At 34.7% G+C, this 72,089-nt stretch overlaps 1 protein-coding gene and 1 non-coding gene across 2 annotated transcripts; one reads left to right on the forward strand and one right to left on the reverse strand.

Annotated features, from left to right (window-relative positions):
• Positions 1 to 32,364: 32,364 nt before the first annotated feature.
• trnac-gca (transfer RNA cysteine (anticodon GCA)) lies at positions 32,365 to 32,436 on the forward strand. Its single transcript has one exon. It is a non-coding gene; the product is annotated as a tRNA-Cys (tRNA).
• An 8,014-nt stretch (positions 32,437 to 40,450) lies between these two features.
• marveld1 (MARVEL domain containing 1) lies at positions 40,451 to 41,720 on the reverse strand. Its single transcript, XM_073834884.1, has one exon. It carries the CDS (start codon positions 41,490 to 41,492, stop codon positions 41,004 to 41,006), a length of 489 nt encoding a protein of 162 aa, XP_073690985.1. The 5' UTR covers positions 41,493 to 41,720; the 3' UTR covers positions 40,451 to 41,003.
• Positions 41,721 to 72,089: the final 30,369 nt, after the last annotated feature.

A 72,089-nucleotide genomic window follows, 5' to 3' on the forward strand; every position in this document is an offset into this window, starting at 1 on the left:
ATATATTATTTAAACGTGGCAATCTTGAAGCGGTGTCAAATACACTACAATAATGAGTCTCTATTAATTGTCAAATACAGCATTATCTGTGAGAACAGGGAAGATACTACAGTATGCAAATTGGCTATTTTCAATAGTTAAAATCACCCAAATGACATTAAACTGTAAAATTATGTTGTTTAATTACAAAGACAAAGCTAGATTTATTTTTGCTTATTTTTTCCACTTGGAAATAAAATTAAAAAATCGGCAGAACGGACAGGGCTGCAAAAATAAATCCAGTCTCCTGGCAAGCACAGGGTCTCGGCGCACAGACGCATATTTCAGAAGCAGATGAATCCAGTGCTGGCAGCAGGCGCTACGCAGGGCATCACATGCCTTCACAGATGCCACTCACACTTTTATTCCTGCTGTTTGTTTTTCTCACAGGTCAGGGTTTGTTGTTTTTAAGCGAACCAACTGTGTGGTTTTATTAAATATGAATAGTAATACAAAATACAGTGTGCTGGGGGAAATTCCATTCAAGCCATTATCACATGCCACAAATATCACAAAACTGAATAATTATTGATCAGTACTTCTCTCATAAAAATGGATGCAAAATTCACTTTTACATGGTGTTTGCATATAAATGTCTTAGCAGTGTGTGCCAACCACCCTACAATGATTAAATCCCCCCCAAAAAACCTAAACAGTCTCAATTATCAAGCTGTTTTGATTTTCTGAGCATTATGACGCAATACTGACCAAGCCCCGCCCACAGCTGCTGACAGAAGCTGCAAGTCTTAATGCGCAGATCTGATCCTTTCACCATATGCAATTTTTTGGTCTGCCTTTTTCCATTCACTTTAGACATGCCTCGTGTCCTGGCCACTGTGGTTGTTGTGATCCTTGGCCTCCTTATATATGGCTTTAGGAAAGGAAAAAGGAAAGGAGGTGAAGTGAGGCCAAGTATGGTGACCCATACTAGGAATTTGTGCTCTGCATTTAACCCATCCAAGTGCACACACACAGTAGTGAACACACACCCGGAGCAGTGGGCAGCCATTGCTGCGGCGCCCGGGGAGCAGTTGGGGGATCGGTGCCTTGCTCAAGGGACTCACCTCAGTCGTGGTATTGAGGGTGGAGAGAGTGCTGGTTATTCACTCCCCCCACCTACAATCCCTGCCGGACCTGAGACTCGAACCTGCAACCTTTGGGTTACAAGTCCGACTCTCTAACCATTAGGCCATTAAAGGAGTAGTTCACTTTCAGAACAAAAATTTACAGATAAGGTACTCACCCCCTTGTCATCCAAGATGTTCATGTCTTTCTTTCTTCAGTCGTAAAGAAATGGTGTTTTTTGAGGAAAACATTTCAGGATTTCTCTCCATATAGTGGACTTCTATGGTGCCCCCAAGTTTGAACTTCCAAAATGCAGCTTCAAAGGACTCTAAATGATCTCAGATGAAGAAGAAGGGTCTTTTCTAGTGAAACGATCGGTTATTTTCTAAAAACATTTACAACTTATATACTTTTTAATCTCAAACGCTCTCAAATAACTCATAACATATGTAGATCAGGATCTGCGCTTTCCTTTTAAAAACGAAAGGTTATCCTCTGCGTCTTCAGCGGCTCAGATGTTGGTAGTAAATGACAACTGCTATGTTCATTATTACATCCAACACCAGAACACCTCAAATCGCTCAATCGGACACATTCTTGTCTTCCTCTGTTTCTGAGTCCACACAATGGCGACTGGAGTCAGACTGTTTTAGCTCGGTGAGGGTGGGTCTAAGGTAAGGCGCTCATGTCAATCAACTATCGTGGGAGTGGCCTCTGTTGGTGTGCCGTCACACTGACAAGAAGCTGAGAATGACCTGATTTTAAAAAGGGGATATTATTTTTAAAGATTAAAAAAAACACTGGGTGGACTTTCATTATTGTAGGGTGGTTGTGTACACAAACTGCCAACACACAGTAATGTTCAAACAACAAAGTTAGTTTTGCATCCGATGACCCCTTTAAGACATAGACTGGATGTCCAGATATCGAATATGTATCTGATTTAAAACCACATTAACAAATGATCTTCTTTTGTGGACAACATGTAAGTGACAAAATATTTGGGTGAACTGTCCCTTTAATGACAATCATCATGTGCTGTGGTTAAGTCTTGCAGATCCTGGATAAATTTTAATTCGTTTAATAATTAATAACACACCCCTAGTTGCAGACATTTCATAAAGGCTCTAAAGAATCATACCAACTTGTGGAAAATGGCCATCTGATGTTCCCTTTAACATCTGCTTGGAAACACCCTAGCACCAACTTCGAACACTTAAGCAAATGCTTATTCTGAACATCCCAGCAGTGCCTTCAAATTGTTTTCAAAAATCTAGATCTACTGTTTACTTCAAAACATCACACCTTTGAATAAAAATGTCTGCTGCCTTTGGACTGATTGTTCTAAATCCTTAATAGACCAATCAAAATCTGATTATTGCTCCTTCAATCTCTCTGTTTTGACATTTTCTGATGTCAATCATTCCAGACATTTCAGTTGAATGCAATTTCCCTTTCCTTGCAAGTAAACATAATCAGAACAGCCTAAACTGTAATTATCACATAAAGTAGAGATCAAAGTTTAGTTAGCCAGATTTTTAGATTTGCAGAATTAAAGAGATCTTTTGTGAAACATACGCTGCTGTTCAAAACTTTGGGATCAGTATGATTTTTAATGTTTTTCTGCTTATCAAGGCTGTGTTTATTTTATTAAAAATCCAGAAAAAAAACAGCAATATTATTGCAATTTAAAATAGTGTTTTTCTATTTTATTATACTTTAAAATAGAATATATTCCTGTGAAGCAAAGCTATATTTTCAGCATTATTACTCCAATCGTCAATGTCAAATGATCCTTCAGAAATCATTTTAATATGCTGAATTATTATCAATGTTGGAAACAGCTGAGCTGCTTAATACTTTTTTTCAGGAATCTTTGATGAATAAAATGTTAAAACGAACCACTTTTATTTAAAATAGAAATATTTTGTAACAATATACACTACCGTTCAATGTTTAGGGTTCAATCAATTTTGTTCTTTCTTTGTTTAAAAGAAATATTTTTATTCATCAAGAATGTGTTAAATTCATAAAAAAGCAGTAGGAAAGACTTCTATTGTTAGAAAAGGTTTCTTTTTCTAGGTTTTTCCATTTTATTCTATAAATGATGGTTTAGGGCGAAGATCATTTTTAATAGAATAGAATTCTTTATTTAACAGCTCATTCTAGTAAATTTCAGCCTAATTAAACTGGATGAGAAATAAAGTTTGTGTCAGAGCATGTGAATTTGCAAATTGAAACGGGAAAAAAATAGCAACAACCCAGTAACCACTAGAAACGAACAATAGTTTAAAACATAAAACTTTTCTAGAAAATTGTTAATACTAGTCTTCGTTCACTCAGTGAGATGCTTGTTGTAATTTTAGCACAAAGGTTGCAAGCCCTTCTGCTCAAACAGTAAAGCAGCAGCATATGACAGCTAATTTTATGTTGTGTATCAAATTCCAGACAAAACATTGTTTTAAAGCAAGTGATAGAATAAACCAGAGTGCACGGTTCCTTTCATGTAGAGATCTGCACCATTTCTGAAGCACCCAGGAGTGAACTAGATACAGAGACCTTTGATATGTCTTCCTGTTTTCTCACTGTCAGAGCCTCCATCTCAAACATAATGCTCTGTTTTGAGAGCTCTCCGTTGAGAAAACATTTCTCCGTGATTTTTTTTTCCTCTGTGAATTTCTTTTTCTTTCTTCATGCTGTGTGCCCTCAATTCCTGGCAGAATTTCATATACTACTGCAGTTGTTACCCTAAGAATCGATTTTACCTGGCCTGACCCATAAACACTTTATTTAATGCAACCAAATATATTAAAAAGTAATAATCATAAATAATTTATTTGACTTTAATGAGGGTTAACTAACAAACCATTAAAAACGGTTTTGATTATTTAAAACAAAAAAAAGTTAACCAAAATAAACTTTAACTTGATGTACTAAAATATTTTTTTTTAAATTATACAATGTACCGTTATATTTTATAGTATACAGTGGTGTGAAAAAGTGTTGGCCCCCTTCCTGATTATTATTATTTTTTGCATGTTTGTCACACTTTAATCAGATCAAACAAATTTAAATATTTATCAAAGATAACACAAGTAAACACAACATGCAGTTGTTAAATGAAGTTTTTTATTACTGTATGTCAGGAAAACAAAATCCATACCCACATGGCCCTGTGTGAAAAAGTGTTTGCCCCCTAAACTTAATAACCGGTTGGGCCACCCTTACCAGCAACAACTGAAATCAAACTTTTGCGATAACTTGCAATGAGTCTGTTACAGCGCTGTGCAGGAATTTTGGCCCACTCATCTTGGCAGAATTGTTGTAATTCAGCCACATTGGAGGGTTTTCAAGCATGAACTGCCTTTTTAAGGTCATGCCACAGCATCTCAATAGGATTCAGGTCAGGACTTTGACTAGGCCACTCCAAAGTCTTCATTTTGTTTTTCTTCAGCCATTCAGAGGTGGATTTGCTGGTGTTTGTCCTGCTGCAGAACCCAAGTTCGCTTCAGCTTGAGGTCACGAACAGACATTGTCGGACATTGTCCTTCAGGATTTCTTGGTAGACAGCAGAATTCATGGTTCCATTTATCACAGCAAGTCTTCCAGGTCCAGAAGCAGTAAAACAGCCCCAGACCATCACACTACCACCACCATATTTTACTGTTGGTATGATGTTCTTTTTCTGAAATGCTGTGTTACTACTTTTACGCCAGATGTAATGGGACACACACCTTCCAAAAAGTTAAACTTTTGTCTCGTCAGTCCACAGAGTATTTTCCCAAAAGTCTTGAGGGCCATCAAGATGTTTTCTGGCAAAACTGAGACGAGCCTTTATGTTCTTTTTGCTCAGCAGCGGTTTTCGTCTTGGAACTCTGCCATGCAGACCATTTTTGCCCAGTCTCTTTCTTATGGTGGAGTAATGAACACTGACCTTAACTGAGGCAAGAGGCATGCAGTTCTTTAGATGTTGTTGTGGGGTCTTTTGTGACCTCTTGGGGTAATTTTGGTCAGCCGGCATGTTTTCGCCATTTGTGGATAACGGCTCTCATTGTGGTTCGCTGGAGTCCCAAAGCTTTAGAAATGGCTTTATAACCTTTTCCAGACTGATAGATCTCAATTACTTTCCTTCTCATTTGTTCCTGAATTTCTTTGGATCTCAACATGATGTGTAGCTTTTGAGGATCTTTTGGTCTACTTCACTTTGTCAGGCAGGTCCTATTTAAGTGATTTCTTGATTGCGAACAGGTGTGGCAGTAATCAGGCCTGGGTGTGGCTAGAGAAACTGAACTCAGGTGTGATAAACCACAGTTATGTTTTAACGGGGGGCGGGGGGTGGGGGCAAACACTTTTTCACACAGGGCCATGTGGGTTTGGATTTTGTTTTCCCTTCATAAAAAAACCTTCAATTAAAAACTGTATGTTGTGTTTACTTGTGTTATCTTTGATTAATATATAAATTTGTTTGATGATCTGACACATTAAATTGTGACAAACATGCAAAAAATATTCAAAATAAGGAAGAGGGCCAACACTTTTTCACACCACTGTATATTATATATAATATTAAAACTATATTTACATAAAGAAAACAAATAAAAATGACCAATACAACAAAATAAAACTTTACATTTAAGTGAAAACAGAAGATAAAAAATTAATTAATTCAAAATATTAAATTGTAAATCAATGCTACAAAAATACTGACTTGAATAAATCATCCCAAAATATGAATAAATTGAAAAGAATCCCATTATAGTTTTTTTTTTTTTTTACACAGTACATAAAGCCGTTTCATGTCAACATATGTTGCAAAAGTTTGATACCTCATGATACAGCACCGTGTGATGTTTCCCATTTGGATGCATTGCTGGCGTGGGTGTTGTTCTGTGGGTGAATACTCATTACATTCACTCATAAACTATATTAATGACACCCAGAGATATAAACAAGATGTTCTTCTGTGAGTTAAGCTGTTTACTTGATCACTATGAGTGTTGTTTATCATTTATCATTAAACTCTCTGTAGAAGTGACAACCACCGTATCTGAAATATGAGACAAACGATAAGGCTTATCAGTCATCAAAACTCCCTTTAGGCAAATGCATTTACATTATAATATTTTGCGTAAAATAAATATACCTCAAGATCCCTCTTCCTTAACGATTTTTGTCCCCTGAGGATACAAGTTAGTTTTAAAGTGTTTAAAAAATGCATTTTGTGCATTTATGCATAACTGTATTTTTATACATGCCATCAAATTATTTTCTAAATAATCAACTCTCTCATGTGATTTCAGATAATGTAATGCAAAAAGAGACACCTCTACTTGATTCAGAAACCTCCCCAGGTTGCTAAAGCCCTGAAGGACCCAGCTGTACACTGAAGGCAGTATTTCCAGATATACGAATAAGAATTTGCAGTGACGAAACAGAAAGAAAGCCATTTTATCTTAGACCCATGTGCAGCTTGTTCTCCTGTCAGATTGTGAGGTTTTAGGGCTCGTTTTGCATCAGGACTTGATTTGCTTAAGCCTGGCACGTCATTTACTCTGACGGCTCTTTCCTGAACATCAAAGGTGCTTCTGCTGAAGGTACTTTACAAACACACAGACGCTCTCTGGCACAGCACTTGTCGTCTTTGAATGCAAAGTAACATCTCAACTTCCACATCATAGTTTGTCCATTCTATAGGATATTCCACCTCCTTTATACATGGCAGAAAGTGCCAAAATTGTTACCTAAGGGAGGTATTGAACCTGACCTGATCCTCAGAAATGAGTTTAAAGGGTGTAGGATAAAACTTAATCATTTTATTTTTAGGTGCTTTTTGCATTTTTCTTAAAGGAAAACTGTTGCCAAAATGCAACCTGGGCTGTTTTTTTTTTTTTTTTTTTTTACTGTAAACGAGACAAACTTATATCTAAAAGCATAATTACGACAAACGAGCCGTTTTTGAGATTGACCGTGATTTAATTTTGTGGTCAGTGGCCGGTGAATGGGAGTACTAGGGGCATACATTTGAGCGCATCAAAATAATTTTACAACACTAAGAAGGCTCGACACACTATGACACTTTGCTCGAAGTATCGCCTGGGTCTCTACACATGAACTCCAGCATTGAGAACATTGTTCGTGTACACACAGTTTACTAAAAAGAAAGGTTTTGAACAACTCACTTTCACTGTTTGAGTTTCCGCTCTCCAAGTACGAGGATGGATAGCTCCTAAAGCATATTTCCATATAAATGCACGGCTAATTCGTTGTTTTGTCGCAAGTGAAAAACAATATTAAACTTCTAGTTGTAAAAAGAGCCTCATATAAGCCTAATATTTCGTCCTATGGAGTCCATTCATTCGCATTCGGAGATCGATACTTCTTGACTGGCAAGACAGCCGCGAGCGGAAACCCAAACAGTGTAAGTGATAGGGCTGTGCGATATGGACAAAAGAAACCTATCACAATTTTCTTAAACAGTATTGCGATTTCGATTTTAATCACGATTTTGACACAGACATGTTTTACAGTGTGAATCTAAAACATTTTTTTTTTTAAGAAAAAAATTAGATCTTTATCAAAGACCTGTAACAAGTCTCTAAAACAGAAGGCGGAAAAAAAATCACCTAGCAGGTAAAAAAAAAGGTAGGAGCACCAAAAAAATGTAGGCACACCCAATTTCTTTTTAGTAATGCACTGATCTTGATTCTTCATGGCTGATTCTGACTGCAGATGTTTTACAAGCACGTGATCAAAGTAGGCTACTCTTTCAATATTCAAAGTGTCGCTCTCTAAACGTGGGGTATTAAAATTGCTTTTGAATGCGCATTGGTCGCTTTTGGTTTCGTTTTAACGATCGTGCGAGACTCTCAATGGCGCTGAGCGTGCATTCTACAATAAAAGAGATTATTTTAACAAAACCATTTGAAATATGAGAGGACACAAACAGGATTTTGCAAAGCATGTCCCCAGTGGAAAATACGCCTCTGTGTGAGTGGAACTCTGCCGCTGAGTTATCATCTGATGTGAATGAATGCCGCGTTGTACAGTATATGGACACGGAAGCGCCAGAATTGTATCTGACAGAATGTACCCTATAGCACGAAATATATTATATTTCTTCAAAAGCAGTTTGTGGAGAGCTTTTATTTTTCACAATCGAAAGAGAGAATGGCGAACCTGTCACTGTATCAGCTCACAGCAGTCTGTGCAGTATTTAGGCTAGCGAAAGTTTTGTAAAGAAATGAAACCAAGTCGGACCACAACAGTGTCTCGCACTTGCACGAATGCTCCCAAATATAATTTCTGTCAGGACCACTATCGTCAAAATGATAGACATTAGCATACAATTTTGATTTGGCGGGGTAGTTCTGTTCTGGCACAACTCCCTGCCCATTCATGCAGCATGTCATGAATGAGCAGGGAGAGCAGCAATAATAACCCCCAGGGTAAACAGAACAGAACAAGCAGATATCATTAATATACTTAATGATATTTTAAGTGTACACATAGATTGAGATAAAAGGAGACTGATTCAAGTGGAATCAATAAACCAGGTCCTGACTGTCGCAAAAGGAGGAGTTGGGGATGGAGGAGGGTGTTTGCTCCTGAGCAAGCGAAAAAGCTACTGATAATACTAAATGCAGCCTTATATAAAAATGCTGTGATAGGAGAAGCATCCCTATAGGTTAGATGTGATCAGCTGAGAGTCAGCTGATGCGAGCTTGACTCACGTGACCTGCCAGAACTAACGCTAGAAGCTTAATTTCAGGTCACGCAGATTAAATTTTGAGAGCATATGCGACCAAAACATTCACAATTTCGATCCCTGCCTAGTAAAGGTAGAACAAAATGTCTTTAGAACAGACCTATTGCAAAAAGTAAGTATGTGTGTGCGTTTGAAAAAACAACAACCCAGACCACAGTGTCCCACATAAAAACAATTAGAACACTGACAGAATCTAGCTGCTTTCTGCTAAGAAAACCTGCATGACCATTTCAGGTTTCAAGCATGAACGTTGGCATGTTCTTGCTCTCTGTTTAGGCGCGCTGTGTTGTGATCGGTTCAAATAGCATGCTGCGGGAAAAGAATCAGTCGAGTGCGTGCAAAAAAATCGTGCTGTAAGGCGATTTAGAAATCGTGCATGTTCACATCGCGATTTCGATACGATTTCAATTAATCGCACAGCCCTAGTAAGTGAGTTGTTCAAAAACTTTCTTTTTAGTAAACTCTGTGTACACAATGTTCTCAACGCTCGAGTTCATGTGTAGACACCCAGGCGATACTTCGAGCAAAGTGTCATGGTGTGTCGAGCCTTCTTAGTGTTGTAAAAATATCGATTTTGATGCGCTCAAATGTATGCCCCTAGTACTCCCATTCACCGGCCACTGACCACAAAACTAAATCACGGTAACAGTTATCCTTTAATAGGACAGTGGAAATCTGACAGGAAGTTAATGGAAAAGAGAGAGAAGGATGGGACCAGGAAAGGTCCACAAGGCGGGATTCAAACTCAAAAACATCCGAAGTGCAACTGCGCCAGTAATGTTTTTGACGTGAATAAAACCAGTTCTTATAGATAACAGGGTACAATCACACCAGGGTTTTTTATTTTCTCCTAAAACATTAAATCTTTCAAATAGCACTAATTCTAAACATTTTCTTTTATTTAGCAGACGCTTTTATCCAAAACGACTTACAAAAGAGGACAATGGAAGCAATGAAAATCAACAAAAGAGCAATAACAAGCAGTTGCTCTGACAAGTCTCATTTAGCCTAACGCAGTACACGTATCAAGGTTTTGTTTAATTATATAATAAATAAAAAGAAAATAGATAGAATTATAAAAAGAAAAAGCAAGCTAGTGGTAGATGCCTAAAAATAGATAGATAGAATACAACAAGAATAGATTTTTTTTAAAGAATAGAATTAGAATAGAAGGTGCTAGAGTTAGAGTGTCAAATAAAGATGGAAGAGATGTGTTTTTACACACTTTAAACTTTTAAAATGTTTAATTTTACAGTGTGAGCCATATATAGACAAAATATAGAATTTTATGTAACTTGATCCATTATTTAATCATTTTTAATGTCATATACTCAATGTGTAAAACATCACATTTTATGTGAATGCATAGTTTTTCAAATAAGCAAACATTTTATGGTGAAAAATCAACCCATTAATGGCACTAATTGGCAAAATGTTTGGCATAATTAACATGCATATGATATTACAGGGTTCCCACACCTTGGTTAACTTCAAATTCAAGGACCTTTCAAGTACTTTCCTCAAATTCAAGGACTTAATGTGGGTACATATTTCAAGTGAGAGCAAGGTTACATTGTGTTACCTTGTAAGATACATCGTTATAGTTTTAGTGTCAAACACAACTATGCATAAAGCTTTTTTTTTTGCCTTTTTTTTGGTCATATGACAGAGATCTGATATTCTATTTGTTGTTAAAGCTAACGTAAATCAAGCAAGCTAGTAAACATAGGCCATTAAGTGTCAGCAAAATAACTCAGTTGCAGACCGGAGGGAATAATATGGATTTTTTTTTTTTTTTTCAGAAAACTTTTTGGGAAAAAAAAATTCAAGCACTTTCAATGACCTGTATCCATGTATGTTCATTTTCAAAAACTTTTCAGGGCCTTGACATTTTTTTTTTCAGATTCACAAACTTGCAAGGATTTCAAAGACCCCATGGGAACCTTGTATTAAGTAAAGATCATGTTCTATGAATATATTTTGTAATTTTCCTACTGTAAATATATCAAAACGTAATTTTTGATTAGAAATATGCATTGCTAAGAACTTCATTTTAACAACTTTCAAGGTAATTTTCTCAATATTCAGATTTTTTGCAACCTCAGATTCCGGATTTTCAAATAGTTATCTTGCAAAAAATACTGTCCTATCCTAACAAACCATACATCAATTGAAAGCTCATTATCCCTTATGACTGGTTTTGTAGTCCTTTCTAAATACATGTTATAAATCTCATTGTGAACAACTCATCTGTGCATAGGTTTCCTTTTTTACCATGTAACATTTAAATAAAAATAACCTTCATAACCTTTAAATAAAAATGTTTTCTCTCTGGTGATGCAAGCAGGACTTCTCCAATCATTAAGTCTGCTTTTTAGTGTCACTACCTGTTTCTTTGCGACTTTAAACTAAATATGTAACCCCTGGACCACAAAACCAGTTTTAAGTTGCACAGGTATATTTGTAGCAATAGCCAACCATACATTATAATCTTTAGCATATTAAGTTTTGTTAAGATATTTTGTCAATTTCCAACTGTGAAAATATCTATAACTTACTTTTTAATTAGTAATATGCATTGCTAAGAACTTCATTTGGACAACTTTAAAGCTAATTTTCTCAATATTTAGATTTTTTTGCACCCTCAGATTCCAGATTTTCAAATAGTTGCATCTCAGCCAAATATCATCACAACCACAAATAATTGAAATTCTTATTTATTCAGCTTTCAGATGATGTATAAATCTCAATTTTAAAAAATTGACCCTTATGACTGGATTTGTGATCCAGAGTCACATATATTCCTTACTGAGTGAGCAATAAGAGAGAAAAAAAAACTAACAAGACATGGTATTAACAAGGTCAAACTAAATCATTTTTCTTAAGCTTGCCTGGAAGCACAATGTCCAAATTTGTCAGGTCTATCCTCAGCAGTGTGTTTAATCTCTCAGCTTTATCCCTGAACTTCAACCTAACAGCGGCCAGTCAGCAAATGAAGGTTAACTTTAGTCAGCATAAATCAAATGCCTCTGAGCAAGCTTTCATTTTTCTATTTATATGATCTTACATCATCCTCACGCTAACCTGTGTACTTTCTCTCACTCGGTGTGAACACCGCATGAACTCTGTTAAGAAAAATCACACCACACATGCTTAGTATAGTTATACTCCCATTTGGACTCTGTAAGTCAGCTGTAATTTGACTTTCTCTTGCATTTATCAATTATCTCAGTTCTCACTAAGGAAAAGTTCCCTTTGTTTAAAATGCATGGCCCCATTTAGAAATCATGTGCTTGTTAATTATTCAGACTAGTTTTCCTTCACTGTGCGAGCTAAATGGCACACATTAGCTGCACATTTGACAGTTCTGTTATAGTGACATTTGCATGCAAAACAGGCTATCCAATAGTGAATGATTTTCTTTGTAAATGGCAGCTTTATGTGTGGCACAGGGTAAAAAAAGACACCACATTACAAACTAAGCCTGCTGTCTGTGCCCAGTTGTGATCCGATTTGAAGTAATTCTAATCTAAAGCAATGTTCTGGGTTCAACGTGATCATCTTAGTTTTGTTCGTCATGATAATCCTCACAAATGAACACATCTGTGAATTTTCAAGCCTAAATTCAAATCACCACAAATAAAATGTTAAACATAAACCAGGGGTGTCCAAACTTGGCCTTCCAGGAGCAGGACTGAACACCCCTGCTATAAACAAACACCACCACAATCGCATTAAGTGTCCCTATAACTTAGCTTCCGAAAATTCTTTCAGTCTTTATTTTCCCTGAGTTTGAGTTAGAACAGATGCACGAGCGGGATTATAAACACAACAAAGTTATTAAAGGCTCTGAAAGCTGGAAGCTTCATGTGGAACTTTTGATGTTGAACCGACCACTTCTACTCAGTCTATCCAAACGCTCAGTCACTTTACCTTGACTAACCCCACATCAGTGAAATAATACAGAAATCCAATTCTGCTTGATGGCAGTTAGATCATGCACCAACATTCCTTTTCGAAACACTGCACCTCTGTCATTTCTGCTCTTATTTCACATCTTGCAAATATGTCTCTTATCTCAACTGTTCCAGTTTCATTTAAAACGGCAGCTGCTGCTTCTCCTATTCTTAAAAATCTAAACCTGGATGCAATTATTGCCCAATCTTCAATCTACCGTTTGTCACAAAAATCATGGAAAAGGTTGTCACCACTCAGTTGCAGTCATTTCAAAAACTAAATGACCAATTTGATACATTTCAGTCTGGTTTTCACTCACATAACAATACTAGAACTGTTTTAGTAAAGGTTATCAATGACCACCTGGTGACTCTTTCCACTCTTATTTTTCAACCTCAGCTTAACTTTTGATACTTTTTACTCATGTGCCTCTCAGAGATTGGCATCCTTAGGGGCTGCATTATCCTGGTTTTCCTCCTATCTGACAGACAGACAGACACTACTACATCACCATACACAATAATAAATAACCCACTGTCTTACTCAAACAGGGTGTTCCACAGGGTTCAGTACTCAGCCCATTACTATTTATTATTTACAGTGTGCCTCTTGGACCAATTATATCCCCCTTGGTTTTCCGTACTGCTATGCCGACAATATTTAGATAAATTCTTCTTACCGATTGGACTTTATTCACCAGATTGCATCACTATCATCTAGGGATGCTCTGATCGGCTACCGATCACTATCTGCCAATAATTGCTTTGGGATGTTTGATCTTTTTTAATTACTTCCAGTGTTTAACCATACAGCACTCACATGCTCTCCTGGAGACTAAGCATTCATGCACATTCGAACAGACGATGAACACTATTAACAGTAATGATTATTTGTTGCAATCAAACTTGTAGCAAAATTTCAGGGGTGGCATTATCAGAGGTCCTGAATCACAATGCTGAAAAAATCCTGATTGGGTTTCACTATAAATAATTCTACATGATAAAAAGGCGGCTTAAAAAAAAAAAAAAGGCGGGGTATCGGTGATTGGTTCGGCAGATACTGCTTCCTTTGATTTGCAATTGGTGATCAGCCTCAAAAATCCTGATCGGAGCACCCCTACTATCATCATGTCTCAGTGAGTTTAAGATCCCGGTAAACTCTTGACTAAAACAAAAATCTTAGTTATTGGTCCCCTGACTTGAACAAAAAAATACAACTAATGCTCACAGACTTGACCTTAAAGCTACATCAATTATTCAATCTGCCAACATAAAAAAAATGTAGGTATCTTTACACATTTGACTAGGGCTGCTTGATTATTTGAATGCAATTGTCACACACATTTTGTTAGTAAAGTCGATTCTGTAATCAGTAGTAAATCTCCAGCACGTGCTTTCAAATGGAGCAGCATTTACTACACAGAGCCATTGTTTACTGTCAAGCTACGCAATATCGCGTTCATTAACACAGATGATTTAATCACGCAATAATGAAATCAAAGTTATCATTCTGAAATAATGACAGGTGTTTGAGTGCTTTCTTAGTGAACTAAGGCTCTGTGTAGTAAAAGCTGCTACATCTGAGAGCATGTAAAAATACCCCATTTAACATTTTTACTCCAAACTCAATCACTTCAGTCGAGTGTTTGAAATAAATCCTTCTGTGGCTTTTTACACAGAATAAGGCACGCATAGTATTCATAGTATTCTAAGCTGTGATAAAGGCATTGCATTATTATACTCAGATAAACCATATATTGTCATAGTCATGTGTTTATTAAGTCATGTTGAATCAATGAAAGCAGTTTAAATCTTTTTATTCAGCTGCAGCAATGGTGATTTCATGGGTTTTTTCTTCGGCACATAGTTGGAGTTTCCACGCGAGAGTGCCCTCTGGTCTTCGGATGGAGATTTACTACTAGACACAGAACCGTGCTTCGCTGGCAAGATGTGCATCATGATTGTGATTTAATTTCAATTTATCGTGCAGTTCTACTCTTGACTCTCCACTAAACTTAGATGCTTAGGAAGGAGCAAGACCATTGAGTGATCTAAAGTAGAAAAATGCAGCTTTAGAGTTTACCATCTCTTTGACTTGCTTTCTCCTTATACTCCATCTCAACCTTTCTTTTCATCTAGATGTGCAATACACACTTCTTTGTGTACTGAGATTTCGTCTCTCATCTATGGGTGGCAGGTCTTTCTCTTTTATGGCTCTTAAGCTTTGGAAATCATTGTCCATCTCTTAGGGCAATAACCACACTGCATGAATTTAAGTCTAAACTCAAAACCTATTTGTTTAACCAATACTTCTGGTCATAATGCGTTTCCTCTTTAACCGTTATGGTTCTCTGTTTGTATTTGATTGATTGCACTATTGCGATATATAAAACTGCAATCACTCATGTCTTGGACTGGGCAAATGTCTACGGTCCATTTAAGTGTGAAATTGTTTGCTACGGTTATTGTGAAGCGTCCTTGAGCTATATAAAGTAAACATACAGGCAACCAGACACCTTCAACATCTCACATTATCACAGTTATTCGTTATAGTTTAGAAAATGGTAATAAAATATGAAGAACTTATCTTGATAATGTCAGATAACTTCGGTAGAAATGTATGCAACAAAACATGGTCAAGTCAAATTATCAAATTAAATTTTTGATCCAAAATTTTCATCAATTTTACCAGTAGTCAACTGTATAAGAATTTTTGGGTATAATATGTCACAGTTTACTTTATTTTTTGCTATTCTCACTTACACAAATGAACTAGTGTGTCATGCACCCACTACTAAAAAAAAAAAATCAAAAATTATATCTGGTGTCTGAATGATTTTTGGTTTGACTGTATACTGTATGAGTTTACCTGATGACATTTAATGTCTCAGAAAACCTCTGTAGTCCCATTTATCTACTTGTTAGCAACTAGATAAGTAAAAGCTTTGTATTACATGACCTTGATGGAACAGTTCACCCAAAAATGTAAGTATATAATACATAATATTGCATTCACAAGCATTAATATTAGAGGTCAACTGTATATATCGGTTTTGCCGATTAATCGGCACCGATAGTTGATTGGCAGAACTACCGGTTATCGGCAAAAATCCTTGCCGATAGTTTTTTCCGGGTTGCTTTCTTTGCTGAAGCGGCACACGCTCCACTCCGCTGTCATAGAGTATGAGACGTTAAGTCCGACACCAATGCTTAATGTCAGGATTGTTACCATATATTTGCATCGATTTATATCCAGCCGGTCATATTGGTAGCCAGCAAAATTGCAGATTTTAAGACTTGACGTGAGAAAACAAACTGTGTTCATTTAGCCGACAGAAATCCTGCTGCGCCACAGCGTGCCATTCATAGTTTCACATTACATCATATCTGTCCCAAATCTTTGTTAATGTTCATAAAGACTTGACCCTGGGCTGGAAGATTAAGTATTGTGCATTTAAGCAAAACGTTTGTATTTCTGTAGCTCTAATAAAGTCTGCATGCTTCATATAGAGCTATATTTTTATGTTTTAGCCTTTTCTTCATGCCGCGGAAGCATACGCACTTTATTTCACAATGTTTTCCTTGTTATTATTTGATTTTAATAACTGATCAACAAAAATATGTATTGAAAATTAAGATAAAAATTATACAAAACGAAATTCGTTTAAGAAGGGATTTTCCACAAATAAAAACGTACGAAGTGGTCAAAAAAATTGTGTCTGACCCTCTCAAATTCTCCCGCCGTCTTGCCGTCCAATTCATACCAAGTCCTTTATGACATTTACAAATTACACAAACTTCTTTCGTAATAAACAGATTGAACTGAAACAAAACACAAACAAATAATATTTAAACAATGTAAAACAGAAAAAAAATCTTAAATGGCTACAACAATATATATCGCTCTTTCCTTTTGTTTGATCTGTTCTTTAAACTAATCTTTGCCACTTTTTGATCATTCTTTAAGTAAACATTTGCCCGTTTGGTGATTAAATAAACTGTTTTAGACTTCCCATTGAACGACACGCGACGAGTCCGGTGTGTGTGTGATACCTGCGAGTTGCCTGCGCACCGCAGCGCTGCACTTTTGCCCGGTTTCATTAAGGGTGGCTGAAAAATGGATTCTCTGACGGATCGCAATCCTCTCTTCAATGAGCTTGTGTTTTTCCCCGCATATGGCACGTGTGCGCGCTAGAGACGCGGCAGGCTTCACTGCACAGAATTTGCACTATAAGACACGTGCATGCTTCACTTTAGATATGGCTTACGAATAGGTGACTGTGTATTACAACCTCTGATAACAACGCCCCCAGACAGAACACAGGCCCATACATTTAACCAGCTCTGAGCGTGAATTAAACATTGGCGGCCAGCAGGTGAGAGAACGCAGCATTAGTGTTTTCATGAGCGCTGGTTCTATTCATCGAGATGGAAGAAAATATTTTAATGAATGCATAATATGTTGCTCTGAGGTCAGCAGATTGAAGGTTTCATGTGTAATTACTGGTAAGCAGAGAAATGAGTTCATAAGCTCAGCGGTAGGAAATACAAAAGCACCTAGTGATTCTATTTGCATAAAATACCAGATGCTGTGAGTGCTTTCACTCCATCAAGCTAGTGTTTTCTTGTATTTTCTACAGGCGTGTTGACCATGAATGGCTCTTTATGTAGATTAAGTACCCAAGTGCTAATTACGAGAATGCAGTAGAGGTATGTGTAATCAATCATTAGTGTAATTTCAGGTCTGTAGTTTATTTATGTAATTAGCATAGTAACATAATTACAATATTAATCATACAATAATTACACCGTTGCCATCTTGTTAAAAAGAAGGAAAGAAAAAGAAAAAACTATCTCAGGTAGTTAAACAGTAGCAGAGTTAATTACAATGATTGGCAGGTATCTATTAAAATTATCATTATTCACCATTTAATATACGGTTTATGTGACCATTGACCAAAAAAACAGTCATAAGGGTCAATTTCTTTTAAATTGAGATTTATGCATCATCTGAAAGCTGAATAAATAAGCTTTACATTGGTGTATGGTTTGTTAGGATAGGACAATACAAGATACAACTGATCTGATGGCGCAAAAAAAATCGAAAATATTGAGAAAATCCAAATGAAGTTCTTAGCAATGCATATTACTAATAAAAAATTAGGCTGTTATATTTATGGTTTTAAATTTAGAAAATATCTTCATGGAACATGATCTTTACTTAATATCTTAATGATTTTTGGCAAAAAACTTTAACGTAACAAAACAAAACAACCCAAAAAAAACTCTTTTTTGCAATGTTTGCAATATAAAACAAAACACATAAACACCCCCAAAAAAATATAATATTGAGAAAATCACCTTTAAAGTCATCCAAATGAAGTTCTTAGTAATGGATATAACTAATAAAAAATTAAGTTTTGATATATTTATGGTAGAAAATTTAGAAAATATTTTCATGGAACATGATCTTTACTTATTATCCTAAAGAAAAATTTAAAATTTTGACCCATAAAATGTATCATTGGCTATTGCTACAAATCGCACACCCCTATTCGGAATGATGTCATAATTTTCATTTTTAGGTGAACTATCCCTTTAAAATCAAAAAAGAAGCCATGGCTTTTTCTGAGATGGAATAACCGCATTTACTATAAATGACAAAACACATCTTAAGCGCATGACCTTAAATGGCTGCTCATGTAAGAATCTTCAAAACAAAACAAAAATGCCTCCAAAAACTCTACACACCGTTGCAACAAAAAAAAAAAAAACTGAAAACAAAACAAACACCCCAAAAAAGATCTAAACACATTTATAGCAAAACAAAAAGACAAAAAATCTCTAAACACTTTGCAACAAAAAAAGAAACACAACAAAACTTTTATAACATAAAACACACAAATACAACAACAAAATGTAGAAAGAAACAAAGAAACAAAACAAAATCACACAACAAATAAAAAAATATTTGCAACATAAAACAAACACAAAACAAAACCCCCCCAAAAATATCTAAACACATTTATAACAAAATAAAAACAAAAAGCACTAAACACATTGCAACAACAATAAAAAGAAAGAAACAAAAACACAAAAAGCAAAACAAAATAAAAACTTTCAACATAAAACAAAAACACCCCCAAAAAAAACTCTAAACACCATTGCAACCAAAAACTAAAAAAAAAAAAAAAAAACACCACAGAAAAAAAAAATCTAACATTTAGCAACAACAAAAAAAGAAACAAACAAAAACACAAAAAACAAACAAAAAAAAACTTTTGCAACATAAAACAAACACAAAAACACCCCCCAAAAATCCAAATATTGAGAAAATCACCTTTAAAGTCGTCCAAATGAAGCTCATAGCAATGCATATTACTAATCAAAAATTACGTTTTGATACATTTATGGTAAGAAATTTAGACAATATCTTCATGGAACATGATATTTACTGAATATCTTAATGATTTTCTGGCATCAAAGAAAAATCGATAATTTTGACCATAAAATGTATTGTTGGCTATTGCTACAAATCGCACACCCCTATTCGGAATGATGTCATAATTTTCATTTTTAGGTGAACTATCCCTTTAAAATCAAAAAAAGAAGCCATGGCTCTTTCTGAGATGGCATAAACGCATTTACTATAAATGACAAAACACATCTTAAGCACATGACCTTGAATGGCTGCTCATGTAAGAATCCTCAAGATCATGATAAATGTGTTAAATACCTGATTATCTCTTTCATTCTGTCATTAACATCATTCCTCATTATGCCCTTCACCCAAATGTCTCGTTCAGACAAGCGTAGGTTCTGCACGCGCTGAGCGTAAGCCTTTCAGATGACGTTTCTTTCCTTAATCTACGCCAGGAGAATTTACCGACCTCAATCAATGAACCTTTGTACAACAGGGCAAAATTATTGCTTGTGACAAAAGAAGCAAATTAGTGGTTAATCTCCTCCATTGCTACCCCATGGGATTTTCATTAGCCTGACATTGTGTCCACAGCGGGAAGCAAATGAGATGTCATGCAACCTGGAGCACAAAGTCCTGAATGGTCCAGTGATAAACGAATCATTATAGGAAAAAAAAAAAAAAAAAAACTGACTGAGCATTTCTGAACCATAGTATGAAGTGTTTAAGGAACATTCTCCAGGGTAAACCAAGGACTCATTATTATGGTGCTTGTTAAACCAAATATCACTGTCGCTCATATATGATTTGAACAACTCCCTAACCTTTACTATTAAACCCTGGTGAGTCACTTGCATATCATTTGTGTTTAGATTGCACAGATTGTTGAGAAGTATGCTGCTACATTTCAGAGTGAAAAGGTTTACAATGACCACCTGCCTGGCAATAAAATGGACCAACGCCATATTTAGACACCAGAAGATCATAAAAAACTAGGCTTACCAACTACTATAGCAATGCTCAAGCAAACATTCAGAACACTCTGGCATAGCAACACCAAAAACGAATATTGAAGGCAATCTGCCAAAACATCTGGTTGTGGAATGTGCCACTTTATGACGTAATAATGTGGCTAAACCCCACCTCCGAAGATGATCAACGCCTGCTTCTACATCAGAGCCTATTTGGCCCTCCGCTCACTGATTGGTGCATGTAGTAAATAACGAGAGAGGCAAACGCAGGTCTACGCAGAAACCAAACGATAAAGAACACTCTCTTTGCTATCTTTGCACTGCCTTCCATCTGATCCCAACATTAGGAAAGAGTGGATGAACTTCATTTTTAATGAAGTTCCAGACACCTCAGTAAGAACTTGGTCCTTTGTTTACTTAATTTTACAGCGGATTCGTTTACAAACAAGGCACAATTTGCACCACACACATGTGAGCAACTGTTTTAATTATGTGCTCACTATTGCTTTGTTATTACAGATTGTTTGATATGTACTGAGTATAGGGCTGGGCGATATGGCCTAAAAATAAAATCCCTGATTTTTTCACAAAAAATCCGATTTTTTCCCCCCTACTACTTTTAGCATGTAAAGAAACCCCAGCTTTTCCACAATATATATGGGCACCATATATTTTGCAATATACATTGCAACTGCATCAGTGATCGCTTTCCACCAGGTCCCATTCTTATCATACCAGACACAGTAAATGTTTGTAAGACAAATAAATATGAGATTGGAGGAAAATATATATTTCTATGCTTTTCTCTTGCACTTATATCATATACAAAAATATACAATTTTGAACACAGAAATATTAAATGATTTAAATAACTGAAACGATCTGCCAGCAGGTGGTGGTAAGACACTGATTTAATTACTGAATCATATCATTCATTTGATTCGTTCGAACGGATGGTTCATTCAGGAATAAAGCAAGTGACTCTTCATGAATGGGAAATTGAATCATTTCACTAGATTCGCTTAAAAACGCACGTTCATTCATAAGTTGTGCAGCGGCTCAGCTGTGACTTGTTTCAGACCACTTTTGACGACGAAATAGAGCAAAATCAGGCAATAGTGTTATAGTCAGACAAAGTAAGTCACTTAATTATAAGTTCTTGTTTATTTAACTGCTATAATAAATCAATATCTCGTTTACAAACTCCCTTAAAAATGATTCAAAGCTGTCACTCATCTTAGTTCGCAATATCACAATGCTCTATTATAATCAACGAAGCTACTGCCCATTCAGTCTCTTATTTACACTCTCTACACTTGAGATACATTAGTCAACGTGCAAAACACATAGAAACCTTTGAAGCTCCACTCAGCGCAAATACAAATATGCTGATCGGGTCAGTCGCACATGGTGCTCCTAAATATTTTTTCATAGTCGTACACAGTAGTTTTTTTTTTGCCCTTGAACTGCTGGTCTTTTAGTCGCACCATTAAGAAATTAGGTCGCACTCTAGAGCCCTGATATGCATATAATTCGCCATTGTCTTCAATCATCTCTCTACCCTGTTTATGAAGTGAAATTGTATGTACTGTAATGTAACAGGCTAAACTGCTAGCAAGCAGCTAATCATGTCCCCTTAGTGACTCTTTATTTTATCAGAATGCGTAATTTGTTTTCCGTTCTGAATACAGCGGTTAATTAGGCGCGCCATCATGTGGTCGGACAATATTGCCTCTTAATTATTCTGCCATTGGTGCAATTACAATGTATCTAATATATTCATATAAAAAAAACGCGATACCTCGATTTAATATATTAAATCGTCTTAAAACGTAAATTCGAATTAATCGAAAAAAATCGAATGAATCGCCCAGCCCTAACTGAATATATACGTTTTTAACCTAAATCACAGCAGCGTCCATCTATGAAGGATGTAGGCTGTCAAACATACACAACTGTTAGCCAGTCATAGCAGTGACAATTTACTTGCGAGTCTACAATCCGCCACTCCGATTCAAATGGAGCGTTCTGATTCAAAACAGGACAGAAAATAGCCTATTACTTCTAAATTCTGACATATGTTTATGCAAAAATATTGATAACATAAGTGGACCTCAGAAAACAGTACAAAATAAAAAACAAAAATACTAAATAATAATAATAATAATAATAATAATAATAATAATAATAATAATAATAATAATAATATAAAAATACTTTTGTAGCAAAGCAAAAAAAAAAATTGTTTGCAACGTACAACACAAAACATAAACACCCCCAAAAACTCTACACACCGTAGCAACAAAAAAACTGAAAACAAAAACAAACACCCAAAAAAAGATCTAAACACATTTATAGCAAAACAAAAAAAAACAAAATAGCTCTAAACACTTTGCAACACAAAAAGAAAGAAACACAGCAAAAAGCTTTTGTAACATAAAACACACAAAACTAAAACACCGCCCAAAAAACAACTGCAACAAAACACTGAAGCAAAACAAAAACACACCACACACACAAAAAAAAGGTCTAAACAAATTTGTAACGAATTTGAAAAAAAAAATAATAAAAAAAAAAAATAATAATAATAATAATAAACAATTTACAAACAAATGCAACAACAAAATGAAGATACAAATAAAAAAATATTTGCAACATAAAACAAAAACACCCCCAAAAATGTGTTATAAACAAAATAAAAATAAAAAGCTCTAAACACTTTGCAACAACAAAGAGATACTTTTGCAAGACACAAAACAAAAACACTCAACACCAATGCAACAAAAACAAATCAAAACAAAAAAGCTCTAAACACTTTGCAACAACAATAAATCGAAAGAAACAAAACAAAAACACAAAAATAAAAATGAAAACTTTCAACATAAAACAAAAACACCCCCCAAAAAACTCCTAACACCACTGTTAAAAAAAACTAAACAATGCAACCAAAATCTGAAACAAAACAAAAACAAAACACACCCCAGAAAAAATCTAACACTTAGCAACAACAAAAAAGACAAAAACACAAACAAATTAAAAAAAAAAAACTTTTGCAACATAAAACAAAAAAAAGCAACAAAAAATGAAGCCTGAAACTGAAACAAACACACCACAAAAAAAGGATCTAAACACTTTTATAACAAATCAAATCAAAACAAAAAAACACTAAACTCTAAACACTGAACACCATTGCAACAAAAAAGTGAAACAAAAAAGAAATAAAACAAACGCACCCCAGAAAAAAATCTAACACTTAGCAACAACAAAAAAGAAACAAAGAAAAAACACAAAAGGCTCAAAACACTTTGCAACAAAAGAGAAACAAAACAAAAACACTTTCTCTAAACACTTTGCAACAACAAAAAAAGTAACAAAGAAAAACAAAAACAAACTTTTGCAACATAAAACAAACAAAAAACAAAAACACCCCAAACTCTAAACACCATTGCAAAAACACAAACTAAAAAGCAACAGAATTTTTTTTTGCAACAAAACAAAAACACCAAGAAAACTCTAAACACCATTGCAACAGAAAACTGAAACAAAACAAACACACCACAAAAAGAAAAAGTGGTAACACTTTACAATAAGGTTCATTAGTTAACATTAGTTAACCGTATTAGTTAACATGAACTAATAATGAACTGGACTTATACAGCATTTATTAATCTTTGTTAATGTTAATTTCAACATTTACTAATACATTATTAAATTTGTTAACATTAGTTAATGCAGTGTGAACTAACATGAACAAACAATGAACAACTGTATTTCCGTTAACTAATGTTAATAAGGATTAGTAAATACAGTAACAAATGTATTGTTCATGGTTAGTTCATGTTAGTTAATACATTAACTAATGTTTAACTAATGAACCTTATTGTAAAGTGTTACCGAAAAAGTTAATGCACTGTGAACTAACATGAACAAACAATTAACGAAGATTAATAAATGCTGTAATAAATGTATTGTCCATTGTTCATTGATGTTAGTTAATACATTAACTAATGTTAACAAATGGCACCTTATTGTAAAGTGTTACCCGAAAAGGACACAAAACAAAAACACACCCAAAAAACTCTAAACACTGTTGCAACAAACAAAAAACTGAAACAAAACAAAAACACCCAAAAAAAGATCTCAACACATTTAACAAAAAAACTCTAAACACTTTGCAAAAATATTAATAATAATAATAATAATAATTATACACAAAGCAAAAAAACTTTTACAACATAACAAAACAAAAACATCATTGCAACAAAAAACTGAAACAAAACACACCCCAGAAAAAAATCTAACACTTATCAACAACAAAAAAGAAACAAAACAAAACCACAAAGCTCTAAACAATTTGCAACAACAAAAGAAATGAAACAAAAACACAAAAAGCTTTAAACACTTAGCAACAACAAAAAAAGAAACAAAACAAAAACACAAGCTCTAACGCTTTGCAACAAAAAAAGAGAAACAAAAAAACAAAAAGCTCTAAACACTTAGCAACAACAAAAAAAGAAACAAAACAAAAACACAAAAAGCTTTAAACACTTAGCAACAACAAAACAGAAACAAAAAAACAAAAAAGAGAAACAAAACAAACAAAAAGCTTTAAACACATAGCAACAACAAAAAAGAAACAAAACAAAAACACAAGCTCTAACACTTTGCAACAAAAAAAGAGAAACAAAAAACAAAAAGCTCTAAACACTTAGCAACAACAAAAAAAGAAACAAAACAAAAACACAAAAAGCTTTAAACACTTAGCAACAACAAAACAGAAACAAAAAAACAAAAAAGAGAAACAAAACAAACAAAAAGCTTTAAACACATAGCAACAACAAAAAAGAAACAAAACAAAAACACAAGCTCTAACACTTTGCAACAAAAAAAGAGAAACAAAAAACAAAAAGCTCTAAACACTTAGCAACAACAAAACAGAAACAAAAAACACAAAAAGAGAGACAAAACAAAAAACGAAGCTCTAAACACTTAGCAACAACAAAACAGAAACAAAAAACACAAAAAGAGAGACAAAACAAAAACACAACTCTTTAAACACTTAGCACCAACAAAAAAAGAAACAAAACAAAAACACAAAAAGCTTTAAACACTTAGCAACAACAAAACAGAAACAAAAACAAACAAAAAAGAGAAACAAAACAAAAACACAAAAAGCTTTAAACACTTAGCAATAACAAAAAACAAACAAAACGAAAACACAAGCTTTAACGCTTTGCAACAAAAAAAGAGAAACAAAAAACCCCAAAAAGCTCTAAACACTTAGCAACAACAAAAAAAAACACAAAAAAGAGAAACAAAAAAAAAAAAAAAAGCTCTAAACACTTAGCAACAACAAAACAGAAACAAAAAACTAAAAAAGAGAAACAAAACAAAAACACAAAAAGCTCTAAACACTTTGCAACAACAACAAAAAAGAAACAAAGGAAAAACAAAAACGTTTGCAACATAAAACAAAAAACTGTTAAACACCATTGCAACAATCAAAAAAAGAAACTGAAACAAAACAAAAAAGCTCTAAACACTTTACAAAAACTAAACAAATAAAAAATTACAACAAAAACACATTACAAAACAAACATCCATAGCAAAACAAAAAGACAAAAGCACCCCCAAAAAAGCTCTAAACACTTTTGCAACCAAAACAAAACAAAGAAACAAAAACACCCCAAAAAAGCTCTACACATTTTTGCAACAAAAAAAAAAGCAAGCAAGCAAAACCAAAATAAAATCTGAACACCATAGCAGCGCTCAGAAAACTACCCACAACCTAGCAATGCCCTAAAACCACTTTTTTTACAAATCAGCAACACTCTACTAAGCGTATGAAATCTTGCACCACTCATTTTCTTTAAAAAAAATGCATCTAGTCTCCTCATGCTGTTCTTAATGAGGGCTATGTTTTAAATCACAAAGTGCTGTATTTGTTAGGACGTTCATTACAAGGACTTTGAAACATCAGTCATGTGTTTGAAACAGCAGGCTGCGTGTCAGTGAACTACTTCATATCTCAATGCTGTACAAAAGAAGAACCCTCGCTGAGAGATGTTCATATGCAAAATCCTAATGTGGCTACTTCTTATAAGCTACACTGCAGCATGTCCTTTTCTCTGACCTCCATCTCTCCATGCTGCTCTGTATTACCATAGTAACAGACTGAGACAAAGATCAGGCCTGTATAAATACATTCATCCAAAGCATAATGAATGAACCCGCCAAGCTTGTTAGCGTTACCAGACAATGCATTTGTCTTAGAAACTATCTGGGAAATTCTGTCATATGGGGACACAATTATCAAATAGCTGAGGATGGGGAAATTAAGGCAGTGCCTTTCAACCAAGCAACCAGGGGCTGAATAAGTCAAAAAGTTTGAGTACAACTGGTTTACACTGAATTTCCCTGTGTTTTGGGGGGTTATTTGATCTTTCTGGAGTTTAAAAGGCTTTTCTTGGGCTGTGAGCTATAAAAACACAATTAACTTTTGCAGTAAATAAATCTCTTATGTCCACCAGCTGTTAATGGCTGACATTTGTTGTTAAGTGTCTGAAGAGGAAATTAGTCCCCAGTTGCAATAATAAAAATAAAACTCTTAATGAATTAAAGTTTTGAAAGACCTTTCCAAAAAAAAGCACTTGATGTTAAGACAATGTGATTCTACAGATCATTAAAAAAACTTGAGATTCAAAACATTTAATTATCATTTCATATTTACAACCTGTCAAGCATTTCTGCAGCAAACCTGTAAATCTGTCCAATATGCAACAACAAAACACATCAAGAAAACATAAAACCTGAGATAAAACCTAGTAAAGTTCATGAAGCAAAGAGGAGGAAGAAGTTCACAACCGTTTTACTGCTATATAAAGTGGAACTGTTTTCCTGTTGATATTAAAGCTTTCAGCTGTATCTCTAGTGCCATTTATCACTGATGGCATAATGGTTGCCTTAAAAGAGGTTGTGTAATAAAGTGGTTTTCAATGCTCATGTTTACATGAGTCAGGAAAATATGTAAAAGTATAGCATTATTACAAATGATTACAAATAGGTTTGATTGATATATGCATTTCTATATTTTACAATAAAAATGACCAAAAGTGAATAGAATTTTTTTTCAATCTTTACTGCAGAAGTGCAATACCACCGTCATGACTCAATGCTTTAACAACCTGAAGAAATATTGAACTTGTCCAAATCATTACTGTGTGGTGGCGCTAATCTTTCTCAGCTCACACAGATGTGCCAAAAACCGCCATTCTGCAATCTTGTAAAGCTCATAAACCTACAAATACTGCATCAATCAAACTGAACATTGTGTGTGGATGATCTCTGTCTTCGGACTGTCAAACCAGCTGGTTTAAGTAAGAGACAATCCTGACACCTAGCGAAAGATTTGAGGAATTACAGCTTCTGAGCAATTTAATTCTAATTATTCAGTAGTTATTGAAAGAAAACAAAGTCATCTTATTCTTGTTTAAAAGAATATTTAGTTCTGTACTGGATTTGTGTGACTTTGGCTTATGAGGGTTAATAAGGCTAGGCTTGGAGTGTCACATCAAGCAACCACAAGTTGCTTTATTCACAGGTTGATGAGGGTAAAGGTCAAAGAGTCAAAATTTGACTAGCCCTATTAGACTTCAATCTGGTAAAAAAACACCTTACAGTTTTAAAAGCCACTTGATTAACATGTAAAGCAATCATTTGTACTATACTTTTCTTATGCATAGCATTTGATATGTCACCCTGGACTATAAAACCAGTCATAAGGGTCAATTTTTTTATTTTACCATCTGAAAACTGAATAAATAAGCTTTCCATTGATGTGTGATTTTGTTGTTAGGATAGGACAATATTTGGTCAAGATAAAACTACTGAGAAAATCACCTTTAAAGTTGTCCAAATTAAGTTCTTAGCAATGCACATTACTAATCAAAAATTAAGTTTCGATATTTATGGTAGGAAATTTACAAGATATCTTAATGGAGCATGATCTTAATATCCTAATAATTTTTGGGATAAAAGAAAAATCGATCATTTTGACCCATACAATGTATTTTTGGCTTTTGCTACAAATATACCCGTGCTACTTAAGACTGGTTTTGTAGTCCAGGCTCATATATTATACCACACTAGCATGGAAAAGCAATTTAAAGGGGTCATTGGATGCAAAACTAAAAACGAGCTGAAACAGTCCGACTCCGATCGCCAGTGTGTCGACTCAGACAGGTGCAGGGGAAGACAATAATGTCTCCGATTGAGCGATTGAGGTGTTCTGTTGGATGCAATAATGAACATAGCAGTCGTTATTTACTCCCGACATCTAAGCTGCTAAAGACGCAGAGGATTAACGTCACTTTCGTTTTTGAAAGGAAAGCGCGGATCCCGATCTACATATGCGTCTATGTTCATGCAAATCATTCGTGATGCAGCTTCACCCACAGCAGGAGTGAGTAAAAGGGTGTGTGCTTGTTGGCAAGTTTTGTGGCTAAACGCAGCTAAAGTAAACAATATGGCACGTCATCCCATGGCAGAGAGGGACGGGGCGACCAGAGCTCATTAGCATTTAAAGGAACATGCAACAGAATAGAGTTTTTTACACTACCATTGAGAAAGTTCAACCAAAGTATGTTATAGACTTCTCATTAAAAAGATCCTAAAGAATCATATGAACTTGTGGAAAACGGCCATCTGATGACCCCTTTAAATACTTAAAAAATTGCACATTTTAAAACTGAATTTTATTGTGTGAATCCGCTAATTAAATTAGATAACTGCTTTCCGATTTTGTGTGTAATATGCGTCAGACACTTAATGCACGCACTGTGGGTGGTAACCCTTTTAGATGTTGACCTACACACACTACATGTACCTTTGGAGCTTTTTACAGCCATTAAATAGTAATCATGTATTCTGGCTAAAAACATACAGTATGTGTTATTATATTAATGCATAAGGGCTTGAGAGCAAGAAGGCCTATAATCGATGAGGAAACCATTCTTTAAAATTCCCCATTCATCTAAAGGCCAGTAGCTACTGCCACTGTGACGAATGGATAATAATAACAGATCTCTCCAAGATATTGTATGCCTCCTTGAGAGTGAAGGTGAAATGATGCCACCTGCTGGAGATTTATTCAGCACCTGTAATTGTTTAAGTACTAAAAGTTAAGAAACTTGTTGGTCAGTATGGAAACCCACTATATTGCAAGACAAAAAGCACAAGAAAATCAGATAGACACTTACACTACCAGAATAAAAATCTATATTGTATTTTTACATTAAAGAAGTAGTTCACGTCCAGAAAGAACTCATGATAATTTACTCAGCCCCATGTCATCCAAGATGTTCATGTCTTTCCTTCTTCAGTCGAAAAGAAATTAAGGTTTTTGAGGAAAACATTCCAGGATTTTTCTCCATATAGTTGACTTCAATAGGGATTCAATGCAGCTTCAAAGGGCTCTACAAAATTCCAGCCAAGGAATAAGGGTCTTATCTAGCGAAACGATCGTCGTTTTCTAAAAAAACAAACAATTTTAATATTCTTTTTAACCACAAATGCTCATCTTGTACTAGCTCTGGGATGCGATTCTTCACGCATTGCGTAATCATGTTGGAAAAAGTCACGTGCGGTTAGTTCTTCGTCTGTGTACTTCAGTGCTCCAACTTCAAAATCATCTGACATCTGACCTTTTTTTTGTAAGGGGCGTGTGACTTTCTTTGCACGTTCACTTTGTAAACACTGGGTCGGTACTACATAGTGGTAAGATCCCTGATATACATTTCTCTCTTTTTTTTTTCTTCTTTCTAACCCAAAATTATATCAACATAAATTTGATCTCAGACAAATTTAAGTGTTAGAAACAGTTTATAATTTAACTGGTACAATCAGATGTCTAAAATGAACCACAGACTCTGACGCTGATAGAGTCGAGTCACACCTCTGAATCACACCAAGATAATTGTGTATTGGAGCTGCATTTAGTCAAACAAAAGCTTAAAAATAAATCCAAAAGTCTGACACATAAGCACAAACGTAAGAAAGAGACTTTAAAATAATAGTTCTGGGTAAACCACAGCCATCTTTTTCTAAATTAACACTTCTGATTTGCTTGTTTTAGGCTCGTAATAACCAGGTACAGATAATGCCACGTCCTGCCCCAGGATTTTCCTTCCAAGTCCAGACAATTCTAGAAACTCAGAATAAACACATAAAAAGTTGTTTAAACCACATTGTTTATGCACTTACTCTAAACAATAAAACTATGCATGCATTCTATGCACTCTTTATTATGAAAGTTAGTAGTTCTAAGTTTGAAATGAAGCAAATGCAAAGCAGTATTTCCATTTCATACAATAAAATTTAACTAAATGTCAACTTTATTATACTTAAAACTGGATTACATCCATTAACAAAGCAGTCACCCTATTAGATCAACTAGGGAAATTTTTTGTCATGCATGTGCAAATATTCATCGAATGTGAGAGTACGTCTGGCCCTGTTCTGAACAAAGCAGGCTTGTTTGACTTTACCGCTTTCCATAACAAGCATGCCAAAGTCTCGAAGGCCTGTTCCCTTCTAAGGCTTCAGAAAGCCTCCCTCTGCGTTTATTGAACCAGACACGTCTGTTTGTTGTTTTCCCTCGCAAAGCGGTGCAGAGAGCCGAAAGGTGTGGAACAAAACGCAAAGCTAGCTGAAATATTGATGAACATGAGGAGGATTCTCCATAGATACAACATATCTGCAGCACTTGTGCTGCCTCGATTACAATTAACTAAGTCTTAGTTAAAGCTGAGTTAATAACACATTCTTGCCATCTGCTATGGGCTGGCAGCAAAAAGGAAGTCTTGGTATTTCCAGAACTCTATAAATAGGCCTCACAACCCACAAGCCGCACTGCCCTCATCCACAATCTGCTTGAACACAGCACCAATTCAGACTGCTCCAAAACAGGATGTGACATCATTTCCTCTTGCCCATAATGTGATTCGGTCTCCTGGGATACAGGTTTTAGGAAAATGTTGTAGGTTTGAGACTTGTGCAAAAGATGACTCACTAAAACAAGAACATTACATGACATGGATTGCGAAATTGGGGGCAACAAGTTTAAGACAACTTTGAGTAAATACATGGGTACTTAATGTTCATAGGAAAGAAAAAAGATATGTTTATTAGCTCAATTTTGTCTCACAGAGACAGCATTGAGAATAAATGGAGAGCAAACTGCTGAAGTCTAAACAAAACGACAAACAACAAAATATGAAACTAAACCAAACAAAAAAAAAAGACAAAATAAGCTATGGAAACACTTTTTTTTTTTTAAAGGATAATTGCTAGCTTCAATCTTTAGATTGAACTTTTAGAAGTCAGAATTGTAAGAAATAAACCTGCATTTGTGAGAAAAAGTCAGAAATACATGATTATGATTACATGCAATTCGGACTTTTTCTTAAAATTATGAGTTTGCATCACGCAAATCTAAGTAAAAAACTCAGAATTAAGAGATATAAACAAGCAATTGCAAGAAAAAACAAATCACATTTACCTTTTGTATTGAGTGGCAGAAACAGGCTTCCATAAAAAAATAAATACATAAATAAAATACTACATTTGCCTTGTAAAATGTCAGAAATCATGAAATTAATCACAATTCTTAATTATTGTATTGTATCTGGAGTCATTTTTTTTCTTCTTCAGGTTTACACATCTTAAGGTAATCTAAAGAAGAGTAGACATCTAGTGTCAATTTAATATATAACGTTCCCAAGAACAAAATACGCTATTTCTACTTTTTTTTTCCTTAAATGAACCTAAAACATGATGATTTTTTTTTCTAATTGTGAACGCTGCCATCTAAACCCTGGTGCGCACCAAACAAGCAGACCGAGACGGGACCGAGATGGGTCTCAGTCCAATTCTAAATTAACTCTGGTGCAGTTCAAATGAAATATGAACGCAACAAAGACCAAATACTTCTGAACAAACCAAAAACAGGAAGTAATGACAAAATGCGATACTATGCGACATGATTTCACTTAAAGATATCTACTTAAAATGGCGCTGAGCAGACACATCAGTGAATGGGTACTTTGAAGTCATACACCAGTAGCGCAGCTTTAATGTGTCATTGTGTGTGGGGGTATAGCTCAGTGGTAGAGCATTTGACTGCAGATCAAGAGGTCCCCGGTTCAAATCCAGATGCCCCCTATGGGCCTAATAGTTAGAGAGTCGGACTTGTAACCCAAAGGTTGAGGGTTCGAGTCTCAGGTCCGGCAGGGATTGTCGGTGGGGAAGGTGAATAACCAGCACTCTCTCCACCCTCAATACCACGACTGAGGTGAGTCCCTTGAGCAAGGCACCGTACCCCCAACTGCGCCGCAGCAATGGCTGCCCACTGCTCTGGGTGTGTGTTCACGGTGTGTGTGTGTTCACTACTGTGTGTGTGCTCTCGGATGGGTTAAATGCAGAGCACAAATTCCTAGTATGGTTCACCATACTTGGCCTCACTTCACTTCCTTTCCTTTCCTATACGTCATTTAACCTGACCAATCAGGTTGTGAATATGTCACTATGCCTTTAGGTTCGGTATCTATAGGTCAAAAATGCCAGTGTGAACATTAAGCAGACCAGAACCAAATATCAATTTCCTTTTAGATCCAGACAAATGAACTACAGTTGTCAAAAAGTAGCGAGTTCGAAACTTTCAGTACTGACATTTTAAAAACGTCCATTTATGCTCAAATGGACATTAAAATTTCAGAACCGAAAGTACCGAACCTGGAAGTTTTTGACAACTGTAATGGCGTGTTCACACCAAACGACTTGCGCGAATATCGTACAATATCAAACGTTTGCTCAGTTCGGTATTTCATCCGCTGTTCCGATTTTCACCACTATGCAGCAGTGTTGCGCAAACTGGCGTAAAACCGGCAAGCGTGATAACAGACAAACGGCGATTGATCACACAGATGAAACGCGCTCTAAACGTCCGAAAATTAATAAATAACGAGAGTGGTAGAAGTGAAATATGGCATTACTTTGCCTACAAAACTGATGAAAAAGGGAGAACCCACAGACCTCAATGCACCAGTCTGCAAGCGCTGCGACACATCAGTTTTCCTGTCCAAAAACCTGCAGCTATCAAAGGAGCTTGCAAAAAAATAAAGACCGCAAAGATATGTAGATGTGAACCCATTTTATTCAGTCCCAAAATCACAATCCAACCTGTATCCTCTACCCTGTAGGGTTTTTTGTTGTTGTTGTTGTTGTTGCATTCTGGTTGCATTCACATTTTCTTTGTGATAAACTAAAAATATATTAAGAGATTACTTTTATTTTAATTAGATCTCTTCAATTGTGTTTCTTCTAAAATCAAAATTGTAGTTATTTTTTTGTAACAATTTCTTTGCACAGTTGTTCATAGAGTTTCAAGCACTGTGTTTAATAAAACTGTTTTCAATTCACCTATATTTGCCTGTTTCCTTTTTTTTTTACCTATGGTATCAATTTAGTATCGATACCAAGGTATTAGATCCTAGTATCGTACCGAAGTCAAAATTGTGGTATCGAGCCATCCCTAGTATATATATAGCTCAAATTGAGTAAAGAGTGTTTTTTCACAACTTACCAGATTGTCCAACCTCCTCACTCACTTCCTTCCAAGCAAGATCCTTTTTATTCCCGTTTCTATAAAAGTACAAAGATGTATCGTACAGCTCCGTGTATCCACATACAGCGACGATGATTTTGTCTTGTCATTCACGTCTTGAAATAAACCAAACAAACCGAACTAAAAGTACAAACACATCCTGAGACAAAGTCACCTCACCCTCAAGTCGTTCCAAACCTGTATGAGTTTCTTTTGTCTGTCGAACACAAAAGATGATATTTTGAAAAATATGGGTAACCAAACAGTTGATGATAGCCATCAACTTCCACTGTATTTATTTTTTTTTCTATTCTATGAAAGTCAACAGCTACCAGCAACTGTTTAGTTATCAACATTCGTCAAAAAAACTCATCTTTTGCATTTAAAAGAAGAAAGAATACGGATTTGAAACAACATGAGGGTGAGTAAATGATGACAAAACTTCCATTTTAGGGTGAACTATCCCTTTAAATAAATTTGTGAACTATAGGAGCTGTGAAATTGCAAGCACTCAGCAAAACCGTTTCTTCTGGGTGGATCTAAAATAAGCTTCTACTAGTTCCTTAAACACTGAATCAGAAGTTTTGAATCACATGCAACTAATAAACACGCAGCCAGAGGAAATTACATCATGACAACACTAATAGCCCTTCACTAGCAACTGTCCAGAGCTGTGACGTCAAAAGCAGCAGACAACAAAAAGCCATGCTTTTTACTAACATTTACTATAACACAATCAAATATGACCATTTCTTTACAGTCATTTTCTAACAGATCAGAGGTTTTACATAACACTTTCCTTTTAGACTTAGTCCATTCACGGATTTACAGTGTTTTTTTTTTTTCCTCATGTGAAGCGCGTCACACAGGAATGCGCGTCTCAGCACTCTGCGCGGAGCGTGTGGTTAACGGTCCACATGTGCAGGCCTGCTCTCATTGAAGCTCTGCTGACTTATCCTGCAAATACAAGGCCCACACGGAGCGATTAAACAAAACAACTCCTTTAGTCATGGGAGACAAAGCCAACAGCTTCAAAACGCTGGAAGAGGCACCTGGATGATTTGCGAATGAAATAATGCAATGAAGTCAGTCTCAACACAGGTTTATTTGACAGTTTGTACTCAAGTCATGCCTATAAAGCCATTTCAGTTAAAGTTTTGGCCTACATACAGTAATGTGCTACATGGTTTTCATCAGTTAACGACATCCATGTGTTTGTCAACCAGAGCGCTTCCTCTGAAGGCTCTACCCCACTCAACGCTCCTGAGGGAATTCCTGCTGCTTCCTGCATTCACCACAAATCACGATCCGGCCCTAATAATGAAAGCTGGACGGCCAAACTGCGTAATTCCTGTTGAATGATCAATTGTTAACCTCACATCTGGCAATATGAGTCATTATACATTCATTTATTTATATAGCTTTATAATCAGTCTGTGCTGGTAGGCAATGTTACACAAATGTGTCCATGCATTCTTAATCTCTCACTATATGAAATATTGAATACACGCCAATGGCCCATTCCAATATTTAAATTCACTTCATATTGTTTGGCTTGCTCTTGACCACCTTTTATCCTGTTGCTAGAGTGATAAAAATAACATGATGCAATTTCCAATACTTCTCTCTGCACAACTACGTTCACTGAACGTCCAGTGCATATTTTGCACAAAAATGGCAAGCGCTGGCTGGAAATGAAAAATTGTTTATAAGATACTTGGTTAAAACAATGAGCACTTTTGAAGAACTACATGTTTGAAATAGATATCTGTATGAATTATGAAATAATCTCGATATATTGCCTTTAAAATGGACAAGTATTTTATTTTTAAAAATTAATAATTAATAAATAGATTTCTTTACTTACAGAATTACAGTGCATTGCGAAAGTATTCATACCCCTTCATTTTTTTTTTCACATTTTGTTATGTTGCTGCCTTATGTTAAACTACTTTAAATTACTTTTTCCCCCACATCAATCACTCCCTACTCCATAATGGCAAAGCAAAAAATAGGTTTAGATTTGTGCAAATTTATTAAAATTAAAAAAACTGAAAAAAATCCCATTGCATAAGTATTCATACCCTTTTCTGGGACACTCGAAATTTAGCTCAGGAGCATTCATATTGCTTCTAGATGTTACTACACTTCGAGTGGAGTGAAACTGTGGCAAATTCATTTGAATGAGAATGATTTAGAAAGGCACACACCTCTCAGAAAAGGTCTAACAGCTGATAATGCATATCAGAGCAAAAACCAAGTCCTGAGGTCAAGATAACTGCCTGTAGAGCTCAGTGACAGACTTGCGTTAAGGCAATGATCTAGGGAAGAGTTCAGAAAAAAAAATCTGCTGCATTGAAGGTTCACAGAAGCTTGTAGCCTCCATTATCCATAATGGAAGACGACTGGAACGACTAGGACTCTAGAAAATGTCTGCCAGCCCCCATCCAAGCTGACAAAGTTTGAGAGGTGAAAAGGTGAGGCAAAGAATGGCAGATAATTGCCAAATGCAGATGTGCAAAGCTTGTCACATCATACCCAAAAAGACTTGCTGTAAAGGTGCTTCAACTATGTACTGAGTTAAGGGTATGAATACTTATGCAATGTACTTATTTCAGTGTTTTATTTTTAATAAATTTGTCAAATTTGCAAATCTGGTTTTTGCTTTGTCATTATTATGGTGTATGGAGTGTAAATTGATGTGGGGAAAAACTAATTTAAAGCAGTTTAACAATTCTGCAACAAAACAAAATGTGAAAAATGAATGGGTATGAACACTTTTGCAAGGCACTGTAGTTATTTTTGTGCACACCTTGTAATGGGCAGTTACTGATACATATCATTTTTGTATTATATTTTATTCCCACACTGGGTATTCCTGTGATATCAACTAAGTTCAGATAAACTTGTCACTAAATCCACATTTATTAAATGACAACAAAAAAAAAACGCTTTCTAGAATAGGCTTAAAAAGTGGACCAGACTTCATGCTTCAAGTCAAAAGTTTGGCTACTCAAGACTAGAATGACATTGATGAGCAGAAAATACCTTGCTATGCCAGAGAGAAAGAGAAAACACAAAGTGAGAGAGACAGAGGGCTCTTCACCAGCAGGAAATGTCTTAAGTTCAACAGATTGAGTAAATACTGCTGCTCGGGCATTGACAAATGTATGTGTCATTTTAATAACGTTTTTCCAGAGAGTGTGAACATACTGTTCTGTATTGATAGAGGAAGCAATTACTGTACAACCATAGCACTGACATTTAAAGGAACAGGGCAGTAGGCAAAACATCAGAAAACAATGTTTGTCCGGCAATGTAATTTAATCTGCTAATAAAAGGTTTTCCTCGTGGAGGTAAAATGCTTAATGTGGGAAACAGACTACATTTTGTGGCATGTTGAATTAGTACTTCTCTTCTCCACTATTTACAGTTGCTGTCAAAGGTCTGCAATAAATAGGATTTTTGTTGGTTTGTTTTTGAAAAAGATCTCTCATGCTCACCAAAGCTGCATTTATTTGGTCAAAAAAAACAGTAAAATGGTAATATATTTTAAAATGTAATGAATTTTTAGCAGACAGTCCTAAATGTCACGTTATCCTTCAGAAAACACTCAAAGGTGGGGATTTGGCGCTCAATTATTAATAAAGGTTTTTATTATTAGCAAAGTGTTATTGTTTTGCTAAATTAACTGGTTTTAGCTGTTTTTTAGTGTTGTTTTTTAATGGTTTTAGCCTTTCTTTTGGCTAAATGTTTTGCACTAAATCAACTGGTTTTAGCCAATTGTTTTAGCCATAAGTTTTTTGGCTTTTTTGTTTGTTTGCTTATTAGTTTTTTTATTAACTAGCTGGTTTTTCTTTTGTTTTAAAACTACATTTCAAACTGAAAACCTTTAAACTTCAAGCTTTTAAAACTGCTTCAGATTTTCTGGCTTAAAGGGGTGACTGAGAAACTGAGAAAGCAAAATTGCCTTGATCTTCTGACATATAAGAGGTCATTGTTCTACAAAACCATGTTGTAAGTTTCAGAATTCAAAACTTTGTCATTAGTATAAAAATGACTTATATTAAAAGGCAGTCTGCCAAAACGACAGCTTGAGTCTCTCGTGCTCACCAAGGCTGCATTTAAGTCAAAATACAGTAAAACAGTATTTATTTTTCAAATGTAATTAATTTTTAGCAGACAGTCCTCAATGTCACATCCTTCAGAAATTCTAAAGTGGGGATTTGGCGCTCAATTTTATATATTTATGGATCCGACAGTGATGTCGTAAGAAAAGTGTGAGTAACTGTTTTCATTACGTGGTCACTATTGCTTTGTCTCTTCTTACAGATTGTTTGATATGTACTGAGTTATTTATGCAGTTTCAACCTAAATTACAGTGGTGTCCATCTATGAGGAATGAATGTATGTTGTTAGCCAATCATAGCAGTGGGCGTTTACTTTCCAGTCCACAATCCGCCATGCCTATTCAAACTGAGCCAAAAAAAATGACTAAAACCAGTTGATTTTATATATATATATATATATATATATATATATATATATATATATATATATAAAATCAACTGGTTTTAGTCTTTTTTTTTTTTGGCTTTTTTGTTTGTTTTTGATTAACTAGCTGTTTTTTGTTAAATCAGCTGGTTTGAGCGGGGGGGGGGGGGGTTTGTTTTTAAAACTGCTGAATTAAAACTCAACTACTTTAAACTGAAAATGTTTAAACGTCAAGCTTTTAAAACTACTCAATTTTCTGGCTAGGTTTTTTCAAGCCAACTTAAAGGGGTGACCGAGAGTTGCCTTGATCTTTCGACATATAAGAGGTCATTGTACTACAAAAACATCCTGTAAGTTTGTCGTTACTCTAAAAACAGCTTCTATTGAAGGCAGTCTGCCAAATGACAGCTTTTAAAAAGTTACTTTATAAGATGTAATAGGTAGATAAGCTCTGCCTCGACATCGCTTCCTGTTTAGAACCGCCCACTGATTCGCACATGTGCTGTATTCACGGCGTAATTACCGTAATTCCGAGATGACAACACGTGACATTTTACTCATAGCTTTTTAGCACCTAAGTAGCGGCAAAATGAGTATGGCGGCGGTCAGGAGGCACAGCTGTCACGGGTCCAAGTCGTACCTCTCATAACATTCCGAGTTTACAAGTTGTAATTACGAGTTCAGGAGCACGTGAGGGCTTTGGTGTTGATAGTTTTGCCATAGAAACACAATTCAGCTCAAGTAGAATGTCACGTGTTTTCATCTCGGAATTACAACATGGCGTGAAGGCAGCTAGTGTTTAGAAGAGAGGCAAATGTGCAGGTTTGAAAACAACAGGATGCTCTGCAGTGCCAATTTGTGGGGGGGTGGGGGGTCTTTGATTGCCTTCCTTTTGATCCCAACAACTCGCTCCTTTGTTTACTTCATTTTACCGCAGACTCGTTTACAATTACCCGTAGTGTCAGTGACACAATGCTTGTTCCCTTATCTCAAAGAACCGAGGTTATATCAGTACGTCAGAGCAACAATTCGAGATGGGATTTTCAAACAGACTGAAACTAAATAACGATGCTGTGCCGCCTTTATTGGATCCGACAGTGATGTCGTAAGAAAAGTGTGAGTAACTGTTTTCATTACGTGGTCACTATTGCTTTGTCTCTTCTTACAGATTGTTTGATATGTACTGAGTTATTTATGCATTTTCAACCTAAATTACAGTGGTGTCCATCTATGAGGAATGAATGTATGTTGTTAGCCAATCATAGCAGTGGGCGTTTACTTTCCAGTCCACAATCCGCCATGCCTATTCAAACTGAGCGTTCTGCTGAGGAGGAATAAAAGCAGGAGAGAAAATAACTTATTACTTCTAAATTGTTTTTTGACGTAGAAATTTTGATAACCCCCAACCCCCCCCCCCCCCCCCAAAAAAACCAAAGGCAATTCATGACCCCTTTAAAGTTTGTCTACCAACTTTTGTTTGTTTGCATCTAGTTATCAGTTGTTATTGGGGTTCAGTTTTTAATAATGGTTATTATTATCGAATTTAAAAGCTGCTGTTTTTAATGTTTAATATATTTCAGGATTCTGTAATGAACAGAAAGTACAAAAGAACAGCAGCTATTTGAAACAGAAACCTTTTTGCAGTGTTATAATTATGTCCTTGTCACTTTTGACATTTTTAATGTGTAAAACAAAAAGCAATTCATTTTTTAATTACTTAACCCACATTTCTGAATGGTAGTATATCATGGTTTTTACAATAAGAAAGCACCAAATTAGCATATTATGCAATTTCTGAAGGATCACATGAACATTAAAGACTTATTATTTCAAGAACATCTTAATAATTCCAACATTTTGACTAGTACTGTATTATACAAAGAACTGTATGTTATGAAATGCAGAAACACATTCACACATAATTTGTGGTTTGGACTAAATGAAACTTATGACTAAATAAAACAGATCACAGTCAGCTGTCCCAACATGTACAAGAGTACATTATATTGTGATCTGGCTGATGTATTACCAAAGCAAATCAGGAAACCATGCATTCAAACATCATATAAAACACAAAAATTAAGTTGAATGTACTTTATTTCTCGTATTCATTAACTTTTGCTAATAGCCACATATTACACTTCATTCTAAAATGTGATTGTCTGCATTAAATAACTTCTCTCTTTAAAAGCTGATCTTTGATGTGGTGCGATTCGTTCAAGGATTGTCACAGCACACGTACATGTTTGATAAGAGACACTGACATGAAGCAGAGCCTCGTTTAATCGCTCAATGTCATATCAAAAGGTTAAAACATCAAAACGTAAAGAATATGGTTTCGTCAAGCAACAAACTGCTCTTCGAGTTGTCAGTTATACAATACAAAAAAATAAAACTACTATGTATAGAGCTCCAGCAACATAAACACAAGTGTAAAATAGACTTTTATGTGTGACTGCAGTACAAAAGCTCTATAAATTACTGTATAAAAAGCAACAAACAAACCTGAAAGCCTGAGACAAGAGGATCAACCCTCTGCTTTGATTTAGAAAGGAAAACAAAGATTTATAAGTCTCCAAAAAGCTTGCCGAAAGATCTCGCTGTGGCAGGGTGTGAGGGAAGCGGTCGGTTTTCACACGACCGTCCGCTCACCTCGACATTTCCTGCAGCTGCCGTAGATGACGGAGAGCAGATAGGCACTGGCGGTGAGGCAGGCGAAGACGGAGGCAGTGAGGTAGACCTTGTACAAGCAGTGATGTTTGTAGACGTCCAGGTTGCAGTAGGAGTTCTTTTGGGTTTTGTAGATCATGATCCCAATGGTGGACAGATACAGCAGTGTGGCGACAACATCGTGGATGATGTTGCTTAACAACCAGCGTTCTCCTCCGACGACAGGAACGAGGTCCTGCTTGTCCAGAAGCGTGAGGATGAAGATGGCTAACGTGAGGAGCCAGAAAAGCACGGCCACAAACAGCACATAGTGAATGGAGCCTTCATACTTGTTGGCTGCGATGGTGACCCAAAGCCCGGCTCCCAGCAGGATCTGGAGAACCCGTACAATCCCGATAAAGCTCTTGAGGAATTCCAGGAAACTTCTCTTCACCTGTGGCTGAGGGGGCATCTCCTCTTTTTGTTGAAGAAAACTCCTGGGAGTTCAGGGTGGGGGCTGTCGGCCACAAACAGAGAAACGAGGAGAAGAAAGAGCCAGCAGCAGAGGTAAGGAGCAGCTGATAAGGGTTTAGGAGGATGAGAACCCTGCAAACGCACACAGAATGAATCTTCTGCACGGCCCCGGGGTTTTGAAATGACTTCTGTCTGTTGGTCTCTTCCGTTTCCTGTGGTAACTGTTGAGTCGTGTCTCCCTCCCCCTCTTTCCAAGCAGAGAACGGGAGGAGAAACAGAACAGAGGGCAGGACTTGAAACAGTAAGCCCTTTCTCCTCCTCCTCTTCCTTGTCGTCCATCACTCCCTCTCAGTTAGCTAGTTAGAAAATTCCTGTGAGTGCAAACAGTGGCCCCTAAAAGTGTTTGGATACTTTAGCCACACTAAAAATTGTCTATGTCTTTGAATTAGATGAAAAATAAAATCAAACTTGGCAGCGTTTTTTTTTTTTTTTTTTTTAAACAAGACACTTTTTAGGATAAATATTTTAAATTTGAGAGAAAGAATTTGCTTACTTTCTGGCTGTCATACACTCTTAAAAATAAAGGTGCTTTAAAAAGGTCCTTTACAGCGATTCCATAGAAGAACCATTTTTGGTTCCACAAAGAATTATTTAGTTAAAGGTTCTTACGTTTTTGTTATCCGAAGAACCTTTTTCCGCCATTAAGAACTTTTTGTGAAACAGAGAGGTTCATTAGATGTTAAAGGTTATTTATGGAACCATTTAAACAAAAAAGGTTCTTATATGGCATTGTGAAGCACCTTTATTTTTAAGAGTGCATGCTGAGGACTTTTCATATTCAGATTTTTTTTAAAAAACTGAAAATTGCTAGTTCTGAGACATTGTCTAGCCTCATTTGTTTATAAATGCAACTTGGTATACATTACATTGCTAAATATATTACTTAAAGTTATAGTTCATGCAAAAATGGAAATTGTGTCATTAATTACTCACCCTCATGTTGTTCCAAACTTGTAAAACCATTGCTCATCTTCAGAACACAAATTAAGATATTTAAGAAATCTGAGAGCTTTCTGTCCCTGCATAGACAGTAAAGCAACTGACACATTCAAGGCCCAGAAAGGTAGTAAGGACATCGATAAAATAGTCCATGTGACATCTGTGGTTCAATCTTAATTTTATGAAGCTACGAGAATACTTTCGTGTGACGTAATTCAACAAGTTTTTTCTTTACGAACCAAAATGTACTCTAGTAGCTTTATAAAATTAAGTTTGAACCACAGACGTCACATTGACTAAGGTTTGGAATGATATGAGGGCGATCATTTTTGGGTGAACTATCCCTTTAAAAACATGGAAAATCATTGAAAATCTTGGGGTCAGTATAGTTTTCTAATGTTAAGTTCCTTACATAAAAATAAAGGTGCTTTATGATGCCATAGAAGAAACCTTTTTGTCTACATGGTTCCATAAAGAACCATTAACATCTGAAGAACCTTTCTGTTTCACAAAGGTTGAAGGTTCTTCAGATTATAAAAAGCTAAGAAAGAGATGGTTTTTTGAAGAACCTCTGACTACATGGTTCTTTGTGGAACCAAAAATGGTTATTTTATGGCATCACTGTGAAGAACCTTTTAAAGTGCCTTTATTTTTAAGAGTGTGTTCTCAACAAGGCTGAGAACTAGGGCTGCACGATTAATCGCACGATGTTGTGAGGCGCATTTAGTCAATGAAACCGGTACTTTGATTAGTAGTAAATCTCCATCACGTGCGTTCAGCGTTCGGCAATTAATACACAGAGGCGTAAATCACTGACAAGCTACGCCAAATCGCGCTCAAAATCGAATGCGATTTTTGAGCGCGATTTGGCGTAGCTTCTCAGTGATTTACGTCTCTGTGTATTAATTGACGCTCCAGCTGAACGCACGTGATGGAGATTTACTACTAATTAAAGTACCGGCTTCATTGACTAAACGCGCCTCACAACATCGTGCGATTAATCGTGCAGCCCTACTGAGAACGGTAAAAGAACAAGATTTAAGTCACTTTACTTTCAAATTATGTTAAACTGTCACTTTTGATCATTTAAATGCATCCTCACTACATAAAAGTATAAAATTCTTTCATAACTAATTAAATAATCTTGCTGGCATAATACTATTGATACCGTTAACTTAAATATTGAATATTGAAGTTCTAAAGACAATGGGGCAACTAATTTTATACCATTTTTCAATTATAATTTATTTAGGCAAAAACAAAGTTTAATATAAATTATTGCACTTTTTTTTATTTATACTTTTTTACTATAAATGTGGCTACAAAGCTATAAACTCTTTTTAATAGCAGATCTCAATTGTGACAATTTACACTATTAGTCAATAAGACTGTAATGTTTTTAAAGAAGTCTCTTTTGCTTACCAAGCCTGCATTTATTTGATCCAAAGTATAGCAAAAACAGTAAAATTGTGAAATATTTTTACCATTTAAAATAACCGTTTTATATTTAAATAGATTTTAAAATGTAATTTATTCCTGTGATTTCAAAGCTGAATTTTAGCATTACTCCAGTCACATGATCTTTCAGAAATCATTATAATATTCTGATTTGCTGCTCAAAAAACATTATTATTGTTGTTGAAAACAGCTGAGTAGAATTTCTCAGGTTTCTTTGATAAATAGAAAGTTCAGAAGAACAGCATTTATCTGAAATAGAAATCTTTTATAAAATTATAAATGTCTTTATCATCACTTTTGATTAATTTAAAGCATCCTTGCTAAATAAAAGTATTAATTTCTATAATTTATTTCCCATAAATAGTATACTGACTCCAAGCTTTTGAATGGTAATGCTGATAAATGCTAATATTTGAATTGTTATATTCATTAAAAAATCCGGGAAAAATTACTCAACTGTTTTAGATATAATAATAATATTAATATTAATAATAATAATAATAATAATAATAATAAAGAATAATGGTTTCTTCAACAGCAAATAAGCATATTAGAATGATTTGCCCATCATGCCCTACTTCTATCACTGAAGTTTTTTTTATCTGTGAAATTATTACAATAAATGAACCTGAGAAATATTCACTGGAGTAAAAAGTGTGTTAGATTCAGTTACACCTCAACCAATGCCTTAAGTGATCCCCAAGCTTAGATTATAGTCCAATGAAACGCATGTTAGAGCATTTGTCTCTCAATTTCTTTCTGTTGACAGTATTCTGCTTTTCCCAAACACTCATCCAAAAATAGATTTTCTGCCATAAGCTTCTTTTGGATGTCTGGGGAAAAAGCCATGAAATGCACTCTGTTAGCCTTCACTATATTCAGGCTTTGTGACCGACAAATATGCATCAGATTTGACTAGTGCACTCAGACCATGACAGAGGCAAGAATGTGGGATCCTTTAGTCTTTTCCAAACTAAACAGTCTTATCACCGCTGGTATGTGGCGTCCATGAAATCAGTGTTTTTCATGGTCCATGACCAAAGTCTGACAGCTGAGATGAGAGGCTGGATGCTCTGACGTCAGTGAATACCGACACACCCCTTAAACTCTACGTGGCTGTGTTAGTGCACCGCCCCTTTAAAGAATCTGGCCATAGACAGACCTAGTGGGCAGGGTTAGTTTTAAGATTTACATTCTCATTGGGTGATTTCTTATGTTTCCTTTTGGGAACAAAAAGCAGCTGTACAGCTGAGTGGGAATTACTGTAAAGACAGTCAGCTGCAGACTGAGAAAAGATGTGATATTGCGCAATTGAGTCCATCCACTAATGTACAGCAAATGCAGCAGCAGCACACAATGCCATGAAACTATCATTTGCACATAATGTGCTCTGATGAATCATATAAATGCTCCCAGAGACACCACAGATATGAAGAAAGATATCCTTGAATCTTTCAGGAAAGCTGGACATCATACTGAGTCACAAACACATTTGTGACCCTGGAATGTTTTGAGATTTATAAGCTTTCCATTGACGTATGGTCTGTTAGGATAGGACAATATCTGGCAGAGATACAACCATTTAAAAAACTGAAATCTGAGGGTGCAAAAAAAAAATATATATATATATATATATATATATATATATATATATATATTTTTTTTTTTTTTTTTTTTTTTTTGTCCATTCATCTTTAGCGATGAGCTCCAAGTCTTTCAGGTTGGAGGGTCTCCTTGCCATCACCCTGATCTTTAGCTCCCTCCACAGATTCTCAATTGGATTTAAGTCAGGACTCTGGCTGGGCCACTGCAAAACATTAATGTTTTTGTCTGCTAACCATTTCTTCACCACTTTTGCTGTGTGTTTTGGGTCGTTGTCGTGCTGAAATGTCCACTGGTGCCCAAGGCCAAGTGTCTCTGCAGACTGCCTGATGTTGTTGCAGTTTTTACGCCAAATTAATCTTCATCATTGTGGAGAAAACAATTTCATCTGACCATAAAACAGAGCTTCTGTTTTTCACCTGTTGAGTTGATTAAAACAGCTGTTCCCAATGAATCAGGGTAATTAGGATGCTTTAGAACAGCTTGGACTATTTGGAATGGTATAGAACTTTGGATTTTCCCCATAGACTGTGACAGTTTGCAAAGGGTATGAATAATTTTGGACATGCCACTTTTTGTTCAAATGTAAATAAAAGATGAGAAATATTTTTTTCCACAATGATGCCTCTTGTACATCGTCTTATTATCTTTAGGGAGAAGCCTGTGTCATTTCCGGTCCAAAACTTGCTGGTTGAATAAAAGTAACTTTAAGTCAGAATTTGCTAGGGGTATGAATAATTTTGGGCTTAACTGTACAGTAGGAAATATACAAAATATCTTCATGGAACATGATTTTTACTTAATATCCCAATGATTTTTGGCATAAAAAGAAAATAGATCATTTTGACCCATACAATGTATTTTAGCTATTGCTACAAATATACCCGTGCTACTTAAGACTGGTTTTGTGGTCCAGGGTTACATGTTGTTTAAAGAAACTCTCCACTGTAATGTTTTGAACATATTTCCTTCTGAAATTCCTTTTCATTTGTATTATTGAAACCATCTGTCTGTCTGTATATAAATTAATGAAAACACTACTATAACATCCTGCTTACGCCAAAGCTTCCAATAATGTTCTACACTTCACACAAGTCATATGAGGTCACCCTATAACGCTCCTCTTGCACTTCCTGTGAGAAATAGCTCAGAGGACATTGCACCACACTTACTAAAGCATTAGAAGCTATTGAAGATAGAATCAAATAATACAAGAAATAGTTTTTAAAGTGTTAAAAATAAAAAAAAGACAACTTTACTCTTAAAATGACTAAGAAATCACATTTTTGATCTCAAATTTAACCTCACATACTACTTAAGAAGCTAGTAAATCTGACTCTTTTCTCTTTTTCAAAAGCTGTTACTGGGGCAGTACCTCTTCAGAAGTTACACATTTGTACCCAAAAAGTCCATATCGGTAACTTAAAAGGACATATGTGACCCTGGACCACAAAACCAGTCTTAAGTCGCTGGGGTATATTTGTAGCAATAGCCAAAAATACATTGCATGGGTCAAAATTTTGGATTTTTCTTTTATGCCAAAAATCATTAGGAAATTAAGTAAAGATGTTCCATGAAGATTTTTTGTAAAATTCCTACTATAAATATATCAAAATGTAATTTTTGATTAGTAATATGCATTGTTAAGAACCTAATTTGGACAACTTTAAAGATGATTTTCTCAGTATTTTGACTTTTTTGCACCCTCAGATTCCTGATTTTCAAATAGATGCATCTCGGCCAAATATTGTCCTATCCTAACAAACCATATATCAGTAGAAAGCTTATCTATTGAGCTTTCATATGATGTATATATCTCAGTTGTGTAAAATTTAACCTTATGACTGGTTTTGTGGTCCAGGGTCACATATATGAAATGTACATATTAGTATCTAAAAGGTACAAAAGTGCACCTTTTGAAAAGGTACCACCACAGTGACAGCTTTTGTACCTTTTTTCTGAGAGTGATGCTGTAAAAAAATAAAAACAAAGAAAAACGTTAAATGTTGTTGTCATTTTACAGGGTTTGGTAATATCACGCATTTATTAATTGTTTTATGGCCATTAAACTCTTAATGATATCCATAAAACGGTCATTTTAAGAAAAGTCTTATAAGGTCCTGGATGGTGACAGGGTCAGTTAATTTAAGTTCAAGTCCTGGATTTATTGAGGAAAAGGCCATTATGTCCTTTTTTTTTTTTTTTTTGCAGTTATGGTGTCCTAGTCAGGGTGCAACAAAATAAGCAGCAAATGTTTGATGTCCGGAAAAAACAAAAGAAAAACACTGCACTTCTTAACCACTCCTAAAATTATTAAGAAATCACGTTTTTGATCTCAAATTTGACCTCACATACTGCTTAAGAAACTAGTAAATCTGACTCTTTTCTAAACTCTCAGAAAAAAAAGGTACAAAAGCTGTCACTAGGGCGGTGCCTCTTCAGAAGGTACTCATTTGTACCAAAAAAGTCCACATTGGTACCTTAAAAGGACATAATATATGAAGTGTACATATTAGTATCTAAAAGGTACAAAAGTGCATCTTTTGAAAAAGTACGACCACAGTGATAGCTTTTGTACCTTTTTTCAGAGAGTGATGGTGTAAAAAATACAACAAAGAAAAACATTAAAAGATCTTACATGTCTTACAAGGTCCTTGATGGTGACTGGGTTACCCGAGTTTAACTAATCTTGGATTTCTTTGGTTGAAAAGGCCATTGTATCCTTTTCTTGCAGTTATAGGCCAACAACATGGTAAAAGTTTATGTCTCAAAAATAAAACAGTTAAAAATCAAGATGTCCTAGTCAGGGTGCAACAAAAATAAGCAGCAAATGTTTGCTGTCTGGATTGTTGTAACGTATTTTAATCTCCACATCGTCAAGCAGATATGATCTCCTTAATCATCTATAACACAAACATGGAAAAATAGCAATAAGGACTTCACGTTTGTGGTTTGTGTTGAGGGATCTTGCCTCTAGATGGCAGTCTAAGCAAACATAAACCAGTTTCTTGAATGTTTAGTCTAAGGCTGGTGTGCTGTTTCCCACAATGTAATTTGATTAATGCCTATTTTAAATGTGACAAATCATCCAGAAGTAGCATTAGCCATGGTTTTGGCACAAAACCTGACATAAAACTACTTCCACAAAAAATCTTTTCTTGCTTGGACTGACAAATGTTTTTTTTTTTTACATAAACTTTGGATTTAAAAAAAAATATCGACACTTCTGTTATCTGTTAACTGCACTACTGATTAAATGTGTGATGTGTTAAAATCTTGTGATAATTTAATGTCCTGTTTGAAATTCTTATCCACATGCAGTTTCAAATAAAACTGTTTATTTTTAAAGACAAAGCAAATATCCAACACAGAGTTCAATAATAAGAACAGGCTACCAAAAATAGAAACTGAATCCCTTAAGCAATGCAAATTCCACATGGATTGATATGGACTCAGTGTTAAATAAATAATGACAAGCAAGCCTGCAGCTCTATTCTAACTGGCCCAGCTTTTATCGGTGCATTATAAAACAGTTTAAAAAGGTACTAGGCTGCTACAGTACAATAAGAAATTATTGTAGCAAAGTAAATAAAATGTGCTCAAAACTATATATTCCACTTTGTGTGCACACCTTTTCTACTTCGTTGTCAGTTATGTCTGTACAAGTGCTGGATGAACCAGAACTTGAGTTACTAATAGTGGAAAAGATTGGCTAAAAAAAAATTATCTAATGAGGAGAGACGGACCTCTAGCGGTCAACTGGAGAAGTTGCATGTGTAGATGTGATATATGAGGCACTAGGCATTTATTCTCACTTGAGTATTTGATATATCCATGGGCTTGGAAACATTTGTGCTAATCAGGTCAATGGCCAAGCCCTTCTGAAAATAACAAAAATGCTCTCTTTCTGTCATGAATAAAATCAGGATGCATAATTCTTGTTATACACAAAAAGAAAAATTAATCAGAAACCTTCAGGTGGAATAAAGATCACAGTATAATACAAGGTGCTTTGACTAGTAGTGAATGTGTCACAGCTCCACATGATATAATCGGCCGTATACTAACGGGACGATTACTTTCATGCAGTTCACATTAATTGAAACCCTTTTTATTGCAGATTACACATGAGTGTGCTGGCACAACAATGTAGACACCGTCAAACATTTTGGACAATTGAAAATGTCAATAAAGTGTTTTATGACAGGTAAGTGTGAACACCGTAATATAGTATAAAATGTTAATGTTTACAAGCATTTTGATGCCTGTATATTTTACAGCTCATTACTGGCTCATTAACTGATACTGCATGATGTTAAAACACCATCAAATCTAACTGCATACTGATTTTTAAACCATCCTCATTAAAAATGTAACGCTAAGAAACTGTTAAACACATCTCATCAAAATGTTGAAATAATGCAGACTAACGTTTTATCAATCTTAGCACCACTTCACAGGTTGCCGGTTTCTTTTGGAGACAATTTTAAAATCCCTTTATTTGTTTACAAATGTTTGAACAATTTGGTGCCCCCTACCTCTCTACTGAATTAGTTTTACGCAATTTTTCCTACTGCGGTCCCTGAATTTTGGAACAGTCTGCCCTTTTAGATTAAATCTGCACCATTCCTACCAGCTTTTAAGTTTTTATTAGAAACACATTTCTTTTCACTGGTATTTAACGATTACTAAATGCAGAGATATATTTGCATGCATTTTATGTCTGACGTCTGTTACGCTTTTTTCTCTCCCTCTCTCTCTCTTTCTCATACTTATTTTATTTGCTTATATGTTGAAATACAATGAAATTTATTAAATGATAATGCAATATATTGTGGAATGTGGAATGTCTGTGAATATTAGGCCGCAAATTAATGGAAAACACAGAATTTGATCAAAACAAACTGAATTTGAGGGCAATAAATATGTATTTCATAGGTCCTTAAAGAGATCATTTTTGTAAAACTTAATAAATTGCTGTTAAATTGTGTACATTTTTTGATTTCAATTTATTTAATATGCTTTATGATTATTAATAACCATTGACTAACAGCTTCAACAAAAGCAAATACCATCAATTAACAATCTCGTAGCTCATGGTAGGTTTGTCTTTAGCAACTCAGAAGTTATCAGTCAAAATAAATTCCCATGGAAAAAATAAATGGGTTTTTACTTAGGGCCCTATGATTTCCACAATGCGGAAAATGCGGACGGAATCACAGAATCCAGTCATAAAAATTTAATTTATTGTATAATGTGGAATGTCATCACGGAATTTGCCAAATTTGGTATATTTAAATAAAAGTAGGTCGCAATATGAACTGGTGTCTGTAAACATTAAGCTGAAAATTAATGGAAAACACAGACTTTGATCAAAATAAATTTGAATTTGAGGGAGAAAAAAATATTTCACAGGTACTAAACTCATAATTTTGTTAAACTTTTAATAAAATGCTGTTAAATTGTGTATGTTTTATAATTAATTTATTTAATACACTTTTTGATTAATAATTAACCATTGACCAACAGCTTCAACAAAAGCAAATACCATCAATTAACAATCTCGTAGCTCATGGTAGGTTTGTCTTTAGCAACTTAGAAGTTATCAGTCAAAATAAATTATCATGGAAAAAATAAATGGGTTTTTACTTAGGGGCCTTTGATTTTCACAATGCGGAAAATGTGGACGGAATCACAGAATCCAGTCATAAAAATTGTATTTATTGTATAATGTGGAATGTCATCACGGAATTTGCCAAATTTGGTATATTTAAATAAAAGTAGGTCGCAATATGGACTAGTGTCTGTAAATATTAAGCTGCAAATTAATGGAAAACACAGAATTTGATCAAAACAAAACTGAATTAGAGGTCAATAAAAATTTGTATTTGTAAACTTTGTAAAAAAAAATATAAATAATAATAATAATGTATTTCATAGGTACTTGAAGACATAACTTTGTTAAACTTTTAATAAACTGCTTTAAATTCTGTATGTTTTATGATTATTTAATTAAATATGCTTTTTGAAGAATAATTAACCACTGGCTAAAAGCTTTAACAAAAGCAAATACCATCATTTAACAATCTTGTAGCTCATGGTAGGTTTGTCTTTAACAACTTAGAAGTTATCAGTCAAAATAAATTCCCATATGAAGAAAATAAATGGGTTTTTACTTAGGGCCCTATCATTTCCACAATGCGGAAAACGTGGATGGAATCACAGAATCCAGTCATACAAATGAATTTGAGGGCAATAATTTATTTAATAGGTCCTTAAAGACATCATTTTGCTAAACTTAATAAATTGCTGTTAAATTGTGTATGTTTTATTATTTCAATTAATTTAATGTTTTGTGATTAATAATTAACCATTTAAAAAATTAAACCAGAAAAAAAAACTAAAAACTTAACTTAAAAACTTTAAATAATTAATTTAATTAAAAAAAAAAAGGAATTTGGGGAAAAATAAAATGGATTTCAAAGGGGCTAGTTTTTAAGGATCCCAAATGCTTCACTCTATTCTATCTTAATTGTAATATTAAACAGAATAGACGATACAGCACTTTCAAAAAGTAAAACGCACTTCTGCTTTAGCTAGTTAACAGTTTTTACTGTAAAAAAAAATTGCATAGTATTATTTCCATTCACTTTTTTACAGTGAAAAAAATCCCCAATTCCAACCCATTAGTCAGAATGACCTGCACTGCCATCTTCACATCTTTAGCAGACCTTAGATTCCCAGTGACATCTCACAAATCAGCACAATGTTGAGGGTTTGTATATGTGTGCAGAAAAACACTGTAAATATGATAGCACCCTACACATTTTACAGATCCTCTGGAAATGCCATTAAATATGAACTCTACTCTACTGATGGTCTACTGATCTATGATGCAGCCTTAACAAGGACTGGGAAGCAGTGAGGCTGGTATAGACCCCATAAGGTCCTTTTTCTATCTCTCTCTCACAGTCTGTCTCTGCCGGTTCTAGAAGAGGTCTATATTTATCCTGAGAGAGAGGGAGAAGGAGAAAAAGAGAGCAGGGACTGCAGGAGGCCTGCAGTGCTAAATACATCCATCCCATCACTTTCCACCAATGTCCTGATTTCCTCACAGGAACATAGAACAGGATGAATGTTTTCGTGTCATACCATTTAAATGTCTCATTTTACTCCTGTGTGTAAGAATCTTTATTCCAAGTTTGTCCTCTAATACATGAGCATTGCTTTGGGAATTAAGAACTCAGTGAACGAGAAATCTGCCAAGTCCAAAAAAAGCCTTTGTGGATTTATGGAGGCGTTTAGCTGGCTGAGTAAAAGATGCATTTACACATGTGTGCATACATTCAAACTAGTACACACCCGCACAAAAACACATACTACATACTTGTGCCTCCAGGTTTTGAAGAACAGCTGAGAGGAAGTGACAGCCGGGAGATGAGGAGAACAGATGAAGACCTTCTGAACTGGATGTCATGTGGTACCACACTGTACTATGAGCCTTCAAGAGAAGAAAAAACACTTACTATTGATAATACTATCCAGATTGCCATAGCAACATCAGTATGATATTACAGAAGCTAGCAAATCTCAGAAAGCATTCATATGAAGTAATCTGACATTTATTGTGAATCTGATATAGGATACTTGGATCTGATTTTGTGATGAGGATTGCCTTAAGGTCTCTTTAAATAGCAAAAAAGAGTTAATGCTGCTCTGTGATCACTCAAAAGTCTGTGTAATATGGAAGCCCGTTTACGCAACTGAAAAAAAAGCAATTACGTTTTTTTCTTACAATTCAGAGTTTTTCTCTCAGAATTGTGACATAAACTCGCAATTGCGAGTTACAAAAGTCAGAATTGTGATATAAAGTCGCAATCCTGAGAGTTGGAGTCAGAATTGCATGACATAAACTCGCAATTGCGAGTTATGAAGTCAGCATAGCATGACAAAGTCACAATTCTGAGACATAAAGACGCAATTGAGACAATGTCAGAATTGCATGCTTATAATTTAAAATCGCAAGTTTCTAAGTCAAAGAGAATTCCGTCACAAAAAAAACAGTCGCAATCTGAGACACAAAGTTGCAATTCTGAGACATAAACACACAATTTTGAGGGAAAGTCGCAATTCTGAGAAATAATGTCAGAATTGCATGACATAAACTCACAATTGCGAGTTATAAGGAGAATTCTGTCACAAAAGTTGCAATTTTGAGACATAAATTTCATAAAATTGCAATTGCGAGTTACAAAGTCAGAAATGCGAGACAAAGGGCAAATTCTGAGACAAAGTCGCAATTCTGAGAAATGAAGTCAGAATTGTGTGACATAAACTTGCAAATTGCGAATTTTTAAGTCAGAATTGCGAGGCATAAAGGCGCAATCCTGAGACATGAATTCACAATTCTTAATTGCTCAATATTGTATGCTGATATTTGTTATCGCATCGTATGCAATTATAATTTCTTTTGCAAAAGGATTATTTTTGTTTTGATTATTTTTGATTATTTTATTGCGACTTTATGCCTCACAATTCTGACTTCATAACTCGCAATTGCAAGTTTATATCACACAATTCTGACTTCATTTCAGTATTGCGACTTTGTCTCAGAATTGCATTTTTACCAGAATTGCATGATATAAACAATGCAATTGTGAGTTATAAAGTCAAAGAGAATTCTGTAACAAAAAATTCGCAATTCTGAGACATAAACACACAATTCTGAGACAAAGTTGCAATTGTGAGAAATAGTCACAATTGCACAATATAAACTCCTAATTGCGACTTATGAATTGTGAACTTGATGTTGCAAAAAAAATTGCAATTCTGACATCAAGTCACAATTCTGAGACAAAGTTGCAATTCTGAAAAACTAAGTCAGAATTGCATGATATAAACTCGAAATTGCGAGTTATGAAGTCAGAATTGCTAGACTAAGCTGCAATTCTCACAACTGTGAGTTTATATTATGCAAATCTGATTAAAAAAAAGTCAGAATTGAGAGTTTATATCTTGCAATTCTGACTATAACTCACAAATCTGACTTTATTATAACTCATAACAGGGAACATTTTGTCTCACAATTGCGACTTTCTCACAATTCTAACTTCATAACTCACATTTGCAAGTTTATATCACACAATTCTGACCTCATTTCAGAATTGCGACTTTATGTCTCAGAATTGCATTTTTATCAGAATAAACTGGCAATTGTGAGTTATAAAGTGAAAGAGATTTCTGTTGCAAAAAACAGTTGCAATTCTGAGCACAAAGTTGCAATTCTGAGAAATGAAGTCAGAATTGTGTGATATAAACTTGCAATTGCGAGTTTAAGTCAGAATTGCGAGGCATAAAGGCGCAATTCTGAGACATGAAGTCACAATTCCTAATTTCTTAATATTGTATGCTGATATTTGCTATTGTATCGTATGCAATTATAATTGCTTTCGCAAATGGATTTGCAAAAGGATTATTTTTGTATCAGAATTGTGACTTCATGCCTCACAATTCTGACTTCATAACTTGCAATTGCATGTTTATCACGCAATTCTGACTTCATTTCAGTATTGCAACTTTGTCTCAGAATAACTGAGTTATAAAGTCAGAGAGAATTCTTTTGAAAAAAAATTTGCAATTCTGACATCAAGTCACAATTCTAAGACAAAGTCGCAATTCTGAGAAACTAAGTCAGAATTGCGTGCTCTAAACTCGAAATTGCGAGTTATAAAGTCAAAGAGAATTCTGTGGAAAAACAGTCGCAATTCTGAGACACAAAGCTGCAAATCTGAGACATTCTGAGACAAAGTCGCTATTTCTGAAAAATATAGTCAGAATTGCGAGTTATGAAGTCAGAATTGAGAGACAAAGTGACAATTCTGAAAAATGAAGAACTATGATATAAACTCGCAATTGTGAGTTATAAAGTCAAAGAGAATTATGTCGGAAAAAACAATCGCAATTCTGAGACACAAAGTTGCAGTTCTGAATTGCGTGATAGTGATGGGAAGTTCGGATCATTTTACCGACTCGGATCTTTGAGTCTCGTTCAGCAAAATGAACGAATCTTTTTTCGAGTCATTTCGTTCATTCCGTTCATTTTACCAAAATATAATAAAAAAAGCTACGTGTTACTTCCATAACACATGTACTGCTTATACAAACGTTGATCACACTACAAACAAGACAAAACTATAATGCTATTAGAAACATAAGAGACTAATTCATTTTTTACCTGGGTCTTCAGTCTATGATTAGCTCCCTCACCTCTATCTGTCCGGGTTTGAGTCGTTCGTTCATCACGTGACAGCCCCATATTAACTTAACTAACGCGATCTGAGCCGGAAATAGAATTGATTAGTTCATCTCTCGAGTCTTTCGGGTTTGAGTCGTTCGTTCATCACGTGACAGCCCCATACGCTTAACCTATGCTGCTGGAGCCGGAAACAGAATGGATTCGTTCATCTCTCGAGTCTTTCGGGTTTGAGTCGTTCGTTCATCACGTGACAGCCCCATACGCTTAACCTATGCTGCTGGAGCCGGAAACAGAATGGATTCGTTCATCTCTCGAGTCTTTCGGGTTTGAGTCGTTCGTTCATCACGTGACAGCCCCATACGCTTAACCTATGCTGCTGGAGCCGGAAACAGAATTGATTAGTTCATCTCTCGAGTCTTTCGGGTTTGAGTCGTTCGTTCATAGTTGCGCAATTGCGCATGCGCGACTGAACGAATCACTCCCGAGACGACTCGTTCTTCCCGAGTCACATTAAAGATTCGTTCAAAATGAACGAATCGTTCAAGAACGACCCATCACTATTGCGTGATATAAACTCAAAATTGCATGTTATGAAGTCAGATTAGGGAGACAAAGTTGCCATTCTCACAATTGTAAGTAGTACTGTAGATCACGCAATTCCGGTAAAAAAAAAGAATTGCCAGTTATAAAGGCAGAATCGCAAGAAATGAACTCGCAATTCTTTTTTTTTACCAGAATTGCGTGATCTATACTTACAATTGTGAGAATTGCCAGTTTATCACACATATCTGACTTTATAACTGCGACCTTTTTAATCTCACAATTCAGAATTTTCTTTGCAGTTGCAAGTTTATATCACACAATTCTGACTTTTGTCTCACAATTGCAACTTTTTATCTCGCAATTGGGACTTTGTTTCTCAGAATTGCGATTTTGTATTATGTAATTCTCAGGGGGGAAAAGTCAGAATTGTGAAATTAAAAGTCGCAATAACCTTTTTTTTTTTATCCAGGGGCGGAAACGGGCTTCCATAGTGTAAAAACTTAATGCTCCATGAAAGACACCAATTATGCCAGCTCTGACCCACCTTAGCCCCTAGTATCAAAATCTGTGTAAATACATTAATAAACTCACAAAATAAAAAATGCCGAATTTACACTGCGTACGAAAACAAATCAGCATGCAATCTTAAGCAGTAGCCTACTTACGACTGCACGCTTCACAAGCTCTACTGAGTTTTCTACCATTCTCATAGGTGCTTACAATGCATTTTCTTTCATCCATACTACTTTTTTAATTCTCAGATATCTCTAGACATCGCGATATAGGCCTACACTTCAACATATCAGTGATTGCAAGGCACAGTAAAGCTTTAAACCATCATTTTATACTCACAAGCTTCCTTGACCAAGTTACTTATGCAATCCAGTCGAAATAAAGCATCCAAGGCCTCCATCCAAGATTTTCAAACTTGTTACATTTCTCATTCCAGTCAGGTGGACGCCAAGCATCACATGAGGAGAAATAGCGACGGATTTCAGTTTGTTTATATCCAACTCCAAGTACAGCGCTAATATTCCAGGGCAAAAAGCTCAACCGAAAAAAAAACTTTTGCAAATCCATTTGAAACAGCAATTATACAGCCTGTTAATAGGCCGCATAGCCTACTTGAAATTGAATTTAATTAAACTAACCTGGGTTTGTGTAGTGAGCGATATATACACTAGGTGGCAGGAGAGTGGAAAGATGAAAAGTCGTTAAAAATAATGAATAATAAAATAAAAAATATTCATAATAAAAGCCTGATGCCCCACAAAGTATCTATATAGAGTCTCTAAAACTAATATTTTAAATCAAGAAGAAAATAAAGACTCAAACAGAGGTTCCCAAGTTATTCTTTAGCTACAGGAAAGTACGGAAGATAAGAGCACATGCATTATTCTTTTTTCTGTCTTGTTTTATTCTAGCTATTACCTAATTTTCTTGTGATCAAACCAACATAACACTGTAAAAACGATATGCTGTTTACCATTACTACAGGTTTTGTCATATTTGCCTTGTTTTCTCCTCTTTATGATTTGATTTTTTATAAAACCATATTTCTGCTTCAGCTTAAATAATAATTAAAAGTTTCACAATTTTGGCTCATAACACTACCATTCAAGATTTAGTGTTTTTGAAGAATTCTCTTCTGCTCACATGCATTTATTTGATCCAAATACAACAAAAGCTGTAATATTTTTTTTATATTTGTAATTTATATTACAATTTATAAAATGTATATTTGTAATTTATTCCTGTGATCAAAGATTCTTTGTTAAATAGAGAGATCCAAAGATCAGCACTTGTCTGAAATAAAAAGCTTTTGTAACATTATACACTATGCACTGTAAAAACGATTTGTTGCATCAACTTAAAATAACTTGTTACCCCGCTGCCTTAAAATCAAATAAGTTTAGTCAACTTGAAATGTTAAGTTGTACTAAGTTATCAGATGTTTTGAGTTGATTCAACTTAAACTTTTAAGGCAGCTGAGTAACAAACCCATGTAAAAGCTTGGAGTTAATATAATTGTTTTTGTTTTTTAGATACTAAAAATCAATACTTTAATTATACGAATTAATCCTAACAAGGATGCTTTAAATTGATCGAAAGTGATGATGAACACATTTATAATGTTACAAAAGATTTCTATTTCAGATAAATGCTGTTCTTCTGAACATTCAATTCATCGAAGAAACCTAAAAATAATCTACTCAGCTGTTTTCAACATAATAATAATAATAATAATAATAATAATACATGTTTTTGAGCAGCAAATCTGAATATTAGAATAATTTCTGAAGGATCATGTGACTGGAGTAATAATGCTAAAAATTCAGCTTTGTAATCACAGGAATAAATTACATTTTAAAATACATTCAAATAGAAAACAGCTATTTTAAATAGTTAAAATGTTTCACAATTTTACTGTTTTAGCTGTACTTTTAGTTAAATGCAGGCTTGGTGAGCAGAAGAGACTTCTTTAAAAACATTAAAAATCTTACTGTTCTAAAACGTCTGTCTGGTAGTGTATCTCACAATATATTGTGGAACTGTGACTTTATATCTCAGAGTGTTACTTTATTTTATATTTGAAATCTCAGTTGTTTACTCTAACATGGGCTTTCATAAATTTTCTTCTGATCAAAAGTTGTTTGCTTGTGATGTTGACTTCTTTCCTCAGAGATAAATAACAATAGAAATCTCTCTTTTTTCAATGGTCAAACCATTTCAGCATCTGTCAAACATCATTCATCCATACACTTGTCCCAGTCCTTTGAGTTGACTGCCACCTAAAATGCACTGCAATATGGCATTAAAATATCATTATAGTCTCTACATAAAGCAATAAAACTGTACCCTCCAAGTGTCGAAACTGGTTTGTGGTCTATTACTAACAGACATAGAGCTATTTCAGCTTGACTGAGTCCTTGATCAATGTAAAAAATGAACCCACTCATCCATGATGAGAAAGTACATACAGTACGTTTTGAGCTAGAAATGGCTTTTGCTACTTCCAGACCAAACGAAAACAGCTTATAATTTGACAGAGCAAGTCAGAAAACATAATAATGCATGACCGCTTAGGGCTTTCAAAGCAAAGGATGTTAAAATAAATTGATTTTTTTTTCAAGGCTCACACTGTGAAAACCCACACTTCAAAGGTAATTTTCTCTTTTGAGTTGCCTCTCCAGTCTGATGCATTCTCACAAAAATGGCCAAACGCACACAGACACGCTTGTTTATTTTTTCTACACACATATATTTTTTGTGGATACACACATCACCCCAACTTTCTTTTCTCCCAAGCACAGCCCACCTCTCACCTCTCCACACACACATTCAAACAAGAGCACGTAATAATCGCCAAAAGTACTGGCTGTGAAATTGGAAGATGTCAACGCACGGCGAGCATTTGGACACACAGAGCTCACGGCTCGGCCCAGGGAGTCCAATTATCCCCCAGCCTTGCCTGATATAGGCTATCAACACACAACTATGCAAAACAGAGCTTTGTGACATTTTGGCTAAACTCCCACTGTTGAGGGCACCAGATTGCCTCTGTCGAATCTGGAGAAATCTCTTACTCAGATAGAGATTCTGTTTATGTATTATCCTAGCAATATGAATAGCATCGGGTTTCCATTTATAATGCATATGCACAATTCATAATGCAGATGGGTAGACTAGCCTTATGGGTTATAGTGTTATTAAAAGGGTCTCATCCACATCTAGCTATTTTTAGCTAGATTTGCTGCTTGATATTGCAAATTGGTTTGTCTTATCATATTATTTTGATGCATTGTCTTAATTATGAACACACTGGTTTGTAGTGCAAACAGTTTTATCGTTTACTGCACGTTGTTATTGTTCTCGTTATTTCGGTTATAGCGGTTCTGTCTCGGTCATACGCTTACTTCCGCGTTGAAAAATAAGGTGAATAACGTTACATATTTGGCTAAATGTTAATAGAATATATAATAATTATTATTAATAATATAATATTCAAGACAGGGGTTTAAACCTGGAGTGTGTGGATAATTTAATTACTTATCTGGTTAAATATTAATATATTACTAGAATAATTAATATATAATATAATATTCGAGCCAGGGTTAAAACCAAGGGTGTGTGGACCCCTGGAGGTTTATGAAGGTACTGCAGATATACTGAGATACAGAAGCATAATTTTATTTCATGTTATTTCTGAAACATCGGTTTACAGAGATTTAGTATTGTTTATGTACTTACTTTTATTTTTTATTATTTTAATATTTGATTAAAAATTTTATTACATTTTGTTATGTGGCTTTGTCATTTTAATAGTTTTTATTTAATAGTACTATTTAGGTTTAATTTACTTTTATTCAGTTTTAATTTATGTATATCCAGCTAGAAATTTTAGTGCTTCAAATTAAAATTATTGCAAATATTTGCTAAGGCATGCTGTTTTTTAGTATATTTTGTTATGTGCTTTTTCATTTAAATAGTTTTTATTTCATATTACTATTTAGTTTTTTTTTTTTCAATTCTAGTTTAAGTATATCCAGTTATATTTGTTAGTGATTAAAATTAAAATTATTGCAAATATTTGCTACGGCAGTTTTTTTTTCTTTTTATTAAAAAAAATTACATATACATTTTGTTATGTGCTTTTGTCATTTTATTTTATTATTTTATTTAATATAATATTATAATAATGAACTTTAAATTAAAATTATTGCAAATATTTGAAGGAAGCCAAAAATGTTTTTTTCAGCCATCTGGTTTAAGTTTTATTATTTATTTTATTTTATCACTTTTTTAAATACATTTTGTTACGTGCTTTTGTCATTTTAATAGTTTTTATTTAAGATTATTATTTAGGTTTACATATATACAGAATCTTAGTGCTTCAAATTAAAATTATTGGAAATATTTGCTAAGTTTTTTTTGCCATCTGGTTTAAGTTTTATTATTTATTTTTATTTTATTTACATTTTTTAACTACAATTTTTTTGTACATTTTGTTGTGTGCTTTTGTGATTTTAGGTTTCATTTATTTTTATTTCAGTTTTAGTTTGTGTATATCCAGTTAGAAATGTTAGGGCTTCAAATCAAAAGTAAAAAAAATTTGCAATCAAGGTTTTTTTTTTTATTATTTTTTTTTTATATAATTTTTTACATTTAAAAAAATAAATAATATAATTTATATTTTGATCACATTTTTCATGTGCTTTTGTCATTATAATAGTTTTTATTTAATATCACTATTAAGGTTTAATTTATTTATATTTCAGTTTTAGTTTATGTATATCCAGTTTTGAATGTTAGCGCTTCAAATTAAAATTTCTGCAAATATTTGCTAAGGCCTTTTTTTGCCATCTGGTTTGTTTTATTTTATTTTAATCATTTTTATTTTATTTAAGTTTTTTAGTACATTTTGTTATGTGCTTTTGTCATTTTAATAGTTTTTATTTAATATTACTATTATGTATATCCAGTTAGAAAAAGGCCTTTTTTTGCCATCTGGTTTAAGTTTTATTTTATTTCAAATTAATAATTTTTATTTTATTTTATTTTAGCTGTATTCGCTTTAGTTTTAATTAACACATTTTGACATATTATTATTATTATTGAGAACATCTAACATTTTTGTTAAAAAAAAGTATTTGCATGTTATCAAGATATCATCATTTGTAAAAATTCCCCTCTCGTACATACCGTAGGACAGATAAAAATATTCTTATTTTTCACATCAGCATTGCACTGAGTTCACAAAGAAGTCGCAGCTCTCCACTGAGCGCCATTTAACATGTCTTTCAGTGTTTCTCGGTCTTCGTTTCTCTCTTCCTGACAGCATATCATCTGCTGCGCTCAGCTTTGTGTCACTGAATCTCACAGGAGGAGGGGGATCAGTGTTGCGGTGATACTCCCGGGCTCTGATACCCACCATCCTGCTCTTACAGCTGTACACTTCAACTCAGAGAGTAGAGAGGCCTGTCACCATGCAAACCTCCATGCATTAGATATTACATATTAAATATTTACACAAGCTCAGTGTTTACATTACGCTGTTGAATTATGTGATGGAGGAAGCACATTGCTTGAAACACGCAAGACGCTGTTTAAACCAAATGCTTTGTGAGTGAAATTTGAGGGACATTTTATAGTGCTGGGGTTAAGCTAGTCATTTAAATATGATCGTTAGCAGTCTTCTCTCCTGCAGCACTATTTCTATTGCTGTTTTGGTAGCCATGACTCGACCTGTCATGCCTTCATCTGCTTCCCACACTTTATCTGCTCTCTTCTCTCACCACTATTTAATTTGGGTTTTCCATCTGTCACAGCTTTATGAGCTGCTATCTATCTACTGCCTGCCTATAAATGTGCTATCTGTATCTACTGACTTAGTATCTACCATACATAGGCTAAAGTATAGTAAATAAGTATTTTATAAATGAATGGATATATATATACAGTCAAGCCCGGAATTATTCATACCCCTGGCAAATTCTGACTTAAAGTTACTTTTATTCAACCAGCAAGGTTTTTTTTTTTTTTTTTTTTTTTAGAAATGACACAGACATCTCCCAGAAGATAATAAGATGATGTACAAGAGGCATCATTGTGAAAAAAATTATTAGTCATCTTTTATTTTCATTTGAACAAAAAGTGGCATGTCCAAAATTATTCACACCCTTCTCAATAATCAATAGAAAAGCCTTTATTGGCTATTACAGCAATCAAACGCTTTCTATAATTGCTGACCAGCTTTTTGCATGTCTCCACTGGTATTTTTGCCTATTTATCTTTAGCGATGAGCTCCAACTCTTTCAGGTTGGAGGGTCTCCGTGCCATCACCCTGATCTTTAGCTCCCTCCACAGATGCTCAATTGGATTTAAGTCAGGACTGTGGCTGGGCCACTGCAAAACGTTAATGGTTTTGTCTGCTAACCATTTCTTCACCACTTTTGCTGTGTGTTTTGGGTCGTTGTCGTGCTGAAATGTCCACTGGTGCCCAAGGCCAAGTTTCTCTGCAGACTGCCTGATGTTGTTGTTGAGAATTTTGATGTATTGCTCCTTTTTCATGGTGCTGTTTACTGTGATTAGGTTCCCTGGTCCACCGGCTGAAAAACACCCCAAAACATTAGGTTCCCACCACCATGTTTGACAGTGGGGATGGTGTTCTTAGGGTTGAAGGCTTCTCCTTTTTTACGTCAAATGAAGGCTACATCATTGTGGCCCAACAATTCAATTTTTGTTTCATCTGACCATAAAACAGAAGACCAGAAGTCTTCTTCTTTGTCCAGATGAGCATTTGCAAAGGCCAAGCGGGCTTTTGTGTGCCTTATCTGGAGAAGTGGTGTCCTCCTTGGTCTGCGTCCATGGAACCCAGTGGTGTGCAGTGTCTGTGGACTGTCTGCCTTGAGATGTTGCCACCAGCAGAGCCCAGATTCATCAGGATGGCCTCGGTGGTGATCCTTGGATTCTTTTTTTACCTCTCTCACTATCCTGCTGGCCAGCACAGGTGTCACTTTTCGCTTCCGACCATGTCCTCTGAGATTTTTCACAGTGCGGAACGTCTTGTATTTTTTAATAATACTTTGCGCTGTAGCCGCCGGAACTTCAAAACATTTAGATATGGTCTTATAGCCCTTTCTTGACTTGTGAGCAGCCACAATGCGCAGCAGCAGGTCCTCAGTGAGCTCCTTTGTCTTAGCCATGACTCTCCACAAAACCAACAGCAGAGAGCTTCTGTTTTTCACCTGTTGAGTTGATTAAAACAGCTGTTCCCAATGAATCAGGGTAATTAGGATGCTTAAGAACAGCTTGGACTATTTGGAATGGTATAGAACTTTGGATTTTCCCGTAGACTGTGACAGTTTGCAAAGGGTATGAATAATTTTGGACATGCCACTTTTTGCTCAAATGTAAATAAAAGCTCAGAAATACTTTTTTCCACAACGATGCCTCTTGTACATCGTCTTATTATCTTTTGGAAAAAGCCTGTGTCATTTCCAGTCAAAAAAAAAACTTGCTGGTTGAATAAAAGTAACTTTAAGTCAGAATTTGCCAGGGGTATGAATAATTTTGGGCTTGACTGTATAGAGTGTATGGATGTCTATCTATATCTGTCTATAGATGTCTTTATATCTACAAACACAAATACATAAACACTGCTTTGGGGCTGCATTGATTTGATCAAAAATAAAATAAAAACAGTAATATTGTGAAATTTTATTACAATTTAAAATAACTGTTTTATATTTTAATGTATTATAAGATGTATTTTATTCCTTTGATGGCAATGCTGATTTTTCAGCAGCCATTACTCCATTATTCAGTGTCACATATTCCTTCAGAAATAATTCTAATATGCTGATTTTCTGCTCAAGAAACATTTTTTTATTATTATCAATGTTGAAAGCAGTTGTGTTGCTTGATATTGTTTGTGAAAACCTGTGATGTTAAGATGATCTTTGAAAAAATGTTCAAAATAACATTTATTTTAACATTCTAAATGTTGTTACTGTCACTTTTCTTATCTTATACAGACCCTAAACAGTAATGCTGCAATAACAGTGTGTTCGAAAAGTCTGAGACCTTACTGAAAAACTGTTTGTTTCATTGGAACCTTGGAATAAACAGAGTAGAACACAGTACAAAAATGCACATTTATGCACTTTTTCTAGGTCACTAATAAAAAATAAGTACGTTTTTGGCTATGGTTATGTGAACTGCTTTGTGCAGAGGCACAAGATGCTCTTTGGAGCATTTCAGATCATACTAGAACAAACTTGGAGAGTTGACACAACTTTGAAGCAAATAAAGGGGGTAAAACAAATTTCTTCTTTTTCTTGGTTAAATAAACATTACTTACACATATTTTTACATGATCAATGTTATCAATATTCTATTTTGTAAAGCGACGTATGAATCTCATCAAGTGTTTATAAGCATTTTACATCTAATCCAAAATAATAACTCAAGGCAGTGACAATTTAAACAATATATTTTATTTGTGAAGTTATGTTCAGCTATTCTTTTTAATAGTTAACGTTGAACTATTTCTGAAATTTTCGGGTCATCAAAGCTCAGTAAAAATTGGTAACAGACATGGAGATTTACTTCAAAATTCACCAAGCTGATTACTCATTAAAAACTCCCACAGATCAAGATTCATGCCGTTTTAAGTCTTATTTCGATTCAACAAAGTGGTTATATTTATGGAAGCCCATTTCTGCCAGGTATAAAAAAAAATCATGCCTTAAAAAGTGGAAATTATGACATACTTAAGTCATAACTACGAGGTAAAAATTCGAAATTATGACTTTAAAAGTCATAATGATGAGATACAAAGTCAAAATTATGACTTTAAAAGTCACAATTATGAGATAAAAAAAGTGAAAATATGACGTCATAATTACAAGATAAAAAGTCAAAATTATGACTTTAAAAAGTGGAAATTATGAGATAAAAAGTCGAAATTGACTTAATGACTTTAGAAACACATGTATTAGTGAACCAGAAAATCATACTTTTGACTTTTCACATTTCATAACTTTTTATGACTCAGTTGTCATAATTTCAACTTTTTAAGTCATAATTACGCCATTTTATCTCGTAATTTTGACTTTTAAAACCATAATTTCGGCTTGTCTCGTAGTTATGATTTAAGTCATAATTTTAACTTTTAAAGTCATAATTTAAATTTTATTAAAATTAAAGTCGAAATTATTACTTGTAAAGTCATAATTTCAACTGTTTATCTCACAATTTCGACTTTTTAAAAATATAATTTCAGCTTTTTATCTCGGAATTATAACTTAAGTCATAATTTTGACTTTTAAAGTCATAATTTTGACTTTTTATCTCATAATTTTGACTTAAAGCCATATTTTCGACTTGTCTCTGGTTATGATTTAAGTCATAATGTTAACTTTTAAAGTCATAATTTTAATTTTATTTAAAGTCATAATTTCGACTGTTTATCTCATAATTTTGACTTTTAAAGCCATAATTTCGATTTGTCTCGTAGTTATGATTTAAGTCATAATTTCAACTTTCAAGTCATAATTTTAATTTTATTAAAATTAGTCAAAATTATTACTTGTAAAGTCATATTTCGACTGTTTATCTCATAATTTCGACTTTTTAAAGATATAATGTATATATAAAATTCGATATAAAATTCGAAATTATGACTTGACTTAAGTCATAATTTTGACTTTTTAAAGTCATAATTTTTACTTTTTAACTCGCAATTATGACTTAGTTATGTCATAATTTCGACTTTTTAAGCCATTTTTTTCTTAGGTGGCAGAAATGGGCTTCCATATGCCATTACATTGTTAATTCAGACTGATTCGCATGAACCAATCACGGAAAAACATAACCAGTCATATCCTCTCACATGACTTCCCCCCATTCTTTCTCAATTACCCCCCACCAAACTCACCACCTGCTTTAGGAAGTGTAGACACTAAATAGACAATAAATATAACCTGCTGGTGTTGCTGTTGAACGATGTTTCTTTAGGAAAAACTATTTATTTATACACTTTTTAATGTCATATTTTGTACTTTTGGCTTTGTTTTATCAAAACACTTTTGGACCCTTACATATGCACATATATACTGCATATTTCTACACTTAGTGAAACGCCATTGTACTCTCAATTCACCCATTCTCCTCTAGCTCAATTTTTTTGAGTTCTGCTTTTTGTACCCAGAGTCCTCTGATTTTCCCTGTCCTTGTTTCCTTTAATCTCTGTGCTCATGAAGAAGACCCTATTGGAGAAGGACTCAATAAGTTATAGCTGCTCTGGACTCTGCTTTCTTTGGCACTGCAGGCCACCTCAATTTATAGTGCAGAAACACCGCCTGTTTTTTATTCAGGAGTTATTAAATTCAACAGTTTCAAATAAAACACACAAGCTTTGTACTATACAGCTCTGTATAAAGTCAATCATTTCATACCCGACATTGATAAACAATAGTCAAAATGAACACTGAACACCCGCACAGAAAGCTGTTTTGAAAATAAAAAAAAAAGATTACGGAAATGCTCTTTTTTTAGATTGCAAAAGTGTGACCACATGGTTACCGACTGTCAACCTGTTGCCGCATTCAATGTCATGAATTATTCATCTTATAATATGGATGTGTTCTGTAATACCAGATTGGCATCTATTTGTGCTAGCTGCACGAGCTTCCATACAAACCAAAGAAATAAATAACAGACGGGTGAAAATTTGCATAATTCTTCATTCAAGGTTAACTTGTGTGATTGAGTGATTGCCACCAACACTGAAGCACAACTTCCATTATTTCTAGAAAGATTAGTTGTGTAGTTTATATGTATGATGCATGTTTTCATTGCCTCAGAGCTGAACATGAACGCCGGGTTTTGGACTCAAGGGCCAGTTGAGAGCCCATCAGCAGACAGCGTCTTTGGTTACATGGCAACAGGGAAAGCTGGTGACCTAAATACAAGACAGACCAGCCACATCAAGAAATGTAGGACGAAAACACAGCCACAAAAGACAAGCATTAATTTATGCCTTTAAATATGGGTGTAAAGGGTCTGCTGTGAAACCCAGCACGTCTCTATAAAATATGAATGCTTATCTCAACACACATGCCAAAGCATTTCTAGCTCTACTTACCACAAGCTGCCTTGCTAAACTAGACACCAGACAATAATATACGGTCAACAAGCATGCTATAGCCCAAATTAGAAATAATACGTAGACCAAAACAGGATGTACTCTCTTCAGTTTTGATTCTAATGAGAATAGTCACCATGAAAACTGTTTGTGGCATAGATTGGATATCATACAGCCTTGTGGGTGGGCTTCTGTGGGAGACAGCAAGAAAATTTCATACTACCTTCTCACAGTCTCAACAGTCATAACTCTGACCAGATACAACAGACGAGCTACATCAGACTCATTCGACACATTTGTTAACTGTGATCTTTTGAGTCAGAAAGACTAAAAGCTAGCTTCTTTGAAATTTTATTTAAAGGAGACTGACTTTTATTGAATTCGAATGATGGATCATTTCTACTTTCATTCGTAATTACAGAATTTGATTTGATATAATAATGGGGACACTGTGTTTTTCTTGCTTAAAAACAGACATGAGCAGGGTAAAATGTGAGCTCTTAAGATGTCATCTATTTTTAGCCCTGAAGAGTGCTTGTACTGTATAATAAGGACACAATGATTTTTGTGTAAACTGCTTAGTGGAAAAATAATAAGAAGATGGTGTTCAGCGAAACCAACTCGGAGCACTGTATGATGAATTGGTCTATCCTGCAGCTCATATATTGTTCGGAGACTTTGTGAAACTTTGTTTCTCTGCTTTTTCTGGACTTCCTACTGTTACCCTTTACTTAAGAGAACCAGCTCTTATTGTTTTTCTATCTTCTGTATTTATACTGAGCTAATAATATTTTTATCGCCTATTCTAAATCCCTAAAGAAACATTTTCATTAAGACATAGTTTAGTATTCATTAAGCCGTTTTCACAAAGTATGATTTCAGGTTTTATAGTACTTGTGGGTACAACTGATTTATTTTTTTAATTATGCTACAGTAGATCATTAAATGCAAAAATAAAGGTAATTTGCGAAGCACAGTCTGTACACAGAGTTTGGTTAGCCAAACATCCATTATATAAAAACACTTTAAACGTTAATTTTTGGTTTCCAGAATGTTCTGGCAACATTATTTTATTATTGTAGAAAACAAAACCTAAAAATAATGTTTCTAGAATGTTATTATTTGGTTCCGAAAAATAACCAGTAACATTAGGCAAATGTTCTGTATTTGGTTGGTTATATAGAAAGATATTATAGCGTTATTAAAGTGATATATTTACAGTATTAGCATGCGTTGTTGATGTACACTACCAGTCAAAAGTTTTTGAACAGCAAGATTATTCATGTTTTTAAAGAAATTTCTTTTGCTCACCAAGCCTGATCCAAAATACAGCAAAGGCAGTAATATCGCGAAATAGTTTTACTATTTAATATAACTGCTTTCTATTTGAATATATTTTAAACTTTTGTTTATTCCTGTGATCAAAGCTACATTTTCAGCATCATTACTCCAGTCTTCAGTGTCACGTGATTCTATAACTAAAGATTTCTATTTCTGATAAATGCTGTTTTTCTGAACTTTCAGAAACCTGAAAAAATTCTACTCAGTTGTTTTCAACATAAATAATAATAAATGTTTTTTGAGCAGAAAATCAGAATATTAGAATGATTTCTGAAGGATCATGTGACTGGAGTAATTATGCTAAAAAATTCAGCTTTTAAATAACAGAAATAAATTACATTTTAAAATATATTCAGTTATTTTAAACTGTAAAAATATTTCAAAATGTTACTGTTTTGCTGTACTTTGGATCAAATAAATGCAGGCTTGGTAAGCAGAAGGGACTTCTTTAAAAAACATTAACAATCTTACTGTTCAAAAACTTTTGACCAGTGTATTATTAGAAAAAAGATAATAGAGAGCGCATAGTCTTACTGTTATCTCCTCTTTTCTATTTTTATATGCGTCTTTAAATGTACTTTAAATGTAACTACACGCTACACACTGAGAAAAATGGCTCTTTGAAACAATTTAACTTAGACATCACTAGTAAATTTAACAAATATTTACAAAAAATAGTAATAAATTACATTAAACGTAGCCTAAATTTTTGAAGCACAAAGACTGAAACCGTAGCTATTTTTTGTAAAGCGTACTCCTGTCCAGTGTTGGGGAAAGTTAGTCACTTTCTAAAAAAGTAACTAATTACGTTACTTAGTTACTTTTTATGAAAAGTAATGTGTTATGTTACTTTTGCGTTACTTTTTAAATCTGGGCAGGGCTTGTTTTTAATATAAAAAATTATATTTTTGGCAAAAGCCTGTTCACACCAAAAGCCTTAGAGAAAAGTAAATTCACATCTGTACAGTAGACCGCAGAAGAAAAAATGTAAACTCTTAAGTAATAAAAAAAAGGAAAACAAATGTTAGATTATCCTGAGTAATTTCTGTTTATTAATGGATCATCAAAGGTCAGCAGCAAAACATTGGTTATTGAAATGGGATTATATACATAAAGGATATTTGTATTATTTAACATTTAATTATTGCAGGTTTGCGTTGAATTTCACTGTTTGTTTGCTTTTTCATTTTTAAGGAATATGTATCTGTTTTTTTAGTGAGTGAGATGCATTAATGCATGTTCACATTTATTGTAGAACTAAAGTAACATCTTACAATTTCTTTCAACATGGAGACAGGAGAGCTTTTAATCAATAAACGGGGGAAAGATTAACTGGCGTTACCTATTTGAAAAAGTAACATTTTCTTGTCAATTAAAAAGTAATGCGTTACTTTACTAGTTACTTGGAAAAATAATATTATTACATAACTTGCGTTACTTGTAATGCGTTACCCCTAACACTGTTATTTACAACTTTGAAAAATCATTTTGTTACAATATATTTTCATAGTAAAAATAGTACTTCTAACTAAGATCTAAATGTCTAAGTTTGATCAGAAAGCTGACTATTATCTGAGATAATTTCGATTTGCTATTACTTCGAACAGGTGGATTTTCTTTCCCCTCAAGTTTTACCTACTTGGTAAAACACACGGCACGAAACTACATCCACCGTCAGATGGCGCTGTGGTTCTGAAAAACCGCTGGAGGTGTGACAGCTGATACTATCTGGAAAATCTGTAAATGCCACGGCTGGAGTGCGAGTGAGAGTGGGTGAGCGGACCATTCCAGTCCGTGTGTCTTTGTGTGTTGTAAGCAGTGATCTGCTGTCATTCATGGGGATCATGTATGGAGATGGAGACCGGCTTGGACCCCCCCGGAGGGACTGCATGTGTTACCTGGGACCCCCGACCACCTTGATGCCCATGTAAGAATTTTAAAAAAGCACCTATGCATGAGTAGAATAACCTACGTATTAAGACTCAGCATCACTTTTGAGTCGTGACAGATGTAGTAGCAGATGTAGTAGAATTTCTATTCAGGGACAAAGAAAAAATAAAGCTTTTAAAGCCCAGTTGGAGTCAGGCGTGAAAGCAGTGATTAAAAAAATAATAATAATAACTACTGAGCTCATTACGCACAAGTCTATAAATGGTGCTATAAGTCTCATGCGCGTCTCGGTATTCTTGACGACTTCTATTCATAAAGCAGGGCAGATATTATAGTTTACTGTTTTGTTTTGTCTGTAGTATCTTGATGTCATATACTGTATATGCTACTCACTTAAGACTGTATGAGGAAAAAATGCCTGATAAACGTGTAAATGTAGGGGGGGCACTTTCAAAGGACTCACTATATTAAACTGTAAAATAAAGTTAGATTGTTAACATGTCATTTGTCATAAGCACGAACAGTGTCGTTAATCGTTCCATATGTGAAAGGAGCGTCGGAGTTGGTGCGTAAAGCTGAATCGCGAACGCCTCCCGGTGGCCACAGACTGCAGCATAAGAAACTACCCTAACTACTTTGCCTTCTGTTGTCAAAATCTTGATTTGTGACCCTGGACCACAAAACCAGTGGCACTGGTATATTTGTTTAGCCATAATGATTAAAATGATTGATTGTGTAATGCTTAAAATCATTAAGATATTAAGTACAGATCATGTTCCATTGAGATATTTTGTAAATTTCATACCGTAAATATATAAAAACGCAATTTTTGATTAATAATATGCATTTGCTATGAA

This window comes from Garra rufa, chromosome 2 (genome assembly GCF_049309525.1).
Source record: "Garra rufa chromosome 2, GarRuf1.0, whole genome shotgun sequence".
Lineage (NCBI taxonomy): Eukaryota > Metazoa > Chordata > Actinopteri > Cypriniformes > Cyprinidae > Garra > Garra rufa.

Bases quoted from the DNA above. Each gene is read 5' to 3' on its own strand.
- marveld1 (XM_073834884.1), bottom strand. From the start codon at position 41,492: ATGCCCCCTCAGCCACAGGTGAAGAGAAGTTTCCTGGAATTCCTCAAG.